Here is a 72,089-nt window from a genome sequence, read left to right on the forward strand (position 1 = left end):
GTGTACTACTGTTCCCAGCAGAATCAGAGTGGCAGTAAACAATGGTATATAGTCTGGCTGAGCGGTGTACACAGAGTGTCAGTAAACAATGGTATATAGTCTGGCTGAGCGAGCGGTGTACTACTGTTCCCAGCAGAATCAGAGTGGCAGTAAACAATGGTATATAGTCTGGCTGAGCGGTGTACACAGAGTGTCAGTAAACAATGGTATATAGTCTGGCTGAGCGGTGTACACACAATGCTATATAGTCTGCTATATAGTGTCAGTAAACAATGGTATATAGTCTGGCTGAGCGAGCGGTGTACTACTGTTCCCAGCAGAATCAGAGTGGCAGTAAACAATGGTATATAGTCTGGCTGAGCGGTGTACACAGAGTTTCAGTAAACAATGGTATATAGTCTGGCTGAGCGGTGTACACAGAGTGTCAGTAAACAATGGTATATAGTCTGGCTGAGCGGTGTACACAGAGTGGCAGTAAACACAATGCTATATAGTCTGGCTGAGCGAGCGGTGTACTACTGTTCCCAGCAGAATCAGAGTGGCAGTAAACAATGGTATATAGTCTGGCTGAGCGGTGTACACACAATGCTATATAGTCTGCTATATAGTGTCAGTAAACAATGGTATATAGTCTGGCTGAGCGAGCGGTGTACTACTGTTCCCAGCAGAATCAGAGTGGCAGTAAACAATGGTATATAGTCTGGCTGAGCGGTGTACACAGAGTGTCAGTAAACAATGGTATATAGTCTGGCTGAGCGAGCGGTGTACTACTGTTCCCAGCAGAATCAGAGTGGCAGTAAACAATGGTATATAGTCTGGCTGAGCGGTGTACACAGAGTGTCAGTAAACAATGGTATATAGTCTGGCTGAGCGAGCGGTGTACTACTGTTCCCAGCAGAATCAGAGTGGCAGTAAACAATGGTATATAGTCTGGCTGAGCGGTGTACACAGAGTGTCAGTAAACAATGGTATATAGTCTGGCTGAGCGGTGTACACACAATGCTATATAGTCTGCTATATAGTGTCAGTAAACAATGGTATATAGTCTGGCTGAGCGAGCGGTGTACTACTGTTCCCAGCAGAATCAGAGTGGCAGTAAACAATGGTATATAGTCTGGCTGAGCGGTGTACACAGAGTGTCAGTAAACAATGGTATATAGTCTGGCTGAGCGAGCGGTGTACTACTGTTCCCAGCAGAATCAGAGTGGCAGTAAACAATGGTATATAGTCTGGCTGAGCGGTGTACACAGAGTGTCAGTAAACAATGGTATATAGTCTGGCTGAGCGGTGTACACACAATGCTATATAGTCTGCTATATAGTGTCAGTAAACAATGGTATATAGTCTGGCTGAGCGAGCGGTGTACTACTGTTCCCAGCAGAATCAGAGTGGCAGTAAACAATGGTATATAGTCTGGCTGAGCGGTGTACACAGAGTTTCAGTAAACAATGGTATATAGTCTGGCTGAGCGGTGTACACAGAGTGTCAGTAAACAATGGTATATAGTCTGGCTGAGCGGTGTACACAGAGTGGCAGTAAACACAATGCTATATAGTCTGGCTGAGCGAGCGGTGTACTACTGTTCCCAGCAGAATCAGAGTGGCAGTAAACAATGGTATATAGTCTGGCTGAGCGGTGTACACAGAGTGTCAGTAAACAATGGTATATAGTCTGGCTGAGCGGTGTACACAGAGTGTCAGTAAACAATGGTATATAGTCTGGCTGAGCGGTGTACACAGAGTGGCAGTAAACACAATGCTATATACTCTGGCTGAGCGAGCGGTGTACTACTGTTCCCAGCAGACACAGAACAGTGAACAGAATGCTATATAGTGTGGCTGAGCGAGCGGTGTACCACTATTCCCAGCAGACACAGAACAGTGAACAGAATGCTATATAGTGTGGCTGAGCGGGCGGTGTACCACTATTCCCAGCAGACACAGAACAGTGAACAGAATGCTATATAGTGTGGATGAGCGAGCGGTGTACCACTATTCCCAGCAGACACAGAACAGTAAACAGAATGCTATATAGTGTGGCTGAGCGAGCGGTGTACCACTATTCCCAGCAGACACAGAACAGTGAACAGAATGCTATATAGTGTGGCTGAGCGAGCGGTGTACCACTATTCCCAGCAGACACAGAACAGTGCACAGAATGCTATATAGTGTGGCTGAGCGAGCGGTGTACCACTATTCCCAGCAGACACAGAACAGTAAACAGAATGCTATATAGTGTGGCTGAGCGAGCGGTGTACCACTATTCCCAGCAGACACAGAACAGTAAACAGAATGCTATATAGTGTGGCTGAGCGAGCGGTGTACCACTATTCCAAGCAGACACAGAACAGTGAACAGAATGCTATATAGTGTGGCTGAGCGAGCGGTGTACCACTATTCCCAGCAGACACAGAGTGGCAGTAAACAGAATGCTATATAGTGTGGCTGAGCGAGGTACACAGAGTGGCAGTAAACAGAATGCTATATAGTGTGGCTGAGCAAGCGGTGTACTACTATTCCCAGCAGACACAGAGTGGCAGTAAACAGAATGCTATATAGTGTGGCTGAGCGAGGTACACAGAGTGGCAGTAAACAGAATGCTATATAGTGTGGCTGAGCAAGCGGTGTACTACTGTTCCCAGCAGTGACACAATGACAGGGGGGACCCTGGCTAGCGTGGCTGGAGCGCGAACTACCCTGCCTGCCTACCCAAAGCTAAACCCACAGACAAATGGCGGAGATATGACGTGGTTCGGGTATTTATTTACCCGAACCACGTGACCGTTCGGCCAATCAGAGCGCGTTCGGGTCCGAACCACGTGACCCGTTCGGCCAATCACAGCGCTAGCCGAACGTTCGGGGAACGTTCGGCCATGCGCTCTTAGTTTGGCCATATGGCCGAACGGTTTGGCCGAGCACCGTCAGGTGTTCGGCCGAACTCGAACATCACCCGAACAGGGTGATGTTCTGCAGAACCCGAACAGTGGCGAACACTGTTCGCCCAACACTAGCGGTGAGACATTTAGAGTTAGAGGAGGATACTACTTCATGGTTGAGCAGGGATGACGTCCATCTGAATGCCATAGGCACAGACTTATGGACCTTGGCTTTAGAGGAGGGGATCCAGAGGGCCTTTTTGTTGCGGGCGGCGCAAGGGTGAGGTTTCACCCTTGCTCGCGTGTGGCGGGGCAAGGTGTCCGGAGGATGGATTTAAATCTGGTTCGAGGAATTTCACCGGGTGATTTCCTCTTAGTAAGAGGCGTCATAGAAATCGGTTCGTGAAGGGCATGCCGCTGTCCCCGAGTCTGGGTTGCGGCTGGGGGCCAGAATATGGCTGCAGGCCCACAGTGTTTTCCCGATGAGTCGGTCAACGGTTTTAACCTCCGGAATGCCTTGCTTTGCAGGTTTAAAAGTTCTAGTTAAACGAGTTTAATAAAGTGTTTTATATTAAAATGTTAAAGTTAATAAAAAGATTGGGCTGCATTGGCCTAATTATTCCACTGTCAATTGCAGTCAGGTCTGGTTTGTTTAGTGTTAAGAAAATGGGGGGATTAGTGTCTTATGGTGTAATAGGACATAATTGGATATGCACCTATCAAGCAAGGCCTGGGTAGCGCAGCTAGGGAAAGGCCACCCATGATAGGGCTCGAGAGTTGTCAGGAAGTCCAGGGGTTAATTTGACTGGGGGATGGACTATCCCCTGGTCAGAAGCTCGTGGGGAGGAGTTGGTTAGGGGAGTTGCCAGGCCAGGACAGGAAGGGCGGATTCCGGGTAGGAAGTCAGTGTAGTGGCTGTACAGGGAGTTAGGAGGAAGGAGACTGTTTCCCGCCCACCCGCCCTATTGTTTTGGTAGTTTGAAGTTTTGTCATTGCAGCTGGCGGGGCAAGGTGTCCGGAGGATGGATTTAAATCTGGTTCGAGGAATTTCACCGGGTGATTTCCTCTTGGTAAGAGGCGTCATAGAAATCGGTTCGTGAAGGGCATGCCGCTGTCCCCGAGTCTGGGTTGCGGCTGGGGGCCAGAATATGGCTGCAGGCCCACAGTGTTTTCCCAATGAGTCGGTCAACGGTTTTAACCTCCGGAATGCCTTGCCTTGCAGGTTTAAAAGTTCTTGTTAAACGAGTTTAATAAAGTGTTTTATATTAAAATGTTAAAGTTAATAAAAAGATTGGGCTGCATTGGCCTAATTATTCCACTGTCAAATGCAGTCAGGTCTGGTTTGTTTAGTGTTAAGAAAATGGGGGGATTAGTGTCTTATGGTGTAATAGGACATAATTGGATATGCACCTATCAAGTGAATGAAGCCCATAGGGCTCGATTCACAAAAGGGTGCTAACTCAGTTAGCACGCCTAAAAGCTTTGGGCGTGCTAACTAGGGTACTAAGCAGTTAGCACGCCCAAAGCTTGTATTGATCACGCGCGAAGTGCGATGTTTCGGGCGCACCCGGTGCGACAGTTTAGGGGCGATGTTTCGCGTGCACCGTGCAGTACTGAACTTTGCGCGTGCAAACTTTTTGTGTGCGTATTGGCATTAGTGTTGATCGAACACCCAGATATTCGGGTTCAGGATGGCTCGGCCCACCCACATAATCGGCCGAACACCGAACCTAATGGAAGTCTATGGGGACCCGAGCATGGGGGCTGGAGGGGACGCAGCATGAGGGGAAAGCCATGGCCACAGTCGGCGGAGAGGGGGGACGGTCCCCCCCTCCCTCATCTCGGGGCTCTCCCCTCCAGCTTAAGTTATAGTGACATCACTTCCTGTGACGTCAGGCGCTAGAGCGAGGAGTATGCGGTGGAACGCACGCACTGAAGGTATACATACCTTCCGTGCGTTCCACCGCATACTCCTCGCTCTAGCGTCTGACGTCACTTCCTGTGACGTCAGACACTAAAGACAAAGACAAGTGTGAGGAGTACGCGTGGAATGCACGGAAGGTATGTCTCTGCCCGCCGCTGCCCGCTGCCGGTATCTGCCCGCTGCTGCCCGCCCCGCACGTCACTATAACTTAATCTGGAGGGGAGCGCAGAGGTGAGATCCCTGAGGTGAGGGAGGGGGGGGACCGTCCCCCTCCCGGCCAACTGTGGCCATGGCTTTCCCCTCATGCTGCCCCTCCAGCCCCCCCAAAACAGCCCGTGCGGGCCCCCGAACAGCGCAGCCGAGCCTGAACCGAACCCGAACACCCCGATATTCAGGGAATAACGAACACTGGCGAACACTGTTCGATCAACACTAATTAGCATGTGCAAAGTCTCTTTAGGCGTGCTAAGGGGCTTTTCACAGGCGTGCTAACACTTAGCACCCTTTTGTGAATCAAGCCCATAGAGTGCACCCTAGTGGCTGCAGCTCTGGTGCTTTGCGTCTGCCAGCAGAAAATCGCAATATAGATGTTCTGTGTCTTGTCTTGGATCCATTAGGTTATGCGGCGAGAGACAGTGTAAGTGAGATATTAGAATAAACCTAAAACAGGGGGCGGGGGGGAGAGATGATGAATTATACCTCGGGCTTCTTTCAGGCCTCTTTTGTCCGCCTGCTCCGTCAGCGTCTGTGTGGTCCCCTCCATTCTAACACTGTCAGCTCCGGTAGCTGCAGACTATTGCACATGCACAAACACCTCCTCGTTCACTCTCTCACATTGCCAGGAGCGTTCTGCGCTTGTGCGGTTAGTGAAGGCTTGTAACTGGGCAGACGCAGAAAGCCCATCCATGGGGGCACAATTGAGGAGACCTGTGGTCAGGGTCGCACATGTGCAGTAGTGTGTGACTGAGGCGAGTCACAGACCCTAACGGGGCTGACAGCAGCAGAACGTAGGGGACCAGATGGACACCAAGGGACTGCAGGGCGGAACAGATAAAAATGGCACAGGACAAATGGCGCCACCATAGGTGGCAATAGTACAAGCCATAATTAGCGACAAGAAGGTTAAATTATGGCACCCCATAAATAGCGGGCATCCAGTGCCCGCTATTTATCAGGCACCATAATATAAACTCCTTGCCGCAGCGGCTTGTACTTTTGCCTCCTATGGTGGCAGGGAATAGATAGAGTTGGGGGGTTTGTGTTAGGCAGCGAGGGTGGGAGGGGTTAAGCAGCGCGGCCGGAGTGGTAAGTGGTAAGATTTAGGTAGAGAGCAAAGCAGGCAGGGGGTTTGTATACATTACCTGGTCCCTGATTACCACGTCTCCTCTCCACTTTCTGAGGGCCGCCTTCAAGACATCACAGGGGGGACTGCTGTATGGGGCCTAAGTAAATATGGGGCCCAGCGAACAGTGTCACACATGGGCTGCTGGCCTGCTGCCCATTAATGAGATGAGAGGTGACAGGAGGCTCATCCAGGAGTTACCCTAGTCAGTTAGTGATTAAAGCAAAGCTGAGACGATTGGGAGAAAAGGAATTTTACTTACTTGGGGCTCCTTCCAGCCCCTTGTTGTCCGTCAGCTCCCTGCAATCTGTTGTGCTCCTGTGAAGTCCACACAATCCAGCTGGGTTTGGGGGCACAGCGCATGCACTGTTCCGGATCATGTGCCTCATCCATCGTGTTCCCATAGCTGGGAGCATTCTGGGCAAGTGCAGTTGCAGTCTTAATGAACTGATCATACGCAAACACTGCCGGCAACGGGAGCACGTGAAAAGCGGCCTTCAAAGATTGCGATTTGCCGTGAGGGGGGCCCAGTAGGTTTGCCTAGTATGGGGCCAAAAAATTTCTAATGTCGGCCCTGCACTTTCTTGTTAGTTTCAAATAGTCCGGCAGTCGGCCAATCATTATGCGGCTTCAGTCCCCGCATGGTGATTGGTTGGATGCCGGACTCTTGCAAACTAAACAGGATGTGGAGAGAAGACGGGATCGCTGGGACCAGGTAATGCATCACAGATGCTGCTAATGACACCTTATTACTTAAAGAAAACCTGAACTGAAAATTAAAAGTAAAAATAAACATACACAAATCATACTTACCTCCCTTGTAGTCTACTCCTCAATCTCTTTCTCTTTTCCCGTGTCCTGTTTGTCCACTGTGATCAAGGGAATTCTCCGTCCTCCATTTTGAAAATGGCCATTACCCCATAACAGCTTTCAGGTCAGCACACTGTTAAACTGTAACATCACCCACTTGAGCCATATGGAAACATAGACATTACTTGGCACATCAGTTGTCCTCTCAGCTGTAACTGACAGCAACTGATAAATAACTGACAGCAACTGATATATTTCAGATCTGACAAAATGTTGTCAGAACTGGAAGGGATTATTGCCAGAAGAAAATAGTGCGCTTCTGAGAGGAACTGATGGCAAGGTAACTATGTAATGTTCATTTGAAGTTACCTCATGTGTTTATTTTAAATAATTTTACTCAGTACAGGTTCCCTTTAAGTTATTTAACGTTTCAGGACATTTCTGAAACGTTAAATATCTTTAGTAGCAAGATGCCATTATCTGCATCACCCCGCATCATTTTTGCGCATCGCCTTTTTTGATTGTACACACTACAGGGGGCTGAAGCCACAGGTGAGTATGAATCCTCTTCTTCAGCTCGTGACAGGTACACTTTACCTACTTGCTGATCAATCCATGCCAATTAGCGTGAATGCGGCAGCTCCCCCAGGACCACTCAACGCCAATGGGCGTGAAGCTTTGCAGGAGATCGCGCAATCATCTCTGCGTGAATGACTCCTCTAGGAGACTGTTAGATGGCGAAACTGTCGTCTATTTACAATGTACAGCACTGCAATCTACAGCAGCGCTGTACTGTGTACAGCTGTGTCTCTCGGCTGTCCCCCTGGAAGGCTCAGGAGCGACCGGCTCTCATAGGCTGGTGCCTATGACAGCTGATCGCTGTCATTGGCTGGCGGGGAGAGGAAGGGAGGGGCGGGAATAAAAACAAATAGTACATTTTATTTAAAAACAACTGACAAATAAATTAATAAATAAAAAACGTGCGCCTCCTGGCCGCAATAGCAGCATAGGGGGCGATATACAGGCTGGGAACGCGAACAATCACTCGCGTTCCCATGCCTGTCGGCCGGTGACGGCCAAACCGGAAGTGCTCGACGGCGGGTCCTGGAGCGTCAGAGCGGGGCTGCGAGGGCACCGATCGGCTGCAGGGGGCTGAGGGAAGCCCCAGGTGAGTTAATCTTTTTTTTTTCCCCCGGCTTTAGGTTCACTTTAAGTGGTTAAACAGAACGGGAGTATTTGGTTAACACTATCATTAACAAAGTAGTACAAGCTGTAATTGTGTGGGCAGATACCCTACTGATTTTATCAGTGACAGTGAGTTCACTTTAATTAAAATGCAAACCAGAAAGCTGCCACCTGACCTGAGCTGCTTGGTATGGAAGGGGTTAATGTATAGAGGACATGTGACGCAGCTGACATGCGGGCCTGTCAGGTGACACCCCTGGGATTTTCTACGGCTGCACAGTCTCCAGTCAGGTGTCATCTGTCCATGTACTGAGGCAGAAGGAAAGCATCAGATGGCTTGTGGGAACTCAGAACACGGTGACTCTGCCAACACAAGAATATAGCACTTTGCTTTCTTACCGATCTGTCGCTCTGCGTCCACACAAGCGGTCTGCAAAGAGAACTGCAAAATAAGCATAACTTGAGCACTACATTTTGTTTTTATTATGGATAATTAAATTATTGTTTAATACTGTGTCATTGTCCTCCATTGTACTGTGTAATGCTGGGTATAGCACTACACGCACATACTGGAAATATGTCAATGACAGATCCACTGCTAGCCTACGGGGGTAGTGATGCCTTTTCTTGCTATGGAGAGACAAGAGGGATGACTGTGCAGTGCATGAAGGAACGGTTTCCAGCAGGACGGATAAGGAGGGGAACAATGTGCTCCGCCAAGACAATCAGGCACTGTAGATCTCTCAGTGATGCATCAGGGGTTCGGCGCACATGCTAGAGTTTGCAAATAGTTCAGTTGCTCAGGGTGACCAATCAAAATAATTGCTTCAATTAACAGCTAAAACCTGCGTGGTTGCTCTAGGCCAGTGGATCTCAACCTTTTCAGCACATGTACCCAGGGCCGGGCCGAGGCATAGGCTGGAGAGGCTCCAGCCTCAGGGCGCAGTATAGGAGGGGGTGCACAATTCATTCAGCTGTCATTCCTAATTGTGCTTGAAGCAGAAATAAATAAGAAAAGGGGATACATAGCAGTGACTGCAAGCCAGATAACTAGATATTAAGGTGTTGGCGAGGTTGGGGACCCTGTGGTGCCTCTTAGTCTAATAGCAATCAGTGTGTGACGGCTGCGGTGGGAGGGATGGAGGGGTGCACTTTGGTGTCTCAGCCTTGGGTGCTGGAGGACCTTGTCCCGCCTCTGCATGTACCCCTTTGTTGGTCACCCCTAAGCAAATGTACCTCCTACCGAAGAAATCGCGCCCCGAGTGGAGCCAAATACTAGTGAAATACAGGTAGTCCCTGGTTAACAAATGAGATAGGAACAGGGTCCATTCTTAACCTAAATCCATCCTCTTTTGTCCCCCTCTGTTCTCCCTGTGCCTCTTTGGGCCTCCTCTGCGTCACCTCATCTCCCCCGTCTCATCTCTGTTCTCCCTGTGCCTCTTTTGTCCCCCCCCCCTTCTGTTCCCCATGCCTCTTTTGTCCCACTCTATGTCCCCCTGAGTCACCTCTTGTCCCCCTCTGTGTCAGCTCTTGTTACCCTGTCCTAGCCAGGTATAAGTAAAGGTATTCAGGTATAGGTCTCCCAGTATAGGTAGCAAGGCATAGGTGCCCCCAGTATAGGTTAGAGAGGTACAGGTACCCCCAGTGTAGGTAGCAAGGCATAGGTGCCCCCAGTATAGGTTAGAGAGGTACAGGTGCCCCCAGTGTAGGTAGCGAGCTATAGGTGCTCCAGTATGGATAGCCAGGTGGTGCCCCAGTGTAGGTAGTGAGCTATAGGTGCTCCAGTATAGATAGCCAAGTACATTTGGTGCCCCAGAGTAGGTAGAAAGCTATAGGTACTGCAGAATAGATAGTCAGGTGGTGCCTCAGAGTAGGTAGCAAGCTAAAGTGCTCCAGAATAGATAGCCAGGTAGAGGTGGTGGGTGCCCCAAAGTAGGTAGCAAGCTATAGGTGCTTCAGTATAGACAGCCAGGTGGAGCCCCCAGCATAGGTAGCGATCTATAGGTGCCCTATTATAGGTACCCAGGTACAGGTGGATGGTGCCCCAGAGTAGGTAGCAAGCTAAAGGTGCCCCATTATAGGTAGCCAGGTACAGGTGGTGGGTGCCCCAGAGTAGGTAGCAAGCTATAGGAGCTCCAGTATAGCTAGCCAGGTGGTGCCATCAGCATAGGAAGCGAGCTATAGGTGCCCCATTATAGGTAACCAGGTACAGGTGGTGGGTGCCCCAAAGTAGGTAGCAAGCTATAGGTGCCCCATTATAGGTAGCCAGGTACAGGTGGTGGGTGCCCCAGAGTAGGCAGCAAGCTATAGGTGCTCCAGCCAGGTGGTGCCATCAGCATAGGTAGCGAGCTATAGGTGCCCCATTATAGGTAACCAGGTACAGGTGGTGCGTGCCTCAGAGTAGGTAGCAAGCTATAGGTGCTCCAGTATAGATAGCCAGGTGGTGCCCCAGAGTAGGTAGCAAGCTATAGGTGCTCCAGTATAGGTAGCCAGGTGGGGGGTTCCCCAGAGTAGGTAGCAAGCTATAGGTGCTCCAGTATCGATATCCAGGAGGTGCACCAGTATAGTCACATACATACACAGCCCCGTTCCCACGTGGACTCTTCTCGCTGGGCTCTCCTCCTCTCTCAGCAATCTAGTCTTCTCGTCGTCTGGCTGTGTCCTCCCGCTACTTCCGGCGGCACTTCTTACTGTGCCACTCACCGCAGACACAGTCAGCCAGCGACTTCTCTCCTGGGGGGCGAGATCCACCATTTTACTGCGGTCCCTGGGGGACCCTCTGACAGGTGCTGATGTACCCCAGGGGTCTGCGGACCCCAGGCTGATAAACACTGCTCTAGGCAACTGCTTCACCTCTGCTGCACCTTTCTGTACACCCTTCTCCATACTACAACTCCACAATGATATAAAATAGGAACTTTACCTTTTCTCGGAGTGATCATCAGGTATGTCTGTATGGCTGATATTGTGGTGAAACCCCTCCCACAGAGTGATGTCAGGACCTTACTGTCTGTGAACCTTGTTGCATTGTGGAAAATAACAGCTGTTTCCAATGGCCAAGCAACAAGTATCTCCCTCTATCTATATGTATATATCTATAAAAAAAAAAAAAAAAAAACCTTTTAGCCTATCACATTGTTTGGGGGTGTGGCTGTAGATAATGGCAGTTGGTGCTGTCTGTTTTTTTATGTTTGCCTGTGGTAGAGGTGATGACCTGCAGGCTCATTGTGGATTACACTACTGTATATGAACAAATTACATGTCGGATATTAATCATTTCTTGATCTCTCTTCTATTCTGTAACTTCTCACTTTGCAATGTATTGATTTATTTTGTTCCCCTTTTTGCTGTACTTCCTCTTTAAGTCGAGGTGCAGACTTGTTCTGGTTAGAGAGGTACACTGTACTCTGGTAATTACATTTAAGCATCTACATAGACAGGAAATATGTTGATTATTCCAACACTTCGTCTTTGTTCTCTGTCACATTCTATAGCAACTGGAGGGACACACGGTCATTTTTAGTTCTCCTAATGTGGAAAATAACATATTAAATACTTACCTATGTCCTCATGGGAATAATAATGTATATTTAATGTCAGTTCCATCAGATGGCTCCTTTATGCACATGTCAGAGAATCCATTGTACACCGCTGAGTGCGCATTGTAATATCTTCGTTCGGACGGTCTAATTCCATCCAGGAGAATGGAAAGGCCAGAATATGAAGCAGGAGACAGCTTCTTTAGTGCAGCAATGGAACAATGAGGCCTGTATAATGCTGTTGAAATGAAAAGGTTTAAAAATGAACGCAAGATGTGTTGGTGAGAGTCTGAGACCAATTTACTTCCGACATCTGAAATGGACAGGTACTCTTAATCTGACATGAATGGGCATTTATTAGTGTCTAAACTGCTCCTTTTGAACACAATTAAACTAAACTTCTTTCCACTTGAGGAGAGTAACTATAGGCCCCCATAGGCCCCCCAGCAAAACATTGATAGAGCTTCCTAGGGTGCTAAATCTTGCAAAGGTCATACAACAAGTGTGGCCATCATGATTTCCAAACCTCCGGGAGGGAGGAAGAGGTGGTTAGTATTTGGTAGCCTGTCACAGCTCTGAGCCACAAGGCAACATAAAACATAGGACCCACAGAGGACAACATGAGCCTTAAGACTTGATACAAGGCAATATAAACCTTAGACATGGTAGAAGGCAACATGAACCTTTCAACTTCGTACAAGGCAACATGTAGTGGCTGGATAGTGTAAGTGATAGTGTAAGTGGTTAAGGGTAGTGTTGGGCGAACATCTAGATGTTCGGGTTCGGGCCGAACAGGCCGAACATGGCCGCGATGTTCGGGTGTTCGACCCGAACTCCGAACATAATGGAAGTCAATGGGGACCCGAACTTTTGTGGTTTGTAAAGCCTCCTTACATGCTACATACCCCAAATTTGCAGGGTATGTGCACCTTGGGAGTGGGTACAAGAGGAAAAAAAAATTAGCAAAAAGAGCTTATAGTTTTTGAGAAAATCGATTTTAAAGTTTCAAAGGGAAAACTGTCTTTTAAATGCGGGAAATGTCTGTTTTCTTTGCACAGGTAACATGTTTTTTGTCGGCATGCAGTCATAAATGTAATACATATAAGAGGTTCCAGGAAAAGGGACCGGTAACGCTAACCCAGCAGCAGCACACGTGATGGAACAGGAGGAGGGTGGCGCAGGAGGAGAAGAAGGCCACGCTTTGTGAGACACAACAACCCCGGCCTTGCATGAGGGCAAGAAGCGTGCGGATAGCAGGCTTTGTACTGCCATGCAGTCATAAATGTAATAAAGATAAGTGGTTCAATAAACAGGGACCACGCGGCAACGCTAACCCAGCAGCAGCAGACGTGATGGAACAGGAGCAGGCGCAGGAGGAGAAGGCCACGCTTTGTGAGACACAACAACCCAGGCCTTGCATGAGGGCAAGAAGCGTGCGGATAGCAGGCTTTGTACCGCCATGCAGTCATAAATGTAATAAAGATAAGTGGTTCAATAAACAGGGACCACGCGGCAACGCTAACCCAGCAGCAGCAGACGTGATGGAACAGGAGCAGGCGCAGGAGGAGAAGGCCACGCTTTGTGAGACACAACAACCCAGGCCTTGCATGAGGGCAAGAAGCGTGCGGATAGCAGGCTTTGTACGGCCATGCAGTCATAAATGTAATAAAGATAAGTGGTTCAATAAACAGGGACCACGCGGCAACGCTAACCCAGCAGCAGCAGACGTGATGGAACAGGAGGAGGCGCAGGAGGAGAAGGCCACGCTTTGTGAGACACAACAACCCAGGCCTTGCATGAGGGCAAGAAGCGTGCGGATAGCATGCTTTGTACCGCCATGCAGTCATAAATGTAATAAAGATAAGTGGTTCAATAAACAGGGACCACGCGGCAACGCTAACCCAGCAGCAGCAGACGTGATGGAACAGGAGCAGGCGCAGGAGGAGAAGGCCACGCTTTGTGAGACACAACAACCCAGGCCTTGCATGTGGACAAAAAGCGTGCGGATATAGCAGCAATGCTTTTTGCCGCCATGCAGTCATAAATGTAATACAGATGAGAGGTTCAATAAACAGGGCCCGGAAACGCAACACCATCCCAGATGTTCATTGGTCATGTTACTTGGTTGGGGTCCTGGAGTGTTGCGTAGTCATTTCCAATCCAGGATTGATTCATTTTAATTTGAGTCAGACGGTCTGCATTGTCTGTAGAGAGGCGGATACGCCGATCTGTGACGATGCCTCCGGCAGCACTGAAACAGCGTTCCGACATAACGCTGGCTGCCGGGCAAGCCAGCACCTCTATTGCGTACATTGCCAGTTCGTGCCAGGTGTCTAGCTTCGATACCCAATAGTTGAAGGGTGCAGATGGATGGTTCGACACAGCTACGCCATCTGACATGTAGTCCTTGACCATCTTCTCCAGGCGATCGGTGTTGGAGGTGGATCTGCACGCTTGCTGTTCAGTGGGCTGCGGCTGCATGGGTGTCAGAAAATTTTCCCACTCCAAGGACACTGCCGATACCATTCCCTTTTGGGTACTAGCTGCGGCTTGCGTTGTTTGCTGCCCTCCTGGTCGTCCTGGGTTTGCGGAAGTCAGTCTGTCTGCGTACAACTGGCTAGAGGAGGGGGAGGATGTCAATCTCCTCTCTAAAGTCTCCACAAGGGCCTGCTGGTATTCTTCCATTTTGACCTGTCTGACTCTTTCTTCAAGCAGTTTTGGAACATTGTGTTTGTACCGTGGATCCAGAAGGGTATAAACCCAGTAATTGGTGTTGTCCAGAATGCGCACAATGCGTGGGTCACGTTCAATGCAGTCTAGCATGAATTGAGCCATGTGTGCCAGAGTCCTACCAGAATCCTCATCATCCTCTTGTGAGCGTTGTGATAGTTGTTGTGATGCATCATAGTCGTCACCTTCCTCCTGGTCTGCTTCTGCTGACCATTCGCGTTGAATTGTGGAAGTCCAACGTGCACCGCTCTGGCCCTCGTCAGTGGTGGCATGAAATTCCTGCTCCAACTCCAGCTGTTCCTCCTCCTCTTCTTCGTCATAGCTGCTGGGGCCAGCGTTCCCTGAGGCGGATGGCCTGATGTTGGTACCATCACGCTGATCGTTTTCTCCTTCAGATTCCCCCAGTTGCATCATGACAGCTGTTTCCTTGATTTTTAACATCGACCTCTTCAGTAAACACAGCAGTGGTATGGTAATGCTGACTGAAGAGTTGTCACTGCTCACAAGCAACGTGGATTGCTCAAAATTTTGGAGGACTTGGCAGAGGTCCAACATGTTGGCCCAATCGGATCCACAGAAGCTTGGCAGCTGGCCGGATGCGCCTCGGTACTGCGCCGTCATGTACTGGACCACTGCACTCTTCTGCTCGCAAAAGCGGGCTAGCATGTGCAGCGTAGAATTCCAGCGCGTAGGGACATCACACAGCAAGCGATGGTGGGGGAGATTGAAGCGCTCCTGCATCTTGGCGAGTGCCCCCGAAGCAGTACTGGAATTTCTACAATGTTTGGACACTCGACGCACCTTCAACAGCAGATCGGGCACGCCTGGGTATGTCCTCAGGAACCGCTGAACTACTAGGTTCATCACGTGCGCCAGGCAAGGGATGTGTGTCAGCTTAGCCAACCTTAAAGCGCGAATGAGATTACTCCCATTATCACACACAACCATGCCCGGTTTCAGGTCCAGCGGTGCCAGCCACAAATCCGTCTGTTCCTTTATTCCCCTCCAAATTTCCTCCCCTGTGTGCTGCTTATCCCCAAGGCAGATTAGCTTCAGCAACGCTTGTTGACGCATGCCAACAGCTGTGCTGCACTGCTTCCACGATCCTACTGCTGCTGGGTTAGCGTTTCCGGATGAGGTACAGCTTTGAGATGCGTTGGAGGAGAAGGAGTCAGAGAGGTAGGTGCTGCTGTTATCCAGTGGGAGGGACGGCGGTGCAGCTGTTTGTGGCGTGGGCAACACCCGTGCCGTAGCAGGTGAGGAATCGCTGCCAGGCTCCACAAGGTTCACCCAGTGCGCGGTAAGGGAGATGTATCGACCCTGGCCGAACGCACTCGTCCAGGTGTCAGTGGTGAGGTGAACCTTGCAGGCAACGGCATTCTTCAAGCTTCGGGTTATTTTGCTGACCACGTGCTCATGCAACTCAGGCACTGCAGAGCGTGCAAAGTGGTAGCGGCTGGGAACCACGTAACGTGGGATGGCCACTGACATCATGCCCTTGAAGCTGTTTGTCTCCACCAATCGATATGGCAGCATTTCGCAGGCCAGAAGCTTGGCTATGCTGGCTGTTACTGCCACGGCCCGGGGGTCATTTGCTGGCAATTTCCTCTTGCGCTCAAACATCTCCGACACAGACAACTGAACCGTAGCGCTGCACACGGAAGGGCTGTTGGTTGTTGTGTTTGATGAACACTGGGAGACCTCAAGAGCACTACTCCGGAAAGTGACAGTGTCAGCGTCGTCTGATGTTTGTGAATGTTGTGAACCACGCAATGGCTGGGCTACTGCTGCTGCTGAGGCGGGTCTGGTGAACCCAAGGGAGGCAGTGTTGTTTCTGGTACCCTGTCCTGACGCGTTTGCCCAAAGAGTGGGATGTTTGGATAGCATGTGACGGCTCATGCTGGTGGTGGAGAGGTTGTTAATATTTTTCCCCCTGCTCAGGCGGGTCTTGCACACCTTGCAAATCGCCATGGTAACATCCTCAGTGCAGTCTTCAAAGAAAGCCCAGACTTTGGAGCACCTGCCTCCTTGCTGGCGATTTCTGTTTGCTCCTCTTTTGCCTCTCACTTGAACTTCCACGCTTGTGGTGCCTGAAATTGCGCGCCGCCTACCTTGTGGCACAAGGCGAACTCGTGCAGCAGTGTGTTCTTCAACAGACTCATCTGTGCTGCTGCTACGACGGCGATGTTCTCGTTCACAAACAAAATCTGGGTCTCTGTCCACATTGTCCATACCCTCCTCTTCCATCTCCTCAAACTCGTCATATGTCATTGTGGGCCACCGCCGTGGAGTAGAGCTCCCCACAACAACCTCTGCGCAGCACACTCCAACGTCGTCTTCCAGATCTTGTCGGCCGACCTCCTGCAATTGCAACCCCTCCTGCCCAAATTGCTCTGGGATTTGGGTTTCCGAGTCCTCTACGGACTCGCCTCGTATTTCAGTGCGCGGTGCATTTCCCACAGTTAACGGTTGTGAATCCAGGCACAACATTTCTGGCTGTTCCTCCATTGACCTTTGAAAGGTGGAAGTTTGTTGGGCTGGGAATAGCTCCTGCGAATACCCCATTGTGTCCTGAGGTAATTCATCGGACTGGTTATCTGGCAGTTGTGTGCGTGGTGTCGCTGCCGGTTGTGTCAGCTTTGTGCCCACTGGCTCCTTGTAACTGGCTGAGGACTCGGACCTCGTGCGTGATGTGCTGGTGCTGCTTAACCCACTGCTGGACGCTTGAGAGGTCATCCAAGTAATTATCTGGTCCTGTTCTTTTGGATTTGTGAGGGTTGTTGTCCTGGACAACATGGGCGGTATTGAGTGGGTTTTCTTGGGTGCTCCCCTGTGGCCTGTACGTGAACCGTCAGGGGAAACACCTCTTCCCTTGCCCCTCCCTCTTTCACCGGATTTCTTCCTCATTTCACTTATCCTTACAGTACACGCTGACTGGCAGCAGTACAGTGGCAGTACAGAAATGCTATACAGTACCACTATTCCCAGCAGCGACACAGAGCACAATGCTATACAGTGACGGGTGAGCGGTGTACCACTATTCCCAGCAGACACAGAACAGTACACAGAATGCTATATAGTGTGGCTGAACGAGCGGTGTACTACTGTTCCCAGCAGACACAGAACAGTGAACAGAATGCTATATAGTGTGGCTGAGCGAGCGGTGTACCACTATTCCCAGCAGACACAGAACAGTGAACAGAATGCTATATAGTGTGGCTGAACGAGCGGTGTACTACTGTTCCCAGCAGACACAGAACAGTACACAGAATGCTATATAGTGTGGCTGAACGAGCGGTGTACTACTGTTCCCAGCAGACACAGAACAGTACACAGAATGCTATATAGTGTGGCTGAACGAGCGGTGTACTACTGTTCCCAGCAGACACAGAACAGTGAACAGAATGCTATATAGTGTGGCTGAGCGAGCGGTGTACCACTATTCCCAGCAGACACAGAACAGTGAACAGAATGCTATATAGTGTGGCTGAGCGAGCGGTGTACCACTATTCCCAGCAGACACAGAACAGTGAACAGAATGCTATATAGTGTGGCTGAACGAGCGGTGTACTACTGTTCCCAGCAGACACAGAACAGTACACAGAATGCTATATAGTGTGGCTGAACGAGCGGTGTACTACTGTTCCCAGCAGACACAGAACAGTACACAGAATGCTATATAGTGTGGCTGAACGAGCGGTGTACTACTGTTCCCAGCAGACACAGAACAGTGAACAGAATGCTATATAGTGTGGCTGAGCGAGCGGTGTACCACTATTCCCAGCAGACACAGAACAGTGAACAGAATGCTATATAGTGTGGCTGAGCGAGCGGTGTACCACTATTCCCAGCAGACACAGAACAGTGAACAGAATGCTATATAGTGTGGCTGAGCGAGCGGTGTACCACTATTCCCAGCAGACACAGAACAGTACACAGAATGCTATATAGTGTGGCTGAACGAGCGGTGTACTACTGTTCCCAGCAGACACAGAACAGTACACAGAATGCTATATAGTGTGGCTGAACGAGCGGTGTACTACTGTTCCCAGCAGACACAGAACAGTACACAGAATGCTATATAGTGTGGCTGAACGAGCGGTGTACTACTGTTCCCAGCAGACACAGAACAGTACACAGAATGCTATATAGTGTGGCTGAACGAGCGGTGTACTACTGTTCCCAGCAGACACAGAACAGTACACAGAATGCTATATAGTGTGGCTGAACGAGCGGTGTACTACTGTTCCCAGCAGACACAGAACAGTGAACAGAATGCTATATAGTGTGGCTGAGCGAGCGGTGTACCACTATTCCCAGCAGACACAGAACAGTGAACAGAATGCTATATAGTGTGGCTGAACGAGCGGTGTACTACTGTTCCCAGCAGACACAGAACAGTACACAGAATGCTATATAGTGTGGCTGAACGAGCGGTGTACTACTGTTCCCAGCAGACACAGAACAGTACACAGAATGCTATATAGTGTGGCTGAACGAGCGGTGTACTACTGTTCCCAGCAGACACAGAACAGTGAACAGAATGCTATATAGTGTGGCTGAGCGAGCGGTGTACCACTATTCCCAGCAGACACAGAACAGTGAACAGAATGCTATATAGTGTGGCTGAGCGAGCGGTGTACCACTATTCCCAGCAGACACAGAACAGTGAACAGAATGCTATATAGTGTGGCTGAGCGAGCGGTGTACCACTATTCCCAGCAGACACAGAACAGTAAACAGAATGCTATATAGTGTGGCTGAGCGAGCGGTGTACCACTATTCCCAGCAGACACAGAACAGTGAACAGAATGCTATATAGTGTGGCTGAGCGAGCGGTGTACCACTATTCCCAGCAGACACAGAACAGTGAACAGAATGCTATATAGTGTGGCTGAGCGAGCGGTGTACCACTATTCCCAGCAGACACAGAACAGTGAACAGAATGCTATATAGTGTGGCTGAGCGAGCGGTGTACTACTGTTCCCAGCAGACACAGAACAGTACACAGAATGCTATATAGTGTGGCTGAACGAGCGGTGTACTACTGTTCCCAGCAGACACAGAACAGTACACAGAATGCTATATAGTGTGGCTGAACGAGCGGTGTACCACTATTCCAAGCAGACACAGAACAGTGAACAGAATGCTATATAGTGTGGCTGAGCGAGCGGTGTACCACTATTCCCAGCAGACACAGAGTGGCAGTAAACAGAATGCTATATAGTGTGGCTGAGCGAGGTACACAGAGTGGCAGTAAACAGAATGCTATATAGTGTGGCTGAGCAAGCGGTGTACTACTATTCCCAGCAGACACAGAGTGGCAGTAAACAGAATGCTATATAGTGTGGCTGAGCGAGGTACACAGAGTGGCAGTAAACAGAATGCTGAGCGAGCGGTGTACTACTATTCCCAGCAGCGACACACAATGACTGGGGGGGACCCTGGCTAGCGTGGCTGGAGCGCGAACTACCCTGCCTGCCTACCCAAAGCTAAACCCACAGACAAATGGCGGAGATATGACGTGGTTCGGGTATTTATTTACCCGAACCACGTGACAGTTCGGCCAATCAGAGCGCGTTCGGGTCCGAACCACGTGACCCGTTCGGCCAATCACAGCGCTAGCCGAACGTTCGGGGAACGTTCGGCCATGCGCTCTTAGTTCGGCCATATGGCCGAACGGTTTGGCCGAGCACCGTCAGGTGTTCGGCCGAACTCGAACATCACCCGAACAGGGTGATGTTCTGCAGAACCCGAACAGTGGCGAACACTGTTCGCCCAACACTAGTTAAGGGCACCGCCTTTGACATGTGAGACCAGGGTAGAATCCTGGCAAGGGTCAGTACCTATTCAGTAAGAAGTTGTTGGGCAAGACTTCCTAAAACTGGGTGGTCTCTTGAGCGTGTCTTTAGTTGCTGCAGCTCTTGAGCGCTTTGAGTCCAACAGGAGAAAAGTGCTATAAAATGTTCTGTTTTTATTATTATTATTATTAAACAAAAGAGCCACCAGAAGGCAACATTAGTCTTAAGACTTGATACAAGGCAACTTGAACCTTAGGACATGGTACAAGGCAACATGAAGCTTTCAACTTGGAACAAGGCAACATGAAACATAAGAGATAAGACCCACCAAAAGGCAACATGAACCTTAAGACTTGGGCAACAAAGCAATGTAAACCTTGTAATGTAAACCAATGTAAACAAGTGAGCGCGCATAAGTTAGAATCGCACGCTACAGAGCCCATAGCGTGCACGGAGGATTTTAATTTGCGCTGCTCAAACTAGGCTGCGCTGCTTTAGCATAAGTGAAATCTTGTTACTGGATGGGCTACTTACTAAACCTAACACTGACAAATCCTCCCTACATAGTACAAGCCTAAGGTTCGTCCTGGACGACAGCAACTTTTTTAGCCTAGCACACAGCGTACTATGCGTTCTCCGAGATCCGGCTAAAGCAAGTTAGGCCGATTATCCTTTTATTTCCTTCCTGGTCGGTGTTCCCAGGGGGAAGCACAAAATCCTAGTGTGGAACTCTTTCCTCAGCTGAACCCGGTTTAAAGAAGACACAATTGGATTAATGGTAGAGGGGTTGCTGCATGTGGAAGAATAGGCTGCAATTGGAAATGGGAGGCTAAAAATGGGGAGCAACACACAGAAAAGGGGAGCTGCTGCCCAAGAGGGCTATAAATAAAAGAGAGGGGCTGCTGTCCAGGGATGTTACAATCTGCTTATAGGATGGGTAGCATATGGAAGGGGGATCAATAGAACATTGGTGTAGGGAAGGAAAATGTACAAATCTAGCCTGGGTCTTCGCTCCCAATTATTAATGAAAGGTAAAAACACATGCGCATGGTAGTGTTACTGTGTGATAGGACCTCCAGGTATTGGCAGTGGGGGCATGGTGAACATTGCAGACTAGTGGTGAACTAGTAAACACTATAAATTCTGTGTTTTTAAATTCATGTTAAGTAGGGTTTAACTACTTGAAGACTGCCTAACGCCAAGGGGCGAGACTGCGGTGGCAGCCCCAGGACTGCCTAACGCCAATTGGCGTCAAGTCCTGGGGCTGCAGTTTCACAGGGAACGGCCGCGCTCATGCACGATCGTTTCCTGCCACTTCACGGAACGGAGTTCCGTGAATAGCCTGCTAGCCGCCGATCGCGGTTAGCAGGCTGTTTGTAAATGAAAGGGGAAAGAAATCCTCTTTGTTTACAACTGTACAGCGCTGCGGTCCCCGGTAGCCCTGTATGAGATCGGCGATCCCGGCCTCTGATTGGCCGGGGAGCACCGTCCTCTGATAGGCTGATGCTTATGAGAGGCGGAACAGGATGGATCGCCGTCCTGTTCCAATTCTAATGACAGAGGAGGAAAGGGGAGGGGGAGGGAGAGAGAGAGAGCCTCATAGAGGACGGGAAAAAATAAATAAACAAACTGCCGCAGCGATCGGACCCCTCCGGGGACAAAAAAAGGAGGTGAGTCCAATCGCTGGGCTCCTAAGCTGGGCTGTGTTGGTGGCTGAAAAGCCTGCACAGCCCAGTACAGCAGAAAATGGCCTGGTCTTTAGAGGGGGTTAGCACTGTGGGCATCAAGTGGTTAAAGAAAATCTTAATGATGCTGAAGAAAAAAAGTTAGCTACTCACCTATGTAGAGGGAAAGCTCTGAATCTTATAGAGCCTTCCTGGTCCTCTCTCCATGCCTTGCTCCATCGCTGGAAGATAGTCGACCAATTGATCGAATACGCCTTTGGGAGTCCTTGTGAAGGCTTCAGAAGTACTCACCTCCCCGTGTACATCTGAAGATGAGCAAGTCCATACTGCGCATGCTCGAGTCCGGGTTCGAGCATGTGCAGTACAGATGTGCTTGTCTTTGTAAGTAAGCATTCCGGTACACAAGTGCTTCCAAGGAGTCCTAAAGGCGTGAAATTTCCACGGGGGACAAGGGACTGAGAGAAGACAGGAAAGGCTCCATAACACATGTGTCAAACTCCAGTCCTTGAGGGCTATATCCATGCCACTGTTTAGGATGGGCTGAGAAATTGAGAAATTAGTTCTAATTGATGAACCACACCTTTCCTGATTCAGTCCCATCAATTATTTTAAGCTGTGCCAAAAATGTGTGAGGACCTCGGTCCATGAGGACTGAGTTTGACCTCCCTGCTCTATAGGATCCAGAGCTTGGTTTGGCAGGTAAGACATTTCACATACACGGTATCTCAGCTGTAGATTTCTCCCGGAGTACAGCCTTAACTTGTTCAAGGAACCACTTTTCTCCTTTCTGCCTCGACCATTAAATCAAAGGCCGACAGATTAAGCCTTGAATTTGGGAGAACCGCGGGACATGTCCATTGCCGGGGGCCTAATGCGCTTGGTGAAATGTCAAGCTACCGGTGCAGCTCGATATAATTGGAAACGGCCGTGGGTGGAAATCAGCCCAGTGACTGTAAACACTATAGAAGTATTGCAGATGGAGGAGCTCGGCATCTCGCCTCTGGGCATTTTGAAGAACAAACCTTAAAGCTGAGATTATTAATAAATAAAAGGCGTGGAGTCTGGAGAATGATGCTTCCTCCTGGCTGACCTTTGTCAGCGGCGTTCTTCAGGAGAATGTTTGCCGGGGAATCTTCCCACAGCTTGCTGCGACCTAGTAGGGCTTCGCCCGCGGACCTCGCACACACTGTTTAAAGCTGCGTAATGGACTGGTTAATGAAATGCTCGCCTGCTAAAGAAAATAAAAAGGAGAGAATTAAAAGCAAACCTGGTGACTGGGAAGAGGCGCTTGCTTCATTAAGAGGAAAAGACTTCAGCAGGATTCTACATTTCCCTCTGCACCAACTACTAAAAGGAAAACACATAAAGGCGTTAAAGTTGACTTCCAGGCAGACTGCTTAATCCTGAAAAGAAGTCCAGCGTCAGTGAGCTGCCAAAAGATACAGAATCCCACAAAAGTAAGTACACCTCTCACATTTTTGTAAGTATTTTACTATATCTTTTCATGGGACAACACTGAAGATACCACACTTTGATACAATGTAAATTAGTCAGTGTGCAGCTTGTATAACAGTGTAAATTTTCTGTGCCATCCAAATTACTCCACAGCTATCAGTGCCGGATTTCTGGAAAGGCCACCAAGGCCAAGGGCTTTGGGCGGTAGCTTGCTAAGGGGCGGCTGTACATTGTAGAGGGATTGCTGCATAAAGAAGAAGAGGCTGCAGATGGAATACAAAGGTTGCAAATAAGGAGCATAAGAAACTGCTGCACAAGGGATCTGTATAGAACTGAAGGAGGCTGCTGTACATAAATGTTAGACATGTGGGGGCTGCACAATAAATAGAAAAAGGGTGCTGCACATGGAAGGGAACCTGCAAGAAAGTTGGCCTGGGGCAGAAAAAGTATGAATCCAGCCTTGACAGCCAATGGGGCCATATGCAATTCACTTTTTCTCATGAATTTTCTCCTTGGTGATATTTTTAAAATTGTCAATAAAATGCCTTTTAAGCCACCAGGAAGAAAATACTCAAAATAATTTTGACAGTACTTTTTCACCAACTTTTTGGTACTTTTTTAGTTGCAAAGTACTGAAAAGTTATTTTAAATCTATATATATAAAATCGGATGTATGTGTGTGTGTGTGTGTGTGTGTGTGTGTGTGTGTGTGTGTGTGTGTGTGTGTGTGTGTGTGTGTGTGTGTGTGTGTGTGTGTGTGTGTGTGTGTGTGTGTGTGTGTGTGTGTGTGTGTATGTGCCGCGATCACGCGAAAACGGCTTGACCGATTTGAACGAAACTTGGTACACAGATCCCTTACTACCTGGGATGATATGTTCTGGGGGTCTCGCGGCCCCCCTGCACACCTGGGCGGAGCTACAAACAGCAAATCAGATTCCACCCATTCAAGTCAATGGAAAAAATGTAAAAGCCTGCCATTCTCACAGTAATCAAGCCAGAGCCCCCACACCTGGCACAGTTGGTCACTTGGTGACCGAGGTTACAAATCCAGGAAAAGTGGGCGGAGCATAAAACAGCCAATCAAATTTCAGCCGTTCATTTTAAATGGGAAAATGTAAACTGCAGCCATTCTTACACTGTTAATCGCAGGGTTCTCAAACTTGCCACACTTGGTCACTGGGCGAATGCAATTAAGATTCAAGAAAATGGGTGGAGCCTAGACAGCCAATCAAAATTCACCTATTGATTTTCAAGGGGAATATTTAAACTGCTGCTATTCTCACTCTGTTAATGGCAGAGGCTTCAAACTTGCTACAGTGGGTCATTGGGTGACTGGGGTCAAAATTCACTAAACGGGCGTGGCCACATACAGCCAATCAGATTTCCTTGGTGGATAAACTGCTTCCATTCACACATTTTTGATTCCAGGAACCTGAAAGCTCACAAACTTGGTCATTGAGTGACTGTGTGTCAAGGTTACAAAAAGTGGGTGGAGCCAAAAAAACTTTTACTGGGAAAATATAAACTGCAGCCATTCTTACACCGTTAATGGCAGGGTTCTCAAACTTTGCACAGTTAGTCATTGGGTGACAGATTAAGATTTTGGAAGGTGGGTGGAGCCTACAACAGCCAATAAAAATTCACCTTTTGATTTTCAAAGGGAATATCTCATCTGCTACCATTCTCTTATACTTGTAAAAGCAGATGCCTCAAACCTGGTAGAGTTGGTCACTGGGTGACTAGGGTCACAATTCAGGAAGGGGGCGGAGCCACAAACAGCCAGATTAGTTTATTTTTCAATGGGAATATACAAAGTATTGATACCAAGGATTCCAAAACTGATAAACTTGATAATTGAGTGACTGTATGTCAAGGTTAGAAAAAGTGGGCGGTGCCAACAACTTCATTTTTTTACATTGCAGGGTTCCCAAACTTTACACAATTGGCCACTGGGTGACTAGGATGAATATTCAGAAATGTGGGTGGAGCCTACAACAGCCAATCAAAATGTACCTATTGATTTTCAAAGGGGAATATTCACATTGCTACCATTCTTACACTGTTAGTGGCAGAGGCCTCAAACCTGATACAGTCAGTCATTGGGTGACTGGGGTCCAAATTCACTAAAGGGGTGGAGCCACAAACAGACAATCAGATTTGTTAGATTGATTTCAGCCATTCTGTTATTGGCAGGGTTCTCAAACGTGACACAGTTGGCCACTGGGTGACTGGGACTAATATTCAGAAAAGTGGGTGGAGCCTACAGCAGCCAATCAAAATTCACCTTTTGATTTTCAAGGGGAATATTTACATTGCTGCCATTCATGCACTCTTAATGGCAGAGGCCTAACATCTGCTACAGTCAGTCACTGGGAGACTGGAGTTTAAATTCTGAAGGGAGCGGGCCAAAAACAGCCAATCAGATTTGTTTAATTTCAAAGGTAAAATGCAACTTATTGATGCCAAAGACCCCAAAGCTCATAAACTTGGTCATTAAGTGACTGTATGACAAGATTAGAAATAGTGGGCGGAGCCAAAAACAACTAACTTTGTACATGGGGAAATGTAAACTGCAGCTTTTCTTACACTGTTAATGGCAGGGTTCTCAAACTTCACACAGTTGCTCACTGGGAGACTAGGATTAATATTCGGAAAAGTAGGTGGAGCCTACAAGAGCCAATCAAAATTCACTTATCGATTTTCAAGGGGAATATTGAAACTGCAGCCATTCTCACACTGTTAATAGCAGAGGCCTCAAACCTGCTACAGTCGGTCGTTAAGTGTTTGGGGTTCAAATTCAGTAAAGAGGCGGAGCCAAAAACAGCCAGATTTCTTTGCTGGATAAACTGCTTCCATTAGCACAATTTTGATGCCGGGTACCTAAAAGCTCACAAACTTGGTCATTGAGTAGTGACTGTGTGTCAAGGTTACAAAAAGTGGGTGGAGTTAAAAACAGATTTTTCGGGGAAATTGTAAACTGCAGCCCTTCTTCACTGTTAATGGCAGGGTTCTCAATCTTAGCATAGCTGGTTACAGGGTGACTGGGATTAATATTCAGAAAAGTGGGTGGAGCCTAAAAATGCCAATCAAAAATCACGTCACTTTTCAAGGAGAATATTACAATTGCTGCCATTCTTGCACTGTTAATGGCACAAGCCTCAAACCTGGTACAGTTGGTCATTGGGTCACTGAGGTTCAAATTCAGAAAAGGGGACAGAGCCACAAACAGTGAATCAGATTTGTTTCATTTCGTGGGAAAATACAAATTATTGATGCCAAGGACCCAAAAACTCACAAACTTGGGCATTGAGTAGTGACTTTGTGTCCAGGTTACAAAAAGTGGGTGGAGCCAAAAACAAATTTCACTGGGAAAGTGTAAACTGCAGCCCTTCTTACACTGTTTATTTCAGGGTTCCCAATCTTTGCCCAGATGGTCACTGAGTGACTGAGATTAATATTTAGGGAAGTGGGTGGAGCCTATAATAGCCAATCAAAATTCACCTGTTGATTTTCAAGTGGAATATTTAAATTGCTGCCATTTTTACACTGTTAATAGCAGATGCCTCAAACCTGCTACAGTTGGTCATTGGGTGACTGGGGTTCAAATGCTATAGAGGGGTGAAGCCACAAACAACCTATCTGATTTGTTTAATTTCTATGGGAATATACAAATGATTGATGCCAAGGACCCCAAAGCTCACAAACTTGGTCATTGAGTGTTTGTGTGTTAGGGTTAGAAAGTGGGCAGAGCCAACACCAGTCAAATACATACCCGGGCAACGCCGGGTCATCAGTGGGTGGAGACAAATACAAATTTCACTGGGAAAATGTAAACTGCAGCCCTTCTTACACTATTTATTTCAGGGTTCACAATCTTTGCCCAGATGGTCACTGAGTGACTGAGATTAATATTTAGGGAAGTGGGTGGAGCCTATAATAGCCAATCAAAATTCACCTGTTGATTTTCAAGTGGAATATTTAAATTGCTGCCATTTATACACTGTTAATAGCTGATGCCTCAAACCTGCTACAGTTGGTCATTGGGTGACTGGGGTTCAAATGCTATAGAGGGGTGAAGCCACAAACAACCTATCTGATTTGTTTAATTTCTATGGGAATATACAAATGATTGATGCCAAGGACCCCAAAGCTCAGAAACTTGGTAATTGAGTGTTTGTGTGTTAGGGTTAGAAAGTGGGCGGAGCCAACACCAGTCAAATACATACCCGGGCAACGCCGGGTCATCAGTGGGTGGAGACAAATACAAATTTCACTGGGAAAATGTAAACTGCAGCCATTCTGTTAATGGCAGGGTCTTTAAACTTTGCACAGTTGGTCACTGGGTGACTGGGATTAATATTCAGAAAAGTGGGTGGAGCCTACAAAAGTGAATCAAACTTCACCTGTTGCTTTTCAAGGGGAATATTTAATTGGTACCATTCTTGAACTGTTAATGGCACAGGCCTCAAACCTGGTACAGTTGGTTATTGGGTGACTGGGGTTCAAATTCAGAAAAGGGGGAGGAGCCACTCACACCCAATCAGATTTTTTTCATTTCAATGCAGATTATTGATACCAAAGACTGCAAAGCTCACAAACTTGGTCAGTGAGTAATTGTGTGTTAGGGTTAGAAAAATTAGGCGGAGCCAACACCAGCCAAATACATACCCGGGCAACGCCGGGCAATCAGCTAGTAGAAGATAAAAAAATTATCTCCTAGGAGGAAACTCAGGAGAAAGGGAGAATTGCATATGGGCCATAATGTCTAAACTAAGGGCAACAAAATTGAGTAAACCAGTATGTAAAGAATATAAAAATTCTACCCAATTTTTCCTCCCAGGGTTAATGTTACTCATTAGTGCTACTAGGTCTCAGGTGCGAATGGGGAGCAGGTATGTTAACAGGATAGGTTCCACACAGAACAGGCTTCTATAGATGATGCACAAGTAAGCCTGCAAACAGTTTGCTGAAGACACTCAGACTAAGGACATGGATTACTGGAACCATGTCCTGTGGTCTAATGAGGCCAAGATAAACTTATTTGGTTCAAAAGGTGTCAAGCGGAGTACATGCAAAAAGGGTGCCTGGAAAAAAGGGCATGGGTTATAGACGAAATTATATGTTTTCATGTAAAGCAATATTTTTCATTTCTATATTATAATCTAAGATCAAGTGCTAAATATGTTGAATTAACGGTAATGAAAATGCAAAATACTGTCTATAACAAAAAACGATATTTACACTTGTATTAAGCATAGTAATAAAATTGTAGATATTACACATATTTTACTGCAACTATATCTAACCATACTCTCTCACAGAACCCTACCTGTACCTACCTAACCCCTAGACCCCCCTGGTGGTGCCTAACCCTAAAAAACCCCCGGTGGTGCCTAACCCTAAAACCCCCCCGGTGGTGCCTAACCTTAACCACCACCGCTGGTGGTGCCTAACCCTAACCACCCCCCTGGTGGTGCCTAAACCTAATCACCACTCCTGGTGGTGCCTAACCCTAACCACCAACCGGTGGTGCCTAACCCTAACAATCCCCCTGGTGGTGCCAAACCCTAACCACCCCCAGTGTGCCTAACCCTAACCACCCCCCCTGGTGTGCCTAACCCTAACCACCCCGTCTGGTGAAGCCTATTGCCTAACTACTCCCCTGGTTTTTCCTAACCCTAACCACCACCTCCCTGGTGGTGCCTAACCCTAACCACCCCCACTGCATAAACACCCTTACACATATAGAAACAATATAATATATTTGATAACGTAAAATACTTCACTACAATTAACATGAATAGAAAAAGCTGTATATTTGTAATAGAATAAATAGCCTTACAATCACGTACGCAATAGAAATGTTATAAATAGAAAAAATTATAAATTTGTAATAGAATAAATAGCCTTACAATCACGTATGCATAATCTTAAAATAACGTTAATATGAAAAGCGATATGTTAGTAAGATAATAAATCTGAAAACTATAATTTAAACATTGTAATTCTGAAAACAAGGTAAATACAAAAAGTGATATATTTGTAATACAATAAGCTTGAAAACGAAAATTTACGCATTATACTTCTGAGAATGAATTTTAAAATAATAAAATACGTGAAATAATAAAATAAGTGAAAATGAAAATTTACTCATTATACTTCTGAAAATGAATTTTAAAAAAAATAAAATAAGTTAAACCGGAAGTCCAAAACGAATTTGTTAACAATATTTGTTACAAACCTTATTCTGTAAATGAAAAGTTTCGTTTTCACGGTCCCGGTAACCGCTATTTATGGGGCACCCTAATTTATTCTCTGGCGCCCAATAGCCGAATAGCCAATATTTTGCATTGCAGCCTATAGTGCGCCCTTTTTGTCCATTAGCCATATGCGCCTTTTTTCCTGTTTCCGTCAAGCGTGTGTGGCAGTAACCAGGTGAGGAGTACAAAAACAGGTGTGTCTTCCCTACAGTCAAGCATGGTGGTGGGAGTGTCCTGGTTTGGAGCTGCATGAATGCTGCCGTGCCGGCACTGGAGAGCTGCAGTTGGGATCCATGAATGCCAACATGCACTGTGACATACTGAAGGAGAAACATGATCCTCTCCCTTCAGAAACTGGGCCACAAGGCAGTATTCCAACATGATAATGACCTCAAACACTGTCTTCCTAAAGAAACTGAGGGTAAAGGTGCTGAACTGGCCAAGCATGTCTCCAGACCTAAACCCTATTGAGAATCGGTGGGTGTCCTCAAACAGAAGGTAGATGAGTGCAATGTCTCTAATATCCACCAGCTTCATCATGGAGGAGTGGAAGAGGATTCCAGAGGCAACCTGTGAAGTTCTAGTGAACTCCATGCCCAACAGAGTTAGGCAGTGCTGGAAAATAATGGTGGGCACACAAAACATTGACACAATGGTGACATTCTTCACTTAGGGGTGTACTCACTTTTGTTGCCAGCAGTTTAGTTAATAATGGTTGTGCATTGAGTTATTCTGATGGGGCAGCACATATACCGCTGTTATACAAACTGTACGCTGACTACATCGCATTCCATCAAAGAGTCATATCTACAGTCTTGTCCCATGAAAAGATATAATAAAATATTGTGAAAAATGTGAGAGGTGTACTCACTTTTGTCAGGTAATGTATGTAATTCTGTCAAATCAGTTTAGCGACTAAATGGCACAGACAGGCCAGCTAAACAGATGCAGGGCTAATATATTCTGGTACTGGATTCTGTCAGGACTAGTGTCAATCATAATGGATAATTTTGCTTTTCACTATATAGTTCCCTGGTTCCTAGTGGTCCTCCCTCCCCTACACAGTTCCCTGGTGTCTAGTAGACCCCACCCTTCCCTTTTACAGTTCCCTAGTGTTTAGTGCTTTCCCTCCTATCTCACCCATATGGCTTCCCTGGTGTTCTATGGCTTCACTTCCAAATAGCTTCCCTAGAGTGGGCCCAACATATTACAAAGTGGGGAAACCTCTTGGGGGCCAAATTTAATGGGTCTGAGGGCCAGATTTGGCCTGCTGACTGGAATTTGACATGCATGCTTTAACCCAGACTGTTCTTGCTGCTCTATGTTCCGAAATCTCACCATCACTTTTGGAGGAAAAGTACAAAACGGGCTGATGTAGACAGAAAATGTAGATCAACAGCTCGGTATCGCTCTGGGAAACATTTGACTTCTTGTACTGCAATTGAAAGCATCCGAGAAATGTTTTCATCCTCAAACTTTACTTTTTGATAGTTCGGCTTGCGCCATATGGTATTAAAGCATCTAAAAGCTTTCCCTGACCTACTTATTAACTTAAAGCTGAAGGCTGGGAGTTAAGGAGATTGAGAATCATACTGATATGCCTTTGTTATCCCGACTGCAGGAACTTACGCCAGTTATCTCGCCTTGTTCCTTATCTTCCTGAACAAGGGATGTATTTTCTTCTCCGAAATCCTCCATGTATTAAAGGGTAATTCTCCGCTATTTTCATTTTATTCGTGCCGGGGCTGCACTTTCTGAATGCCTCTGAGAGACGGGAGCTGATCAACGGAGAAAAGGGGTATAATGTAGAGCAATAGACGAGAAGAAGAACATCTGATTTAAATGGCTCATCAGAGATTTCCACCGTACAAGAAATGAGAATTCAAGAAAGGGCTTTTGTGTCTGCTAAATGGATCGGTGATGGAGGCAGGGGGTTAGGGAGGCTATAGTCAGGGGAAAATAACATTCTGACATGGACTGAGTTCTGTGTATGGTAAATTGGACTAAAACATGATTAGATTGTCTTTACAAAGCTTATCTCAACTCACAAGCTAATCACTACCATTGTCTAATGTTCTTACCATACTATTATTATGTATTTATATAACACTGACATCTCCTACAGCACATTACAGAGTACATAGTCATGTCACTGATAGAGATGGCCCGAACGGTTCGCCGGCGGAAAGTGTCCAGCACATTTCCGCTGTTCACGTTCTCCGCAAACTGTGAACATATGGTGTTCGACCCGCCCACTGTACATCATCTTGGAGCCAAACTTTGACTCCTTACCTCACAGTCAGCAGACACATGGCAGCCAATCAGCTAGCATCCCCTCCTGGACTCCCCACCCCCTATCAAAAAACAGTTGCAGTGGCTATATTGGATTAAATCTCTGCTGGCTGCTGACTGTTAGTGAGAGCAAGGTCAGACTTGCTGCAGATAGGTAGGGAAAGCATTAGCTAGGCCTGTGTTCTTGTTCCTCACTTGCTGTGAAAGCACCCCAAACAGCCCTATTGAGGGCTAGCACATCGTTCTCCTATGTGTGTGTGTGTTTGTGTGTGTGTGTGTGTGTGTGTGTGTGTGTGTGTGTGTGTGTGTGTGTGTGTGTGTATGTGTGTGTGTGTGTGTGTGTGACACTCCACAGCCCACTGACACCCAGAGCTGTGTGCACACTACTGCTGTTGCCTCATTAAGTTGCACGCACGGTACCACTCCACAGTGCATTATTATTTCACTGTATTCTGATAGTACTATTGCATTTCTCTGTGTGAGACACTCCACAGCCCACTGACACCCAGAGCTGTGCATAATGTGATTTCTGCCCATTATGGATTAAAACCCGACTTTGCATCAAGTCCATAATTTTTGGTGGGACTTTTAGCATGGATCCCCCTCTGGCATTCCGCAGTCCAGGTGTTAGACCCCTTGAAACAACTCTTCATCACTTTTGTGGCCTAAAACAGTCTTTTTTAGCTTTAAAATTTGCCATTGAAGTCTATGGTGATTTGCTTGTTCGAAAACATTTGCAGAAGTTCGTGTTCGCTGTTTACGAACTGAAATTCTATGTTCGCGACATCTATAGTCACTGACTGTCTTCAGAGGAGCTCGCAATCTAATTCTACCATAGTCATAGTCTAATGTACTACCATATTATTATTACAGTATGTATTTATATAGCATTGACATATTCTACAGCACTTTACAGAGTACATAGTCATGTCACTGACTGGCTTCAGAGGAGCTCACAATCTAATCACTACCATAGTCATAGTCTAATGTCCTATCATATTATTTAATATTATTATTATTATTATTAGATATTTATATAGCACTGACATCTTCTGCAGCACTTTACAGAGTACATAGTCATGTCGCTGACTGTCCTCAGAGGATCTCACAATATAATCCTACCATAGCCAAAGTCTAATGTCCCTATCATATTATTAATCAGTATTTATATAGCACTGACATCTTCTGCAGCACTTTACAGAGTGCATAGTCATGTCACTGACTGACCTCAGAGGAGCTCACAATTTACTGCCTACTGTAATCATAGTCTCATCCCAATTTTGCGGTGGATACCAAATAATTCCCCAGTTGGGATATGGGAGGAAAGTGGAGTGCCCAAAGGAAACCCACACACACACAGAGAGAACATACAAACTCAACACAGATAGTGTCCTGGCTCAGATTTGAATCTGGGACCTCAGTTTTACAATACACCATCTGATGAGCAAAGTGACTAAACATGAACAATTTGTGTCAAATGTGGCTTTTACTAGTAAGAAAAAAAATACCTCTTATCCTATAGCCCATTTTGATTAATTTCACTTCCCTGTTTCCCCATACAGCTAGCTACTACAATATAGTTACATCAATGCTGTAGGGGGTAGAGGTGTGGGAAACGATGGCACTGCAGATAGTGGACTTCTGTAGGGATGGAAGGAGGGGGAGGGTGGCTCAGCTCATACAGTCAGGTGTGGCCAGGTGAATCCCAGCGTGCTCAGGCAGCAGTAAGTTTATGCATAGAAGGAGAGAAGGAAAGTGCCGGCACTGCTGTAAATCACATTTATTTGTTTTGCGATCAAAAACATGCACATACATGCAGGCATGAAGACATTGTGGTGGAGACACATACCCTGAGGTGGATGGCTGTGGCGTGCCGGTGGGTGCAGAGGGAGGAAGAGCCTGACGGCCGTTTCGCGCTATGCGCTTCTACGGAGGCTGCAAATGAGGTGATGGGACAAGCGGCCTAAATACCTTTACTAGGCGGCGTGCGGCGTTCTTCCGCCAAAAGTCCCGCCCCTCTATCAACACTGGTCACTCCGTCTCGGCTGCGTAAAGCGGAAGCAGCCCGAGGCGGGTGACGTCAGGTGTTTCCCAGCGACGGAGGCCTGTAAGGGGAGCGCTCGTATTAGGTTCCCCAAGCGGCCATTGCGACTCAGGCTGCTCCGTCGTCTGGGAGGATGTGCTGCCATCTTGTGGCATATAGGAATATGCAGCTACATCAACGGCCATATGTGAGGGGATAAGTGAACAGATGTAAGGGGCATGACCTGGTGTGTATATATGTATAAATAACATGTATAAAATTAATACTCAGAGTCAGCCCTAATAAAGTGCTTAAAATAGTGCATGGCTAATTTTGAAAAATATATTACTTGAGCCATGAAATATTGGAAACTGAAGTCATGGCATAAAAGTGCTCATAGCATCTAACTGTGTGTCAACACCCTGCACATGTGACTATTGAACAAACCTGAAGTGATGATAAAAACAGGGAGGGGAAAGGTTAAAAACAGCTATCAAGGGGGATAAGGGGATAAGGGGAATCCCATCATAATGTGGGCAAACTATCCCTATGAAATACATCTATAAGCTATATGTCGAGAGCAGGGAATGGCCAAAAACATGCCAGGGGCTGGGCAACCACATATCTAACCCCCCTGGGGAGGTGCTCATTACATTTATATAAGAAAAAGGATAAAATACAAATCATGGTTCATAGGTGCAAGTGGTCCACATGTGTTAGATCTGTGGATCCAAAAAACATGCAAGGTCAGTATGGTCATTCATGCCCAGAGGGCCCATCGCATCGGATTGCAATATTAACCGTGCCTCTTCTCTCTTTAGGATCCTCTCCCTGTTGCCTCCACGTCTCGGGGGCAACACATGTCTTAATCCGGCAAAGGTCAATTTCGTGGGATCCCCCTGATGGGCTTCTCTAATATGGGTAATGACCCGGGTAGAACCCTTGCCTGACTCAATGGAATGGAAGTGTTCGCGGTATCTCCTTGTGAGTGGCCTCGTGGTTTCCCCTATGTAAAATCTGCCACAGGGGCACCACAACGCGTACACTACAAACGACGTTTGGCAAGTAATGAAATCCCGCGTAAAGCGCGAGAGAGGACCTACTTGGTGCCGGGAACCGGTGGCCATAAACTCACACGATACGCACCTACCACACCGGTGGTTCCCCTGTGGCAGATGGTCGCTCAACCAGTTGCCATTTTTTTGCGAGACAAACTCGCTCCTAGTGATTTTGGATCCAATGGTTGGGGCCTTCCTATATGAAAAAAGAGGTCCATCCTTAACTAGGGGCCTCAACAAGGGGTCCCCAAGGAGAATGTCCCAATTTTTCTTCGTGATTTCCTTCAATTTGCTGGCCATAGGGGAGTACTGGAATGTAAATGGAACTTGGCCCTCATTAAGGGATTTCCTCCTGCGCTTGTGTCTTCTAAGGAGATCCTTCCTGTCAATCCTATGTGCCGTCTTGAAGGCTCTCTGGATTGTCTCCAGTTCGTATCCCCTACTCAATAGTCTGCCTCCCAAGTCCTCTGACTGCATAATAAAGGTGTCATCCTCTGCATTGTTCCTGCGCAGCCTGAAGAACTGCCTGTATGGTATTGACTGAGTTACATGTTGGGGATGGAAGCTTGACTTGTGTAGGAGGGCATTTGAGGCAGTGGGTTTCCGAAACCCTCTGGGGACCAGGGTGTCACCCTGGATCACTAGCTCCAAGTCCAGAAAGGGCACCCTGCTCTCACTGATAATGGCAGTAAAGGCCATATTCATTGGGTTATTACTAATATACGCCACAAAGTTATAAAAAGCTGCACAAGTCCCGGACCAAAAAATAAGGATGTCGTCCACATACCTGGACCACATCCTAAGTTGCCCGCGGAAAGGATTGGCATCTATGTGGACGTATATTTCCTCAAACCATGCCAAATAGATATTGGCATAGGTGCAGGAGACCGCCGTTCCCATGGCCGTCCCCGCCACCTGCCAGTACCAACTCCCGTCGAAAAGAAAGGCGTTGTGGGTCAGAACAAAGGTAAGGCATTCACACAAAAAATCCTTGTATTCATTGCTCTTATCAGTCCTATCGAGGAAGACTCTCACAGCCCGCACCCCCAAATCATGAGGGATGCGGCTGTACAAACTCTCCACATCGATTGTAGCAAGTGTATCGCCCCGGACCCACGTGAGACCGTCAATCCCCTTGAGGACATCAAGTGTGTCCCCCAGATGAGATGGAATCTCATCTAGAAGGGGTCTCAGGACGTGGTCCAGGTACCTGGACAACCGCTCCGTCACCGACCCAATGCCAGAGACAATGGGCCGGCCCGGAGGGTTGGTCCGGGACTTGTGCACCTTCGGTACATGGTACCATACTGGCCTAATGGGAAAGTCGGGAAGCAGGTCATTGGCCAACTTGGTATTAATTAGACCTTTCTCTGCACCTCGTCTAAGGAGGGATCTTAGTCGGGCCTGATAACCTACTGTAGGGTCCTGATGTAAAGGCCTGTAGGTACTAGTATCCTGGAGCTGCCTTAGAGCCTCTAACTTGTATTGCTGTTCTGTCATGATGACAATAATCCCTCCCTTATCTGCACTTTTAATTTGGAGGTCAGGCCTCTTTTGTAGCCACTTAAGGGCTCTCTTCTCCTGTGGCGTTAGATTCCCTGGGGATTGTGGATACATCTCTGCTTTCATATCCTTTTCCATTATTTTTTGGAAGATCTCCAGGCTGGAGCCCGGCTGCACAGGAAACGGTGATATTGATCTGCAGGCCCTAAAGTTTGGTTGCTCCGACTGGTGGGGTTCTGTTCCCTCCAATTCCCGCAGGATCTCCAAATTAAGGAGATCCTGTTGGTCCCATTCTATTCCAGGGCTAAATCCTAGGGCACTTATTGCTGTAGAATGCCGACCCATGCCTCCCTGTTTCTTAATGGTGAAGTCCTTCTTCAGGAATTGTAATTGTATGTTCAAACGCCTGATATTCTTATACAGGTCTATTTTAAACTGGCTGTAGTCAAAGTCGGTGGTGATGCTATAATTAAGGCCTTTTTGTAGTAGGGAGATAGTGCCTTCCGGTAGTTGGTCGTCTGTTAAATTTAAGATCTCCAGCTGTTCATAGGTCAGGTCCTGGAGAATCAGTTCTTTCTCCGTTTCGGATAGGCAGGATTCCTCCTGTCCTCCCAGGAGATCCTTCTCCCTTTCCTTTTTTGTTGTTGTTTTCTTCCTGCCTCTCCCCCTCCTTGTCCTCCGCCTAAAGGGCGGTTCTCCGAGTTTGGGTCACTGGGTTGGCCCCTGGGTTTCCCTCTCTCTTCATCGCTCGAATCCGAGCCACTCACAAGGAGATACCGCGAACACTTCCATTCCATTGAGTCAGGCAAGGGTTCTACCCGGGTCATTACCCATATTAGAGAAGTCCATCAGGGGGATCCCACGAAATTGACCTTTGCCGGATTAAGACATGTGTTGCCCCCGAGACGTGGAGGCAACAGGGAGAGGATCCTAAAGAGAGAAGAGGCACGGTTAATATTGCAATCCGATGCGATGGGCCCTCTGGGCATGAATGACCATACTGACCTTGCATGTTTTTTGGATCCACAGATCTAACACATGTGGACCACTTGCACCTATGAACCATGATTTGTATTTTATCCTTTTTCTTATATAAATGTAATGAGCACCTCCCCAGGGGGGTTAGATATGTGGTTGCCCAGCCCCTGGCATGTTTTTGGCCATTCCTTGCTCTCGACATATAGCTTATAGATGTATTTCATAGGGATAGTTTGCCCACATTATGATGGGATTCCCCTTATCCCCTTATCCCCCTTGATAGCTGTTTTTAACCTTTCCCCTCCCTGTTTTTATCATCACTTCAGGTTTGTTCAATAGTCACATGTGCAGGGTGTTGACACACAGTTAGATGCTATGAGCACTTTTATGCCATGACTTCAGTTTCCAATATTTCATGGCTCAAGTAATATATTTTTCAAAATTAGCCATGCACTATTTTAAGCACTTTATTAGGGCTGACTCTGAGTATTAATTTTATACATGTTATTTATACATATATACACACCAGGTCATGCCCCTTACATCTGTTCACTTATCCCCTCACATATGGCCGTTGATGTAGCTGCATATTCCTATATGCCACAAGATGGCAGCACATCCTCCCAGACGACGGAGCAGCCTGAGTCGCAATGGCCGCTTGGGGAACCTAATACGAGCGCTCCCCTTACAGGCCTCCGTCGCTGGGAAACACCTGACGTCACCCGCCTCGGGCTGCTTCCGCTTTACGCAGCCGAGACGGAGTGACCAGTGTTGATAGAGGGGCGGGACTTTTGGCGGAAGAACGCCGCACGCCGCCTAGTAAAGGTATTTAGGCCGCTTGTCCCATCACCTCATTTGCAGCCTCCGTAGAAGCGCATAGCGCGAAACGGCCGTCAGGCTCTTCCTCCCTCTGCACCCACCGGCACGCCACAGCCATCCACCTCAGGGTACTTGTCTCCACCACAATGTCTTCATGCCTGCATGTGTGTGCATGTTTTTGATCGCAAAACAAATAAATGTGATTTACAGCAGTGCCGGCGCTTTCCTTCTCTCCTTCTATACAATATAGTTACATAGTTATTTGGGTTAAAAAAGACATACAACCATCGAGTTTAACCAGAAAATAAGGTACAGCACCAGCCTGCTCCCTCACATATCCCTGTTGATCCAGAGAAAGGGGAAAATCCCTTACAAGGCATGGTCCAATTAGCCCCATAAGGGGAAAAAGAATCCTTCCTGACTCCAGATGGCTATCAGATGAAATCCCTGGATCAACACCACTGGAAATTTCCTAGTAGTTATAGACATGGATGTCTTTCAACACAAGGAAAAGATCTAAGCCCCCTTAAACGTAATATGGAATTTGCCATAACTACTTCTTGTGGTAATACATTCCACATTTTAATCACTCTTACTGTCAAGAACCCTTTCTTAAATAAATGTGTAAAACTTTTTCCTCCATGAACAGATCATGTTCCCTAGTCCTTTGCACAAGCCTAGAAACAAAATGCTAATCTGCCAAGCTATTATATTGCCCTCTGATGTATTTATAAACGTTAATTAGATCTCCTCTAAGGCGTCTTTTCTCTAGACTAAATAAACCCAGTTTATCTAACCTTTCTTGGTAAGCGAGACCTTCCATCCCATGTATCAATTTTGCTGCTCGTCTCTGCACCTGCTCTCAAACTGCAATATCTTTCCTGTAATGTGGTGCCCAGAACTAAATTCCATATTCTATATGTGGCCTTTCTAGAGAGATAAACAGGGGCAATATTATGCTAGAACCCAAGTTTTTATTTCCCTTTTAATGCATACCAAGATTTTATTTGCTTTAGCTGCAGCAGCTTGGCTTTGAATATGATTATTTAAATTGTTGTTGATGAGTACTCCTAAGTCCTTTTCCAAGTTTTCCCCCTGTCCTCCACCATCTCAGGGTTCCAGCAATGGGATCCCCCTCTTCGACAAGGGCTTGTTGAAGAGTCCACTCAGCCGTGCTCCTATCCACGAATGAGCATGGCTGCACTGCACAGGTACAGGATGTCTTGCACCCCCACAGTAGCACAGAGCTTATTCCGAGCTAGATTGGCTGCGAGGCGTCCTGTGCCTGCGCTCATTCAAACACTGGAGCGCGACCGCAAAGTTTCAGAGGATCCAGGCTAAAAGTGGTGGTCTGGTGGAGGACGTGGGAAGCCTCTGGAAGATCTCCACCATGGTAAGTCTGTAACTTTTCCTTTTGTCAAACTTAGGCCCCAGTGCACACCAAAAAGCGCCAGCGTAATCGCAAATGCTCAGAGCTTTTTGAAGTGATTTTTCTAGACTACTCTAGGCATGTGCCTAGCGATTTTGTAAGCATGCCTAGTAAAATTTGGAGCATGTTTTATTTTACAGTAGAGCTGGAACTGAACAGCTTCTGTAACAAAAATGCTTGGAAAATCGCTTTGATCTTGCACTTTTTTAGAGCGATTTTCCACTTTCCTATACATAACATTGAGGCTGAATCGCCTCATAAATCATCAGAAATGCTGCAGGACCCGCGTTTGCGTTTTGGGGAAAAAATCCTATCCCTTTGGTGTGCTTCATCGCATTCAAATACATTAGCCTGGCGCTTTTCAAAGCACAAGTGTTTTAAAAAGCAGTCCGAAGCGCTCTTGGTGTGCACCAGCCATTTAAGGTTTCCTTTAAGGGCCCATTCGCACTACAAAACGCAAAGCGGTAGTGCTTTGCACGGGGTTTTTTTACCACGATTAGTGCGGTAAAATCTCTGCTCGCACTTTTGCTATTCAGAGCAATTACGGTCAGCTCTTTATAGGCACTGTACCACGATCAGCTCCAGAATCGTGGCAACATGCTGCATGTAGCACGTTTTGCGATTGGCGCTAATCACAAAACACCCGTGACAGGCGTCAATCGCAGCAGTGAGATCACTGCCATAGAGTAAAATAGCACTAGCGCTTTAAAAAACAATAGCACTAAAGCAATTAGCGGGAATTACCCGCTAATCGCTCAGATGTGAACTGAGCATTGTGCATATAGTGTACTGACCCTTATAGAATTAAATGAAATGTAACAAAAAACAAATGGACTCTACAATAAATAGGACTTTTCCTTTAAGGTTCTGTGCATTCTAATATCAACTATAAATAAACATTGTTTTTATTCCATGTTTATACCTAGCTAATTGCATATGACGCATTACAGAGTGTGAGGAGGATATTATCACAGCATGCTGTGTATAATTACATGCAAATGACTGTATTTTCTTGATCTTCTTACACAAATAACAAAGGGCTGACTTTTTTTTATTACTACACCCGCAGCAGCATAGAAATAGTGACACATCTATCTGTGGGTGGATCTGATTGGAGGCCACAAGGTATAAGCACAGTAATAAAAAATCATTCAGGATAACATCTTGTCTCCAGCAGTGCAGTGTTGTGGCTGCTGCCTCTTGCTAACACTGCAGCAAAACTGCGATCTTAGCTATGTACTGAGGCCCGCTGTCTCCATAGAGAGCTCCTATGAACACTGCTGCATAGCTCCTAACTGTCCTTCATTTAGAGGGGCAGTCTTTCTTTGGGATTCCACTCCCCCTTAAGCGTTCCTTGCGAATTTTCACCAAAGGCATTTTCGCAACGAAAATGTCATTTTCATTTTCGCAAATTTTTCATGAAAAAACTCTTACATTTTGCTTTTTCTAGGTTTTAAATGTGAATACGCAAATATTTTTTGCTTTTTTGCCTAATGGACTATGGCATTTGCGGTTAATAGCAAAGCCCCCTTACCAGCTAGTATCACTAAATTTGCAGGGTATGTTAACAAGAACAGTGGGTACAAGAGAAAAACATTTAAAAAAAAAAAAAAATCTTATAGTTTTGGAGAAAATCGATTTTAAATTTATGATACGAAAAAAGTATACATGTAAATGCAGTAAATGATAATGTAGCAACCTAACAGTAGTGTAGATCAGTGCTGTCCAACTGGCGGCCCGCGGGCCGCATCCGGCCCGCCAGGCCACCTGCTGCGGCCCGCTCGTCTCCCTGGGATGCAGGCATGGCTTGCGCTATGGGCGCCATGCCTGCTCCCTCTTATTGTGTCCCCGCTGGCCTCTCCGGTGTCCCCGCTGGCCTCTCCTATGTCCCCCTGCTGCCGCTGCCTCTCCTATGTCCCCCCGCTGCCGCTGCCTCACAGATCAGACCTCACAGATCGCGGCGACTGATGTAAACAGAGGGCGCATGGTACCCGCACGGAGTACGTCACATGCGGAAGTGAATCATTAGTCACTTCCGCATGTGACGTTCTGCCGCTCGGGTGTCATGCGCGCGCTCTGCTTGCTTCAGTCGCCGCGATCTGTGAGGTCTGATCTGTGAGGCAGCAGCGGCATCGTCAGCGGGGACACCGGAGAGGCCAGCGGGGACACCGGAGAGGCCAGCGGGGACACAGGAGAGGCCAGCCCCAGAGGTAACGGGCTCGCTACTGGTGGGGGCACCTGTCACTAGCTGGGGGGGCTCCTGTCACTATCTAACTGGGGGGGCTCCTGTCACTATCTAACTGGGGGGGCACCTGTCACTATCTAACTGGGGGGGCTCCTGTCACTATCTAACTGGGGGGGCACCTGTCACTATCTAACTGGGGGGGCACCTGTCACTATCTAACTGGGGGGGCTCCTGTCACTATCTAACTGGGGGGGCACCTGTCACTATCTAACTGGGGGGGCTCCTGTCACTATCTAACTGGGGGGGCACCTGTCACTATCTAACTGGGGGGGCACCTGTCACTATCTAACTGGGGGGGCACCTGTCACTATCTAACTGGGGGGGCTCCTGTCACTATCTAACTGGGGGGGCTCCTGTCACTATCTAACTGGGGGGGCTCCTGTCACTATCTAACTGGGGGGGCTCCTGTCACTATCTAACTGGGGGGGCACCTGTCACTATCTAACTGGGGGGGCTCCTGTCACTATCTAACTGGGGGGGCACCTGTCACTATCTAACTGGGGGGGGGGGACACCTGTCACTATCTAGCTGGGGGGGGGACACCTGTCACTATCTAGCTGGGGGGCACCTGTCACTATCTAAGTGGGGGGCACCTGTCACTATCTAAGTGGGGGGCACCTGTCACTATCTAAGTGGGGGGCACCTGTCACTATCTAAGTGGGGGGCACCTGTCACTAAAGGGGCATTCTGCTTATTTATGTGAAATGCTGTCTATTTATGTGCCTCATGACTGCTGAATTTGTCTTGTTGGGGGCCTCATGATTTGTTGGGGGCATCACGATTGCTAAATTTGTCTTGTTGGGGGCCTCAAGATTGCTGAATGTGTCTTGTTGGGGGCCTCATGATTTTTTGGGGGCCTCATGATTGCTAAATTTGTCTTGTTGGGGGCATCATGATTGCTGAATTTGTCTTGTTGGGGGCCTCATGATTTGTTGGGGGCCTCATGATTGCTGAATTTGTCTTGTTGGGGGTCACATGATTGCGAACTGTGAGACTATGGAAAAGCTGAATCGTCATCATGAGACAATAGCATTAAACCTACTTTTTTAGCTTTTTAAAACGGAAAATAAAACTGGGAGGTTCTAAAAAAAACAACACATTTTTCAGGAGTAGGATGGATGAAATTGTTTATCTTCACAGTTTATTTTCAACTTGGATTTTCCATAATGTTCATGTATGAGTTAAAACGTTTGTATGTAGTTTAAATTGCTGTTGCCACTTTGCGATAAGTGACTTTTGGGTTGCAGTTTGGACACTCGGCCTCCAAAAGGTTCACCACCACTATCCTAATCTAATGTCCCACATTGCTAAGTTCATGTAAATTTGTCTCCACCCGTGGCCACACCCGCATTCTGGTCCATGGCCACACCCATTTTTCGGCGCGGCGCGCTACGCGCGCCGCTCAATGGTACCCTCGTGTTTTCACTTCACTATTATTTTAAATTGCATTTTGTGCAAAGTGCTGCCAATCTAATTATCCTTTAATTGCATTTTTTCCGGGGGGTGGGGGGGGGGGGGGCTGCGGCTCTAGCAAGAACCTTCGGCCCTCCACCATGGGGTCTGAAAAAAAAATGGCCCTCCATGCCCATGAAGTTGGACAGCACTGGTGTAGATTTACATATATCAAAAGAAAGAGCAATGAATTTCATGACGTGGTTACCAGGGGGTCCAAAAGCAATTTGTATGGACCCCTGGAAACCCCGTGGAAGTGGCAATGCTTTGGCCAGGGATCGCTATACAGCCGCAATATGGCTGTATAAGGATCCCTGGCAACTTTACCTATTTTTCAAACTTTTTTTGTTGTTGTTCAGAGTGTGGGAATTTTTTTTAAAAAGACTCTAGTACACTGTGGGGAAATATACCACTTGGCAATCAATCTAAAAGTCCTGGAGGGGGAAAAAAAACAGTAGCCTGCATCAGCCTCATACAGAGGCATAAACTTGACACCAGAACACCTTTGTACTGGGCATACAACAAAAGCCAAAGGGACGTGCAACCGGTGTAAATCACATAGAAGGAACAGACTTGGATACTGTATATCAGAGTAAGCCGGGCAACTGTCACTTTAAATCGCTTTTTATTCCATCTTCATGCCGCATATTGTACATACATATGGATGACACTTGTTATTTCCAAACCTGCTTTAGGTGCTGGTGCTGGTGCGAGGGTATACCGGGGTTCGGGGTGACCAGGGTGGAGGACGGCACTACAGCCGTTTCGCTCCTGACTGGCGCTTGTTCACGTGCTCGTGTCCTACTACCGAGTGCCTAATCTGGGTGTGAGGTCCGTGGTCTGAGCACCCTGGAACTAGTCTGAAGAATAACACAGATGATAATAAAGTTCCCTAGTCTGGGTGTGAGGTCCGTGGTCTCAGCAGCCTGGAACTAGTCTGGAGTATAACGCAAATGATAGTACAGTTCCCTAATCTGGGTGTGAGGTCCTTGGTCTCTACACCCTGGAACTAGTCTGGAGTATAACGCAAATGATAGTACAGTTCCCTAAGATGGGTGTGAGGTCCTTGGTCTCTACACCCTGGAACTAGTCTGGAGTATAACATAAATGATAGTACAGTTCCCTAAGCTGGGTGTGAGGTCCTTGGTATCTACACCCTGGAACTAACTTGAGCATAAACAGAATAACAATTCAAGTAATCTAGCTAAGTGTGAATTCCCACTAGGATCTGACTGAGGTCTGAGTGCTTCCACGTAGTGATTCCATGGCAGACAACTTGCAACTGGCCAGCAGAAACTATATAGCTCTCCAGCACCACCCCTAATTGCTCAACCAATAGTATCCTGCTCAGGAGTCAGCTGATCAGCGTGGTCAGCTGACTCTCCCTGCCTAGTATAAGAATTCTGCCTCTCAGCGCACGTGCGTGTATTCCTAAGCCTGTGTGCACTAACAGACCCAGCCACACCAGACACACGCTGCCGCGTGCAAACCGCTGCGCTGGACCAGCCGCCTGACTGTTGTTGCACGCGGCGGCTTTTCCGCGTTTCGCCCTGCCACTAGACACGCTTCTGCGTGCAAACCGCCGCGCTGGATGCGGAATCAGCCGCCTTCTCAGTAGCACACGCACCGGCTTTTCCGCGATCTCTCACACTGTACCTTTAAAAAAATGTTACCACGCCAATATCCTCGGAAATTATCCCACACCAATATCCTCTATGTTGCGATCTTGATTGAAGATTTCCGCCGGCCGCCGACACACACCATGCCCCCACCGCCAGCACTCAGTTATACTAAGTATAGCTCAGAGCACTGTCCTCTGATGCTCCACTGCCGGCTCCCGCTGCCCTCCCTGCCCCCCACACCTGTCACCCCCACTCATGCTGACACCTAGTGCACCCATGGGTGCACTGGGTGCCAGCATAGGTGAGGGTGATAGGTGTGGGCAGATGGGGAGGACAGAGGGAGCCAGCGGTAAAGTGTCTGCAAAGGACGCGCTCTCAACTACACTGATATAGCTGAGAGCAAAAGCATCTTTGAATTTCCTTACAAGGCTTCCCATTGGTCTGATGAGGAACCAATGGGGAGCCTTGGAGAGAAATTCAAAGATGCTTTAGTGATTCTAGAGGGTAAGTGGACTTTGCTATTAACTGCCAAAGTCGGCGGCCATTAGGCGAAAAAACACTAAAATGTTAGAGCAAATTTTCGCTTCTCAAAGCAAAAATAGTACTTATTTCCGTAAAAGTAAAGCACAAAGAATTCTGGCATTTCCGCTCATCACTATCCCCTGTCCCCCTTTCTTCCTCATTTGTCCCTCTTTCAGGACTGATGTACAGATTTATGTAAATATATGGATTGTTCTTCTAAAAATGTGTTTAATTTTAGCTCTAAACTTTATATATATTTATATAGCTCTCACCCTTTAAATTGATATATTTCTTATCTTCAAATGTTATTATGAAGGAAAATGAACCAGGATAGAAAGGACCAGTGTGTTTTGAATTATAAACCAACATATTTTTCTCATGAAATCTTTTTAGTATGCAGGACTGGGGATGTGTCGGGGGTGTGGTTATTCTAGGTGTGGCTCAAGTGTCCCTCTTTCTGATCTCAGAAAGTTGGGAGGAATGCTGCAGCAAAACTGCAATATAAGCAGTGTACAGCGTCCCGCTGTTTCCATAGAGACCTCCTGCTAACACTGCAGCAGAACTGCCATCTAATCTGTGTACTCAGTCCTGCTGTCTCCATAGAGACCTCCTGCTAACACTGCAGCAGGACTGCCATCTTACCTGTGTACTCAGTCCTGCTGTCTCCATAGAGACCTCCTGCCAGAGGCGGGACAAGGTCCTTCAGCACCCAAGGCTGAGACACCAAAGTGCGCCCCTCCATCTCTCCCACTCCAGCTGTCACACACTGATTGCTATTAGACTAATAGGTGCCCCAAGGCCCCCAACACCTTAATCTCTAGTTATCTGGCTTGCAGTCACTGTCATGTATCCTCTTTTCTTATTTCTTTCTGCTTCATACACAATTAGGAATGACAGCTGAATGAATTGTGCGCCCCCTCCTACACTGCGCCCTGAGGCTGGAGCCTCTCCAGCCTCTGCCTCGGCCCGGCCCTGCCTCCTGCTAACACTGCAGCAGGACTGCCATCTTATCTGTGTACAGAGTCCCGCTGTCTCCATAGAGACCTCCTGCTAACACTGCAGCAGAACTGCCATCTTACCTGTGTACTCAGTCCTGCTGTCTCCATAGAGACCTCCTGCTAACACTGCAGCAGAACTGCCATCTTACCTGTATACTCAGTCCTGCTGTCTCCATAGAGACCTTCTGCTAACACTACAGCAGAACTGCCATCTTACCTGTGTACTCAGTCCTGCTGTCTCCATAGAGACCTCCTGCTAACACTGCAGCAGAACTGCCATCTTACCTGTATACTCAGTCCTGCTGTCTCCATAGAGACCTTCTGCTAACACTGCAGCAGAACTGCCATCTAAGCTGTGTATTGATCCCTGGTGTTTCCATAGAGACAGCTACACACAGGGCCTGATTTATGTAACACCAGTAGGGTTGCTGTGCGCAGGCAGTGTGTGGCAATATTACCAGTACTTACACTAGCAGAGTGGCCCACAATGAGCAATTAGCTTACATAGGCAGCACAAGTGTTGCTATGGTGGTAATGCGCAATACACAAGTAGCGTAACGTTCATCACCATAGCAATGCTTGTGTCACAGTCAGACAGAAAGCTTGTGTTACTTTTTTACCGCAAGTTGTGCCAATTGCCCTCTGCTGGCATAAGTACTGGCACCATCCATGCCTATGCTCGGCAGTTTTATAACCGCACAACAAATCACACAGCGCTTGCATTAAAGTGAATGTTTACCAACTTAAAAATAAAAAAGTTAGATACTCACCTAAGGAGAGGAAAGGCTTGGTCCTAATGAGCCTTCCCTCTCCTCTCCCAGTGCCCGGTCCCGCACAGGATCCCCCGTGGCAGTATTCGACCAGTTCGGTCAAATACTGCCACTTCCGCAGCCGAAGGGAGCTTTCAGAAGCCTTCGGGAGCACTCGGCTCCCGAAGACGGGCCACTCCATACTACGCATGCGCGAGCGCCCTCTATGACGCACTCGCACGTGCGTAGTATGGAGCGGCCCGTCTTCGGAAGCCCGAGTGCTCCCGAAGACCTCCGAAGTCCCTGCGGCGGCGGACGCGAACGGGGGAGCCAGCGCAGCACCGAGGGCACCGGGAGAGGAGAGGGAAGGCTCATTAGGACCGAGCCTTCCCTCTCCTTAGGTGAGTATCTGACTTTTTTATTTTTAAATTGGTAACCACTGGCTTTAATAGCTATTAGTGCATCAATCCCATAGCCAGACAGCAAGCCTGGCTGTCACACCTATAGAGTGTAACATGAATGACCGAGGAACAATTGCAGAATTTTCTGCGGCTCATAGAAAGCCATTGCAAGTACATCGCTCTGAGTTTGATGCTACTGACAGATTACCTGAAACTAGCTTTAGCCTGCGCCCGCCAAGTCTCTGCTGGTTTCCCTCCGATGGCGCCCCCTCCCCCCCTTTTAATTGCACGGGAGATATGACTGTAATGTGCCTTTAATTCACACGTGTTTTTTTTCCACTTATCGTTAGGCACATTAGCAGTCATTGGAAGCAATCTGGACCCTTTTCATTCAAAGAAAATAAATATCAATGCAAAGTGAAGGAGGGATACTTGAGAGCAATCTATTTCCTTCTTACATTATCCACAACATTCTGTCATTTCCAGAGGGTTACAGTCTGTACACAATGGATCCGATCGCTAAACGCCTCATTAGTACAAGGACGTCTTTGCCTGCATTTGCATACCTGCTGCTTATCATCGGGGGAATGTAGTCGTGTGTAAAAAGTGTATCGGTTGGAAACAGCCTTGATTTTTCTTATCTTCTGAGATGGCCCATACACCATAAAAACATATGTTTAGATCTCTTAATTCTAATAAGTTTTCTTAAAAGACGACTGTAGTGAGAAGAATATGGAGGCTGCCATATTTATTTATTTTTAAATACCAATCTTCAATGAGTGCTGTTTCATTTGTTGCCCTCTTTACATTCCAGATGGATATCCTTGACTTAGTTTTGGTCCAGATGTCGTTCCATCTTGTGCTGCTGTGTATATAGTGCAGATGTACACAATTGTTTGTGAAGGCCTGAAGGAGGATCTACCCGAAACAAGTCAACGTGGTCATCTTTCTAAGCAATTGATCTTGCTATTTTGTTGCACCTATTCATGGGATGTCGTGTCTAAAGATTAACCTCTTTGAAGATTTGTGAACAAGTTTTTGCACTTTTTTGATACAACAAATATTTAAACTCATCTTTATAAAAAATAAAAAAAAAAACTCTTTAGTCTCTTCAATTGATTTACTGTGTACTTATCTTTGTATCTAATACTGATGAATAATTGGTGTAGTGGAGCACCACTAAGAATACATTTTTCTCTGTATAAGCAGAAAAGGTGCTAAAAGGATAAAATATTCTAAAGAACTTACCTCCCCCAAGCAGACAGCGCCTCTGGCACCAGACTTATTTGAGTTTTATGCTCTGTTTCTATTGCCTGTTGAGATGCCCACGAAACGCGTTGCACTTGCACTTTCTGGAGTATATAAATACATTTTTGTTGTTTTGAATATATGTGTCTGCTTGGGGGAGGTAGGTCCACCTCTGCCTCCTCTCATTTTAATCATTTTATCCTTTTGGGGCCTCTGTCTGCTTGTACAGTTCCTGAGTCCAACCTTGGTGGAGGGGTGTTGCCCGTATTTCCTATCTACAGAGAGCTTACTTCTTAGTCCTGAGTGGGGACAGGTCTGATCTCCTCACCTGCTGACATAGTGGTTACCTGGACGGTAACTCATGTGAGTATAAATAGATACTTACTTGTCATATCCACATACCAGTACATAAACTATATTGGGCTCTCTGTGTCTCTATTCTGTATTTTTCTCTGGTCTCCTTAGCTACATAAATACAATAATGTCAGAAACACCTGATCTGCTGCATGCTTGTTCAGGGGTTTAAAGATGAACTGTAGTGAAAATAATGTAATGAATAAATTTGCTTTTTTTCCAATATTACATTATATATTATTAAGTCAGTGTTTACTCATTGTACAATATTTCCTCACTATGATTTACATTCTAAAAAGTATCACAGGCTGCAACATCTTTAGTCCTGTCAGGTGCAGTGCGGAGGAATGTTTGTTCCTGAGAATTCCAAAGCCAGTACAAAATAGATCTGGTTTCCCAGAATACTCTGGAAGGAGAATTCTGCATTGCTAAATGGCCTAGGGTAACCATTAGAGATGTAGCGAACGGTTCGCCCGCGAACGGTTCCAGGCGAACATTGGGGGTTCGCGTTCGCCTGCGCCAGGCGAACTTTTCCGGAAGTTCGATTCGCCCCATAATGCACTATGAGGGTCAACTTTGACCCTCTGCATCACAGTCAGCAGGCACATTGTAGCCATTCAGGCTACACTAAGCCCTGGAGCCCCACCCCCCCTTATATAAGGCAGCCTCCGGCGGCCATTACAGTCACTCGTCTGCCTGCTATTAGACAGACTAGGAAGAGCTGCTGCAGACTTGTTCTTCTAGGGACAGATTAGTTAGGTTCTTGGCTGCTTAGCTTGCTCCTGGCTGATTGTTATTGCTTTTATAGCACCCCTCAATAGCTCTTGTCAGAGCTCATCCTGTACTTTTTTTTCTGTGTGTCAAACTAACACTTTTGTTGCATGCACAGCCTTGCTAATTGATATTGTGTGTGCCACTGCCAGCAGCCCAGCACATTCAGTGACTACCTGTGTGTGTGACAGGGAGCTGCACATTGTACTACCCAGTACTGCATCTACCCCAGTACCTGTTGTGTTTACTTAACCCACCTCATCACTGCATATACCTAGCTTTGTGTTGAGTGAATCCAGCTCACTGCATCCTACTACTACTTGTTATGTTTACTTAACCCACCTCATCACTGCACATAACTACCTGTAGTGTTGAGTGAACCCAGCTCACTGCATATACCTACTACCTGTTGTGTTGAGTGAACCCAGCTCACTGCATATACCTACTACCTGTTGTGTTTATTTAACCCACCTCATCACTGCATATACCTAGCTTTGTGTTGAGTGAACCCAGCTCACTGCATCCTACTACTACCTGTTGTGTTTACTTAACCCACCTCATCACTGCACATAACTACCTGTAGTGTTGAGTGAACCCAGCTCACTGCAAATACCTACTACCTGTTGTGTTGAGTGAACCCAGCTCACTGCATATACCTACTACCTGTTGTGTTGAGTGAACCCAGCTCACTGCATATACCTACTACCTGTTGTGTTTACTTAACCCACCTCATCACTGCACATAACTACCTGTTGTGTTGAGTGAACCCAGCTCACTGCATATACCTACTACCTGTTGTGTTGAGTGAACCCAGCTCACTGCATATGCCTACTACCTGTTGTGTTGAGTGAACCCAGCTCACTGCATATACCTACTACCTGTTGTGTTGAGTGAACCCAGCTCACTGCATATACCTACTACCTGTTTTATAGCACCCCTCAATAGCTCTTGTCAGAACTCATCCTGTACTTTTTTTTTCTGTGTGTCAAACTAACACTTTTGTTGCATGCACAGCCTTGCTAATTGATAGTGTGTGTGCCACTGCCAGCAGCCCAGCACATTCAGTGACTACCTGTGTGTGTGACAGGGAGCTGCACATTGTACTACCCAGTACTGCATCTACCCCAGTACCTGTTGTGTTTACTTAACCCACCTCGTCACTGCATATACCTAGCTTTGTGTTGAGTGAATCCAGCTCACGGCATCCTACTACTACCTGTTGTGTTTACTTAACCCACCTCATCACTGCACATAACTACCTGTAGTGTTGAGTGAACCCAGCTCACTGCATATACCTACTACCTGTTGTGTTGAGTGAACTGAGCTCACTGCATATACCTACTACCTGTTGTGTTTACTTAAGCCACCTCATCACTGCATATACCTAGCTTTCTGTTGAGTGAATCCAGCTCACTGCATCCTACTACTACCTGTTGTGTTTACTTAACCCACCTCATCACTGCACATAACTACCTGTAGTGTTGAGTAAACCCAGCTCACTGCATATACCTAGCATCCCCCCGAGATGGACAAAATGGACAAACCAGGTAGAGGAAGAGGTAGAGGCAGACCCAGAGGAAGGCCACCAGGCACCGGCAGGTCTGTGTGAGGTGGTGTTGCTGTGATTTTGTGCGGACCTGCCCCAAAATACAGTGCTCAGAAGAAGGCACGTGCCATCACTTCCCAAAATCGTGAGAAGGTGATTGAGTATTTAACACAGAACACCTCATCTCCCGCAGCCACCAGCGCTACAACAAGCACCACATCCGCTGCATTTGACACTTCGCAGGAGTTATTTGGTGGTGGTGGTGGTGAAATCACCGATTCACAGCCACTACTGCAACAACAAGAAGAAGGCACAGGTACACCACCTCCCACGTCTGAGTTAGGTGGCGATAGTATGGACGTAACGTGTGTGGATGTGGATGATGGACCACCTGAAGTTGGTGCAGTTGAGGAGGTTTCTGAGGAAAGCGCAGCTGGCCAGGAGGATTATGATGACGATTATACGGATACCACATATGTTCCCGGTAGAGGAGAACACCAGGGGGACAGTTCAGAGGAGGATTCAGAGAGGACTAGGAGGAGACGACTCCATGATAGAAGCAGAGGGAGCTCGTCCTCAGAAACAGCTGGGGGCAGTGTCCGGCGCCATGTATCGCCAGCTATGGCCAGACAGCCAACATGCCCTTCAACGTCAGCTGCTGATGCCACCGTAGCGCCATCAGCCCAGGGGGGCTCAGCGGTTTGGAATTTTTTTTACGTGTGTGTCTCAGATCGGAGCAAAGTCATCTGTTGTCTCTGCCAGCAAAAATTGAGCCGTGGAAAGGCCAACTCTCACGTAGGGACAAGTGCCTTACGAAGGCACCTGGAGAGAAGGCACAAACAGCTATGGCAAGAACACCTGAGGAAAAGCAGCACCCCTTAAAAGACAAGCCGCGGAGAACAACCGCGGCAGCCGTCACAGGGGGCTTCTGCTGCTCCACGTTCCCATGGTATTGTTCGTGGCTGGGGGGAGGAAGAATGGATACACTTTTAAACAATTTAAAAATACAACCATCTAAACTTTTAAACAATTTAAAAATACAACCATCTAAACTTTCAAACAATTTAAAAATACAACCATCTATCATTTTCAAAAAATGTAAAAAAAGGGCAAAAAAACTTGCCCTCCGTAAAACATTCTTGGCAAATGCTTTCGACTTGGTTTGTCTTCCGCTGGCTCAAGGGTCCATCTGACCACAGATGCCAGGTCTGCAAAGCACGGTCAGGGCAGCTACAGCATGGGTCTCAGCAGGCTCCCACTTTGGGCCGGAATCCAACCTTCATTCCCCGCGGTGACAATGGCAGACTTGCCCTCCATAACGGATTCCTGTTAAAGGATTTAAAGTTAATTCATTTCAAATACACAGCAGGGCCTCGAAAGTCCGCCTCCTGTATTGTTATTTTTGGTCACTACCTCGGGGCGGGTGTGCATGCCTGCCTGCTGCCCTCCTTGGATGTGTAGTGGTAGCCGTTTCTCAGGCTCCACACCGGATTCCATCCCTCATTCCCCGGCCATTACCCGGGGTCACAAATGGCAGACTTGCCCGCCTCCATATGATTCTCGTGAAAGGAATGTGGTGTCATCTTTGCCCGCCATAACTGGTTCTCGTTAAAGGATTTAAAGTACATTCATTTCAAATACACAGCAGGGCCTCGAAAGTCCTCCTCCTGTATTGTTATTTTTGGTCACTACCTCGGGGCGGGCGGGCGTGCATGCCTGCCCGCAGCCCTCCTTGGATGTGTAGTGGTAGCCGTTGCTCAGGCTCCACACCGGATTCAAACCCCTCATTCCCCGGCCATTACCCGGGGTCACAATGGCAGACTTGCAGGATTCTCATTGTAGCGGTACTGAACAAGTACACAGCAAGTAGAAAATGTAATTTAAAACAAAACGTAAGCTTTTTAACAATGCCATGGAAAGTTGAGAAGGAAGTCACACATTACCTGACATCACTGAGTGAGGAAGAGCAATCACGCCATGTTGCGCAGTAGTCCAGCATGGCCGTCACTACACAAAGAGCTGTTTGCGGTGCGTTACACAGTTAGTTTGGTGTGTCAGTGTGAAGCAGTACCCTAATTACACTCCCTGATTGATGTATACACATGCAAGATGTTTGAAAGCACGTTAGGCCTGCAATTTAGCATTCAATGTGATTTCTGCCCTTAAAACGCTGCTTTGCGTAATATCCAGATTTTTCCCCGGGACTTTTGGCATGTATCCCACTCCGCCATGCCCCCCTCCAGGTGTTAGACCCCTTGAAACATCTTTTCCATCACTTTTGTGGCCAGCATAATTTTTTCTATTTTTCAAAGTTCGCCTCCCCATTGAAGTCTATTGCGGTTCGCGAACTTTTCTGCGAACCGAACCTTCCCCGGAAGTTCGCGAACCGAAAATCGGAGGTTTGCGACATCTCTAGTAACCATCACCGGGAGGGCGGGGCTAAATACCAGTATACAGCAATATACAGGTATAGGAAGTGTTTCTGATGCTGAAAGCAGAAAAAGGACCATATGATAATAATAATGATATATAATATTTTGGTTGAATTGTGTATGGCAACCTAAAGAAACATTTTCTTTACTTCTCCTTTGTAATTTAAATGAAATCTGAAGTGAAAATAAACGTATGAAATAATGAATTGTATGTGTAGTACATCTAAGAAATAAAACATTAATAGCTAAGAAACAAGTCATATATTGTTTCCAATAGAGGAAGCGTTAAGAAACTTCAGTTGTTATCCATGCAAAAGAGCTTATCGGAGCTCCAGGACCAAATTGGTCCCTGATTTCTGGAGCTCTATACATTAAAGAAACAGCGATATACAGCTTCAAATAAGGTTATACTGCAGAGAAGTTCAAAGGGTCATTAGATCTGTAAACCACACTGCATTTTAAACTATAAAACAGAGCAAACTGCAAATATGACAGTATGATGCAATGCTATAAAAAATGCTATTCAACTGAAAATAAAAATCTATTTTCTTTGATACTAATATTCTATTCCTCATCCGTACTACACATAAAATTCATTATATCATAGGTTTTTTTTTTTTTTGCTTCAGTGTCGCTTTAAAGCGGATCCGAGATGAAAAACTACCTATAACAAGTAACTAGTCTATATATCTTATCTAAAGTTTAGATAGTTTACACAGCAAATCTAGCTGCAAACAGCTTCAAAAGTTTATGATTATTTATTCCTGTGATACAATGAGGGCAGCCATGTTCTGTTTGTCACATTGTCACAGGCTGAGAGCTGGAGATGCTATCAGCTTGCCTGTGTGTAAATTCAGTCCCTTCTCCTCCTTTCTCCTCCCCTCTGCTTCTGAAATCTGTGGTTAGTAACCTCCTCCTCCTCCTGCCCAGACTGAGCACCCAGGCCCTTGCCCTTGCTACTAAGGCTCAGAGTGCCAAGGCTCTCTGGAGAAGCTGTGGGCGAGGCTTGTTTAGTTTATAGGCAATTAGGGTGTTAAAACAAAAAAAAATATTTGGCTTGAGGAATGCCCTATAAACTATATGAAAGGAACACAATTATGCAATGAGTAAAAGTTTATCTCGAATCCACTTTAAGAACTGAAAAAGGGAACTTTGGGGCCTTTTACCAGTCCTTTGCGGAGTCCTTCTTTAGGGATGCTCAGTCTCTCTTCTGCCTACGCTTAAACTCTCTGCAGACTCCCTGTCTCTAATTAATCCAAACTTTATAAACTCGCTCTGCAAGGACAACCAAAATGTATCCAGAAGATTGGCATTAGCGTGCTGAAAACCTGTGAAGGAGGATTATGAAACTCTTCCCCCCCCCCCCCCCCCCCCTCTCGGTAAGTGAAACTCCCCTCCCCCCGTAATATTCCCTTTAATGTTTTAGAGAAATAAATTAAACATTTATGCTTGAATTTTAGAAATCTGCAGAGCCAATTAAAGCTATGTCTACTCAAGTAAAAGGGGAACATATGTTAGTTTTGCTTCTGGACATCAAAAGCAAACCTACATCAGAAAAGTTTCAATTTCAAAGACATAAAGCATCAAGGCTTTTTAATTAGCAAAATAAATACATGCATACCGAAAAAATGGTTGTGACAGTGATTGTAAACACTACATCCTTTAATGAAGGTAAGGAAACACAATACCAACACCCAGGGGCGTAACTAGAATTTGCGAGGCAGGGGCGTAACTAGAAATCACTCTAGGAAGCAACTTGTTTGCAAAGGAAGCAACTTGTTTGCAAAACGGCTGTTAGGCCATTGTACCTGGCATGTATCTGTTGGTGATGGGGATGTAATAAAATTGGGGGATTGCTCTGCAAAACTTGATGGTGCCCAGATGTCCTTCTCTCTTTGATGCATATGAAATTACAAAATACTGAGGAAAAAAACACAAAGACAATGGGAGCCCAAATGGTGCAATACGTTACAGGTAGTGTTGGGTGAACACCTGGATGTTCGGGTTCGGGAACGTTCGCCGAACATGGCCGCGATGTTCGGCATGTTCGGGCTGAACCCCGAACTCCCCGAACATCCCGCTTTTGGGGGCCCTATGGGGTTGCAGGCATAAGGGGGGAGCATGCCCCGATCGCGGGGGGGGGGGGTCGGAAATTCCCCCCACCCCCTCCGCTAGCGCTCCCCCCTCTGCCCGCTTCCCCATACAAAAGTTTAAGGAAAGTAAAATAGTACCGGTGGTAGTGGCTGGCAGTGGCACTGTGAAGTGAGTGAGGAGGAGGAGTCCGGAGAGTGACGCGTTGAGGGAGGCGGGGCAGCAGGCGGTTCAGCGGTAGTACCCTTGTGGTACTTCCGCCCTTTCTCTGACCTCACGTCCTCTGCGTGATGACGCATACGAGGGTACGCGTGACGCGTACCCTCGTATGCATAGGACGTGAGGTCAGAGAAAGGGCGGAAGTACCACAAGGGTACTACCGCTGAACCGCCCGCTGCCCGGCCTCCCTCAACGCGTCACTCTCCGGACTCCTCCTTCTAACTCACTTCACAGTGCCACTGCCAGCCACTACCACCGGTACTATTTTACTTTCCTTAAACTTTTGTATGGGGAAGCGGGCAGAGGGGGGAGCGCTAGCGGAGGGGGTGGGGGGAATTTCCGACCCCCCCCCCCGCGATCGGGGCATGCTTCCCCCTTATGCCTGCGACCCCATAGGGGGGCCGTATTCGGCCGAACAGGGCCCTGTTCGGCCGAACAGGGGCCCTGTTCGGCCAGGCATTGAGCCGTTCGGGCAAACCCGAACAGTTTGGCCGAACACCACCAGGTGTTCGGCCGAACTCGAACATCACCCGAACAGGGTGATGTTCTGCAGAACCCGAACAGTGGCGAACACTGTTCGCCCAACACTAGTCACAGGTAGATGAATATATAAGAAGGTGTTTGACAAATACTCACAAAGGTGGGTTGCACAAAGGGGCAACCGACCACTTCAGGCAGGTGGAGTGTCTTAAACCTGACTCCACTCAGGTACACCAGCAGTCCTGGAGGCGGTCGCTCTCTAAAAAAATCTCTAGCACTCTAACCTCTGCGAGGTGGTAGGATTCAAATTTCTATGGGAAAGCATGTGTCTATTGTTATGTCAGCTCCTATCAGCTACCTACCTAAACAGAATGTAATGAGGAAGAAAGAAGGAGAAGGGAGCTCAGTGAGATATTATGCTCTGATGTGCTTACACTCAGGCCCAGATTTTCCTCACAGGACTCTATAGGCATGGATGTTCTGGCCCCCTAACCTTCATCCTTCATGAACCTACAAACGCTCACCAAACTGCACCACAAGTGTTCTGGCTGTCCCAGCGCTCACTACTCCCTTACTTCCCTTGCCAGTCATAGGTAGCTACAGGTGCCCCTTAGTATTAGGCAGCAAGAAGTACCCTCAGTATTAAGTCGCTAGAGGTGCCCCCAAGTAGGTAGCTAGAGGAACCTCAGTATTTGGTAGCAAGAGCTCCCCCTGACTGAAGGGAGATCTCATCAGTTGAATGGCAAGCAAGAGCAGGGTGAGTAACCTCTCATTTATACTCTTATCAGGACTCTGCCTAGGGAAGGAGGGAGGTGCTCTGGTTTGATTGTGAGCCGCCTTTCCATCATGAGGCACCTGTAGGCACATGCCTACAGTGCCTAATGGTAGATCCAGCCCTGCTTACACTGCATTTTTGGGAGCAGAAAGGCAAAGGTCAACTAATACTGCTATCAGGGGGAGGACAATGGCCACCTAACAGAAAATGATAAAGATGAAATGGGGCTCTAGACGAGATGGCAGTTTTGATGGTCACCTGGCTTTTTTTTTGTAGGATTTGGTGGGGGCTAGCATCCACCAGGCCCCTAGACTCCCTCCAGGCCCTAGGCAACTGCCTAGGATTGCCTTGCGGATGATCCAGCTCTGGCACCTAATACCACTATATGCGAATGGGAGGGGGATGCTATAAAGGTTACTATCTGGGGGATGATTTTATTTTCGTCCAGCGCCCCATTTCACCTAAAACGGGCCTCTCCCCGGTTCTTTTAAAACTCAAATTATGTCATTTTTTTTATTATTCTGTTTAAAAGATTGTCAAAATCTGAAGATCAGCAAGGAATTGGGGGACCCAGCGCTACAAGGTGAGATTGCTAAACACTACGCCACCGTGCTGCCCAATTAAAATTAAAAGGGTTTGCATCTTTCCCCTTTTCCTCTCCTAATTGTGTGAACCAATGTATTTAAAATAAAGAAATCACACTGGATACACCATGTTACTGGAAATAAACACATTCTTAAGATGTGTCCTTATTTTTTTTTCAACAGCAAGTCAGCAATAACATAAAGTTGTAATGACAGGCAAACACTAGCTGGACAAATCAGTAGCAGTCCAACTGCCTGGCTGTTCCAAAATGGTACAAATGCTTCAGGGTAAGACCTAGAGCACACACACCAATAAACAGTAGTGTTATAATTTAAGTAGGCCTCAGTTATTTGGGACTGAGTTAGTCAAAAAGGCTTGATGAGCAGACCTGCCCTTTAAGGGGATTGTCTCTTAGAGAGAAAATCTGCAGTTCTGTCAGCAGAACTAGAACATACCAAGAAGCTGTTCTGTGGACAAGGCCACAGGTCTCCCTGACCTGGGCATGTACCGCCACTAGAACAATAAACATCAGCCATGTTTGGTAAATATCCACATTCCTGCATGTAGGTCAAATGCCTCATTGATTATTAATCAAGTAGGTGTGTATGATGACACCACGAGTGGGTCCACCAATAGTCTGATCTGGGGGACGGCAAAAATGAGGTCACATTTAACTCTTTCCTAGTCGGCATTAAAGAGGGGACAAGCTGAAGGAGCGCACTATGCTTCTGACTTTCCCACTAGATCTAAAGGCTGACTGGAAGGAACCTCTATTTTCATTCTATATGCAATCTGATATAATGTATGCTGTACATACTGTAGGTAGTCTAGTGTAATGTAGTTAGGAAGAAGGTACCTGATTGACTTCAGCAGGAAGTCTAATCAAGAGCTTGTAACGCAACATGAAGATTGGCATGGCTAGGATATGATGAATGCATCGATCTGTATTTCTGTTTCCTGAATAAACTACGTAAACATTGAAGAAGCCTGAGAAAAGTCTATCTCCTGCTTGCTGTGTGGAGAGTCAAGTGATCTCACAGTCTGTGAGACGCAACTGTAAGAAGTTAATGGTGTCGAAGCAAGGTGATATAGAACAGGTTCTAACAAGTAGTCAACAACATCACTGTACTGTGCTGAACAAGCAGCACTGGTGCACTCAGAAGCTTGTGTGAAATATGCTGTGATCTATAATAAACAAGTCCCACCTCACAAAGCGATGATGATGATGATGATGATGATGATAAACAGATAAAGTTAATTTAGAGCTAACATGTTCAGACAACTATCAGTGCAGCTCAGTGCCTGGTGTACAAGGCGCAAATTGTCAATTTAACAAAAGACGTCCTTTAGGCAGCACAGTGCAATGATGGTGATGAACAGTAAAAAATTGTTAGGGCTATAATGTTCAGACAAGCAGCAGTGCTGCTCAATACCTGGTCCAATATTGTATAATTGCAGTTATAAATGGTCAATATGATGCCACTAAGTCCAAGCTGCCTGCAAATTTGATGCATATTGTATGCAGCTTGATATTGAACCAATCAGGCTTGTGTCTACAGATGGCCTGTGTGTGAGAGGCGGCTCACTAATTACCCAAAGTGTCTCCTGGTCTCCCTCCCATTACAATGAGCATTCCTCTGCAGCATGCAAGTGGAGGCTGGAAAGACGCAGCACCATAAGGGCGTATTCCTCTCCACTCTGCCCACCCGCCTTCCTCAAGCGACAGTTTTCCCTCTTCCGGTTCCAAACTGTCATGCCTTCCCAACGTGTCTCGCCCTCATAGTGGCCTGCCCTCCCTGCATCATAAGCCTCACCCCGCGCTGTCATCAAAGAGATGACACTGTCAGTTCAAGGGGCCACTCTGGGCACCAGGAGATGATTGCAGCACAGATGAAGGAGCACACCAGCTGGAGAAGTGAATAAATGGCTCTCCTCTTCGGTAATACTCTGCATGGCTTGTCTTTGGTATTATCTACGTACAATACCGTGTGTGATTTTATTTAATAAGAACAGGGGGCGTGGCCTGTGTTAAGGGGTGGGGTTTAGGGTTACAGAGCTGATATGCCTATAGGCTCCTGAGCTGTAAATCCAGCCCTGGGTCTGGAGGCAGGGTAAGGTTATTGAGGGAGGCAGGGGGTGTCAATTTAGATACCTGTACTATGTAAATGCAGATATATTTTTTACCCAAATACATAAAAGCAAAGCTTTAAATAAATATCAGGTAGGTGTAAGTGGAAAGTGCGCACATCAAGCTGAGCGTTGAAGTTTGATTTCATTCTCTTTCCATATCTGCAGTTATAAATAGCCCCTTCCCTCCGCTGACCCTGATTTTCACCGCGCTGTCTGATTAACCTATTTTCCACGGCCCGAGCTGCAGCGCTCTGTCGCTGGGTTGGTGTCATCCTGAATCTTTCACGGTTGTCTCCCGCGCAGAAATCTGCTGTCACATTGTGGATGTTCTTCCCCCTGTCACATCTCTGATAACAATGTCTGTCTTCGCCCCCTGACATCAGAGCGCAGGTGTCGCGTTCCTCATTATGCGGCCTCTTCAGCTCGTCGCGTGGAGGTTCCGTATTCTCATACTCAAATTGATGGGTAAAATGCTCCTGGCTGAGCCAATCAGCAGAAGTCTCATTAAACTGATGAGAAGTCTCGTTAGTTTTGCTCTTGTTCGTGCAGTTAATTATTCTGAGGAGCTCCCCTCTTAGGACGCTTGTGCACTGATTGGCTGTGATTGGGCATCATGGGGGGGTGTAGTGATTAGCACTCTCGCTTTGCAGTGCTGGGTCCCTGGTTCAAATCCCAGCCAGGGCACTATCTGCACAGCGTTTGTATGTTCTACCGGTGTTTATGTGGGTTTTCTCCGGACACTCCAGTTTCCTCCCACATTTCCCCCAAAAACATACAGATAAGTTTATTGGCTTCCCCCTAGAATTGGACCCAGACTACAATACATACACTACATGATACATACAATAGCAAGAAAAAGTATGTGAACCCTTTGGAATTATATGGATTTCTGCTCAAACTGGTCATAAAATGTGATCTGATCTTCATCTTAAGGCCATCTGTCCACCAGCTGAAGCTCAGCAGAAAATAGGTGCTGCAGCAGGACAACGACCCAAAGCATTGAAGTAAATCAACAACAGAATGGCATAAACAGAAGAAAATATGCCTTCTGGAGTGGCCCAGTCAGAGTCCTGACCTCAACTCGATTGAATTGCTGTGGCATGACCTCAAGAAAGCGATTTACACCAGACATCTCAAGAATATTGCTGAAATGAAACAGTTCTGGAAAGAATTACTCCTGACCGTTGTGCACATCTGATCTGCAACTATAGGAAACGTTGGTTGAAGTTATTGCTGCCAAAGGAGGTTCAACCAGTTATTAGATCCAAGGGTTCACATACTTTTTCCACCTGCACTGTGAATAATGTAAACATTCCATTATTTGGGTGGTATTAGTTTAAGCAGACTGTGATTGTCCATTGTTGTGACTTAGATAAAGATCAGATCGCATTTTATGACCGGTTTGTGCAGAAATGAGAAATCCATGTAATTTCAAAGGGTTCACATACTTTTTCTTGCTACTGTACATAGACATATGACTATGGTAGGGATTAGAATGTGAGCTCCTCTGAGGTACAGTTAATGGCAAGACAGTATACTCTGTACAGCGCTGTGGAAGATGTTGGCACTATATAAATTCTAAATAATAATAATAAATTGCACTTGCCTGTAGAGTTGGGCCGAACGGTTCGCCTGCGAACGGTTCCATGCGAACTTCCGTGGTTCGCGTTCGCGTCCCGCAGGCGAACTTTTGCGGAAGTTCGGTTCGCCCCATAATGCACCATGAGGGTCAACTTTGACCCTCTACATCACAGTCAGCAGGCCCAGTGTAGCCAATTAGGCTACACTAGCCCCTGGAGCCCCACCCCCCTTATATAAGGCAGGCAGCGGCGGCCATTACGGTCGCTCGTGTGCCACTGCCTGCCTGCATTAGTGAGAGTAGGGCGAGCTGCTGCACTGTCTCTCATAGGGAAAGATTAGTTAGGCTTAGCTTGTCCCTGGCTGCATACCTGTTCTGTGAACCCACCACTGCATACCTGTTCTGTGAACCCACCACTGCATACCTTTTCTGTGAACCCACCACTGCATACCTGTTCTGTGAACCCACCACTGCATACCTGTTCTGTGAACCCACCACTGCATACCTGTACTGTGAACCCACCACTGCATACCTGTTCTGTGAACCCACCACTGCATACCTGTTCAGTGAACCCACCACTGCATACCTGTTCTGTGAACCCACCACTGCATACCTGTTCAGTGAACCCACCACTGCATACCTGTTCTGTGAACCCACCACTGCATACCTGTTCAGTGAACCCACCACTGCATACCTGTTCTGTGAACCCACCACTGCATACCTGTTCTGTGAACCCACCACTGCATACCTGTACTGTGAACCCACCACTGCATACCTGTTCTGTGAACCCACCACTGCATACCTGTACTGTGAACCCACCACTGCATACCTGTTCTGTGAACCCACCACTGCATACCTGTTCAGTGAACCTGCCACTGCATACCTGTTCTGTTCAGTGAACCCGCCACTGTATACCTGTTCTGTTCAGTGAACCCGCCACTGCATACCTGTTCTGTTCAGTGAACCCGCCACTGCATACCTGTTATGTTCCGCCACTGCATACCTGTTCTGCTCAGTGAACCCGCCACTGTATACCTGTTCTGTTCAGTGAACCCGCCACTGCATACCTGTTCTGTTCAGTGAACCCGCCACTGCATACCTGTTCTGTTCAGTGAACCCGCCACTGTATACCTGTTCTGTTCAGTGAACAGTTTGGTGTGTCAGTGTGAAGCAGTACCTTAATTACACTACCTGATTGATGTATACACATGCAAGATGTTTTAAAGCACTTTAGGCCTGTCATTTAGCATTCAATATGATTTCTGCCCTTAAAACGCTGCTTTGCGTCAAATCCAGATTTTTCCCGGGGACTTTTGGCGTGTATCCCACTCCGCCATGCCCCCCTCCAGGTGTTAGACCCCTTGAAACATCTTTTCCATCACTTTTGTGGCCAGCATAAATTTTTTTTTTTAAAGTTCGCATCCCCATTGAAGTCTATTGCGGTTCGCGAACTTTAACGCGAACCGAACCTTCCGCGAAAGTTCGCGAACCCGGTTCGCGAACCTAAAATCGGAGGTTCGGCCCAACTTTACTTGCCTGGAGTGCTGCCCTCCAGGTGTTGTGTAACGGGCGAGGACCTGGCTGGGGTACCCTCATTCATGTGTCCAATAAAAATCATTATAGACATGTTTGCTAATAAACATGCTAATTCATCCCATATTGTCTCCTAAATGGCTTGCATGCAAGTATAATGCAAATTATATGCACCTTGGGATTGAGCCAATGAAATGCATATCTTGCAATTTTAATAAAATTTGTATGTGAGGCGGACTTACAGTATTTATCTACAAGCACCATCCCAGCCTCAATCTCTGTCCTCCGCATGACCTTCTTATATCCTCCTCTAGAGTCATCTCCTCCCACTCACGTTTCATTGGACTGTCACTGCTGCTGCTTAGAATCCACACACTGCTTTGTTAGCTGAAAAGCATACAGAGCTAATGAACCTTTGAACTTTCCTGCAGTAAAACCCCATTAGAATCCTTATTTCACTGTTTCTCAGCTGTTTTGGCTCCTATTTACTGTTCAGGTAACTGAATTGAATTGACAAGCTGTGAAAAGCTTTTTTTGTCTAGATTAAAAACTCCATTTTTTAACTCTTGCCGTACTGGAAAAAAGAAAGGGACTTATGATTATTTCTTCGGACTGGAACCAACTAAAAAGCGCAAAGCGCTATCGCAATCGCTAGCGATTTGTGATAGTGTTTTGCAAGCGTTTTTGGGAGCAATTACCCTGATCCTATACAATTCATTAGAATGGAAACATTCCCAAAATGCTGCGTGTCTTGCGATTGCGATTTTCCTAATCGCAATCGCTGTAGTGGAATCTGTCCCATCTATTTACATTGGCAGAGCGTTTAGGTAAATCGCTAAATGCTCAAAAAAAAAAACGCTCTAGTGGTTCCAGGCCTTATTAGGGATAGTACTATATGTATATATGTTTTTCTCATCATGTCACATGTCACTTCTGGTATGCTTTAAGTCTACCCGTGCCTCCAGTGTAGGTGGATTAACCCATTACCATTACAGACTCTCAGGGCCGTGTGCTATGGACTTTCCCAGAAATGATCAGAATACTGCGGAGTTTCTCTGCTTCATCCTACATTGCCTGGAGCCTCCCATATGATTCCTGACAGCCGAATGTGATGAATAGAAGTATAAATAAGGCCACAGTCCATCCATCTAAACATAGAACATGTAAGTAAGTTACATGGTTTTCCTCGCAGGCATTTCTCTCTATACAAAACAGGAGGCTCTCACGTAATGCGATTCCTCACCCTAATCTAGACACCATAGGCCTTCAATGCAAATCTGCCCATATCACCTACTTAGGTATTAAGATACCCAGGCAGATAGACCAACTTTATGGCTTGAATTATTCTCCACTAATACAAAAGGTCATAAAAGAACTACAAACTCTCGATCCCCTTCCAATCTCACTAATGGGTAGAGTACAAATAATTAAAATGTTCAGCTTTGGATGACTACTCTACCCTCTTCAAACTATCCCAATCTTACTTAAACATAGAGATATTCAGTCGCTAGAGTCAACATTTATACGCTTCCTATGGAAATCTAAAAAAGCAAGAATAGCATTGTCCAAATTGAAAGCCACAGTACCTCAGGTGGGAATAAATTTCCCTGACCTGAGAACTTACAATCTTGCTGCAAATTTCCGGCATATCCGAGATTGGATTGGGGGTACTAACTACTATACACCTACTGACATAGAGTGCGTGCTTGTTCAACCATATACTCTTACTGGGATTCTACACACCCCTCTTAAAATTCTGCCATATAAGATAAAGCAAAATGTACTCCTTCGAGACACTCTAATAACCTGGCGAGAGATCAGAAAGAAATATGGTCTTATGGGACATCTTTCTCCATTATCTCCATTAATAGGAAACCCAAGTTTCCTTCCTGGGAATATGTATAGTACATATACTAAGTGGGCAGCACTAGGTATAAAGAATTTGGGAGCTCTCTTGGATGCTGAAGGAAAAGTAATTTCCTTCCAAGATGCGGTTCTTAATAAAAAAATTTCATCAGAACACTCCTTCTACTATGGTCAATTAAAAAGCTACTGTCATAGGACATTAGGCCAAAGAGGCAAAATTCTAACAAATCCCCAATTCGATAACCTCCTTTCCAACCTTAAAGAAAAAAAATCTCTCTCTTGGCTCTACTCAGTGGTTAGAGAATCCCAGAAAAAAAAGAAAAACTTCTACCAACATCTCCAAAAATGGGCGGATCTGTCAGGTAAGACAAAAGAGGATATTGATATAGCAGTTAAACAGGGATGGCAGGCAGTACGGAAGGCAATTCTAGGTGAGGATTGGCGGGAATTGTTTTTGAAAACGGTCCATAGGGCATACATACCCATTACTGGCCCCTTTAGACATCAGGGAGAAAAACAATTTGTGAACTGCCTAAAATGTTCTCACTCCATTCCAAATTTGGATCATATGCTATGGTCTTGTGCATCTATTCAGAAGTTTTGGAATGAAGTCCTGACTTTCATTGAAAAAATAACAAACAACAAACGGACACTGAATTTAATCTACTGTTTATTTCATAGCCTAGAAATAACTACAGACAAAGACAGACCTACAATTTCTAAATTCGAACATCTTGTACTAATTGCGGCCAAAAAAGCGGTCCTAAAAAAGTGGCTAGATAACAGTCCCCCGGGAATCCCGGATCTCATTATATTATTAAAACATCTTCTACAACTGGAGTGTCTAAATCTTGAACGACAAAAATCTAAAACTATTACCAAATTCTTTAAAACATGGCAGAAGTTCATCGAAAAGACCTTTGACAGAGCTCAGATTGTGGAGCTGATGAATTTTTTTAAAGATACTACTTGGTATTTAAAGGGCAAGATTGGGGGTTACCTAGGTAAACTAGAAATATGACTAAGGGGAGAGAAAATTTAAAAAAAAAACTACTGATGTGGGGGGGTGGTGGAGCGTGGAGTGTTACCTACACAAATCTAGAGGTAATGCCTGACTTAGGGGTAATGTCATTAGAATTTTACCTCATTTTTAGGACTCCAGGTCTACAGTTAAAGGAGGACGATGATATCGGGATTAAGTCATAGGAATGGACAAAGACTTATTATTATTATGAATATCTTTTCTGTTATTATATTTCCGTAAATATGTTATAACCTCCACTGTACGGCCATTTTCTGATTGATGTTCAAATGTTAAAAAGGGATTAGGCGGGAAATCTTTTGTATTAGATATTCTCTACAATTATTATTGTATTTTTGATGCTTAATCTCAAATAAAAATTATATATAAAAAAAAAAAAAAACAGGAGGCTTCATTCAGTGCAATTCATCCCGTTGTTTGACTGTTTCATTAGTGCTCCCCACTGAGTCAGGGTTTTCCCCCACCAAACCTGTTTATCGGATCACCCGCCACAGTTCATCACCCATCACCTCCACCAGTTGCATATTATGGGGGGTTTCTAGACAACAGAAATGCAGGAGGCAGCTGATGCAACAAATTTTCTCGCAGGCAGTTTTAGGCCTCGTTCATATTGGGTGCGTTCAGAAATGTATTAAATCGCATAATTAAAAACATATGAGCTGATGTGCGCTTCATAGCGCGTTTCAGTGTGTTGCGGTGCGCTTTTTTTTTTTCATTGGACCCATGCGTTTTAGATATGCTTAAACGCGCTTGAACGCGTTTTTGTTCAGCATGTTTTGCTTATTGGATGTAGTAGTTGTCAATAAAGATTTGTTTTTAATAGTAAAGTATCACAGCGCAGGTATACTCTTCTTAGAGGTGTATCTCTCCACTTCACCACCTGTATGCACTCAATGTGCGGACAAAGTAGACATGGATGCTTTCAGTGGATTATACTGGTTCATTTATTTCTGGATAAAAGCAGTACAGGCAATTCAGGGTTGGCACTTACTTCTAGAGGTTCCTAATCCACTTAGGACCCTCCCTGGCTTATTGCGCTTCCCACCCAATGTGGTACTCAGACATCACAACTCGATCCTGTTTCCATGCTGCCCGCTCTAGGTACCTAGGTAGTGACATCACAAGCAGTAGCTGGGGGGGAAAAAAACTGTTGTCCTCACCGTCATCAAGGTTTATCCCCTGAGGACGGCAATCGCCGAAACTAGTCAGGACAAGAGCGGGCAACACAGAAACAGGATCGAGTTGTGAGGTCTAAGTACCACATTGGGTGGGAAGCGCAATAAGCCAGGGAGGGTCCTACGTGGATTAGGACCCTCTAGAAGTAAGTGCCCACCTTGTATTGCCTGTACTGCCTTTTATCCAGAAATAAATGAACCAGTATAATCCACTGAAAGCACCCCTGTCTACTTTGTTCGAACATTGAGTGCATACAGGTGGTGAAGTGGAGAGATACACCTGTAAGAAGAGTATACCTGCTGTAATGATCGCTGCTGCAGCAGCTATTCCTGGAAGTAGTAGTGCTGCAGCTCAGGCAGTTCTGATCTATTTCCATGCAAGCTGCATAGCTTTGTCTGTCTTTCCCTGCTGTCAGCTTGTGACTGATTATCATTCACCTGTGTGGAAATCTGCATGTCTGCTCCCATTGGATGACCTCAGTATAAAGATCTGCTTCCTGCAGGACTCCTCGGGTTTTCATAGCTTCAGTTTAAGCATGTCTTGCTGTCGCTTCGGCCCCCGATCGTGTTTCTTGTTCTAAAGATACTTTGCTGGTTTTGCATCATATATTGGTTCATTGCCCATATATATGCATACCAGCACGTTTATTATTTTCCTTGTATTCGTGTTACGTTGATACATCAGTGTCGCTGATGTATACGTACACGAACTGTTTATTTCCTGTGTTCAGTTAGTCAGTTTCCAGCACGTTTTGGTAGTTTGCGCGTACCGTGAGCACCCGTGCTGAGCTAGTTATCCTGTTCCTGGTCCTGTTTGTGGATTGCGTTCATCTCTGCGAAGAGATAACGAATCCTTCTGAATCCTGTTCTGTTTCTGTTTGTGGATTGCGTTCATCTCTGCGAAGAGATAACGAATCCTTCTGAATCCTGTCCTGTTACCGTTTGTGGATTGCGTTCATCTCTGCGAAGAGATAGCGAATCCTTCTGAGTCCTGTTCCCTGTATTACTCCAGTCTTAGTCAGCGTTCCTGCTTATGTCATATATCGGTTCATTGCCGATATATACATATGTTAGTCAGACGTTACAAATAGTTTCATTGATAGCTGTAATTGTAATACGCTAGGAAAACATACTTATTGTATATTTATCTGTGTTACGTTCATCTATCTTGATCCTGCTATTTCCTGACTATCCTGTCCTGTCTTTGTGAGGCACGCCATCGCCGCAACGTATTGGCTGCCTCATTCCAGTCTGTCTGGTTTTGGACGCTTGCTGTCGCTAAGTAGCCGCTAGCTAGCAAGCGTTCATTCTGTCTACCTGTCCTGATCTCCTCAGTTCTGGTTTATGCGCTCAGCGCTACTTTGCGCTGAGACGTTATAACGAAAGCATTGTTTGTGGCTGTCAGATCTGCACCGGCTCTGTGCGCCACAATCTCCTATTGGAGTCAGTCCTCCCCTCCACTATACTAGGGATAGCCTGTTTCTTTGTGCTAGTGTGTGTACCTCCTCCACGTCAGCTCATGCGTTGCATGCTGACTGTGGAAAATACACCACCAAGCCTTACATTATGAAAACCCCATTACCAATCCCCATTGTGGGGGGGATTCCCAGAAAGTATGACACAGTTAATTATGGTTCCTGTTCCTTGAAGAAATTTGAAGAACTTAACCCTGAAACAGAAAATGAGTTTTTCTCTGAATGTGCCAGGTTCCTGGCCAATCCCGATCTCCAAGCGACTCCTGTTTCAACCTGGGCACTCCAGCTAGTTTATATTTTGTTTAAAGGGCAATTGCTTCAGTGGGCATGTGATGTTCTCAATCATTCCGATTTGAATGAGAGACCGCTGGAATTTCTAGCGTTTGTGATCCATAACTGGTTGCGCATAGATCCATTGCCTTTTCCTCTAAATGAACTCCTGGCAGCAGGCCAATCAGCTGCTCCTTCAATTGTTTGCAAAAATGATCAGCAAGCAGAGAGTGTTCCTGATAATTTTCCTGCAGCCTTGAATAAATCACCAAAAACAGTAGGGTCTAAGGCAAAACGCAAACGTTCTAAGAAACGTGTCCGATCTGCAGAGTCGTTATCCTTAGCGACTGAGACCTATAATGAGATTCTGCCATTAACAGATAATGAAATGCAATTGTCTTTCAGGGGAGTTAAATGGACTTATGAAACTACTAATGAACTTTCATCACTGGCTAGGGAAAATAAAGATTTTTGTTTAAAAGAATTATCTGAGTATGATTATGAGGAGATATTACAGAGTATTGAACAAATCAACTTATTTGTGAAACAAGGAAAGTTTGCATACACTACAGTTAAACTCTTGCTACAGGTATTAGAGATTCTTAAGAATAAGGAATCTGCCAATCACCTGCTAATTAACCCAATATATGTCCCTGCCACAATCATATCTGCAAACTGTGATCTGCCTGTTAAGTATGCTTGGAATCCTCCATTTGAGAAAGGAGAGATGGAAGCTCTGGTCAATGAATGGAAGAATGATTCAAGTTCATTTTGTCAATTTTACAGTGCAAAAAGTGAATTAGTATTGAATGCATGCATTAAGTCTGCCTATAACCTAATAAAAACTGGTGTGTGTGGGTATGACTTTGTGGCTCCATTGATCGATGTGTGGAAAATGATTTTGGATGATTTTTATGCGATTCAATCAGTTGATACCAGGGAAGACACACTGTCAATTGGAGACTGTCCCACTTCTCCAGTTACTGAGTCCCTGCCATGTCTTGTGAATGTTCCTGTAACTCCACCCTGTACCATGGATAACTCAGTGTTACTTCCCAGTAAAACAGAAGCCACTGATACTTTCTTAACTTTGCCCTGCACAAATTTCTCAGCAGAGAATCCAGAGGTCCTGCTGACTTCTGAGTCCAGCCTAGCCAGTACTCATGAGTCTTTGTTCAGTGAAACAGACACTAGAAAAATCTTGCCTGTCTCTGCAAACACTTCTGCAGAAATTACCCGTGTTAATAAAGTTCAACTCCTGTCTGATCCAGCAGATGCCAATAGATGCACTACATCAGTTTCCGAGTCCCAGAAATCCTGTCCAGAAACCTCAGAACCCCAGCATCTGAATTTTCCAATTTTACAATTGAATGGTGATTCAGATGCACAAACATTGTGTCTTGATCTTCCTGTTTCTACACCTCGCTCTAGTTTCGTGAATAGCTCAGAGCATCTGCTCTGTGAACCTGAAATCGCAGAATTATTACCTTGTTCAGAAAATGTTCCAATAAATTTGCCCTGTACCATGAATTGTGCAGTAGATCTCTCCAATGAAACTCAGGTCACAGAATCATTATGCTGTCCAGCAGGTGCTTCCATGGTTTTGCCCTGCAATATGGACTGTTCAGTGATCCTGTCCAGTGAAGCTGTGGTCGCAGAGTCTTATGCTTCACCCAGTACTTTGGATATTTCAAACCCTCTAGCAGAGGAGTCTGAGGCACTGCTTACCTCAGTTGGTGTTGCAGTAATATTCACTTGTCTAGCAGCTGTTTTGGAATTACAGTCTGCTCTAATAAAACTTGATGAATTTCTGCCCAGCAAAGCAGAAGCCATTGAAATATTGTCCTCGTCAGCAAGTGTGTTAGATACCTTGCCCTGTACACAGTCTGATTTAACCAATGTTGTTGAGTCCCTCTCCAGTGTTGTAACAGCCAAGGAACTCCAGCCCTGTCCTCTGAATGTTTCAGAAGTCTTGCCCTGTAACATGGATAATTCTGATTCTCTGGTCAAAATAATAGAAATCTCAGAATCTCAGTCCGGTCTGATGAGTGTTCCTGAAACCCAGCCCTGTATCCTGAAAGATTCTGGTTCTCTGGCGGCTGTGGCAGAGGTTCCAGAGTCCCCTTCCTGTCCAGGGAATTCCTCAGTTTTGCCTAGTCCAGTGGGGGCTGCTGCAATACTGACTTGTTCTGCAGCGCCTCATGAGCTCCAATCCAGTGTATTAAATGAGTCTCTGTCCAGTCCAGAGGTAGTTGTGGAGTCCCTATCTGGTTCAGTGCATACATCAGAAGATTTGTCCTGTCTTGTTAGTGCCCCTGAATCTGATTTGTTACTGACTTTGCTGGAATCAGCGACATCTAAGTCTGATCCAGCATTCTCGTGTAAAAGTCCAGTAGTTGCGAAGTTTAGTCATGATGATTTTTTTTTGGCCAGTCCTGGTTTTGGTCCTGTCTTGGCTGACCCTGAGGCTCACAGTTCCTTGACATGCCCAGAGGTTTCTCTTGTGCCGGTGTGCCCAGATGTTCTTGGTGTGCCAGAATGCCCAAGTGTGTCTAAGGTGTTAGCGTGCTCTGATGCTTCCTTAGTGGGAACACGTTCTGATGTTGCCAGTCTGCCTGCATGCCCAGAGATGGTTCTGGTCCCTGAAAGCCCTGATATTGATGTTTGTCCTTGTGGCCCTGACTCGGGAATTGCCCTAGGTTCCATAGGGGTTCTTGATAGTTCTCCATGTGAGCCTAAGGGGCATTCTGACCTATGGGGATCTCTTTGGAGCTTCAAGGTGTTCTGGGAGGTCTCTGAGAAAACTTGTCCTGGTGCCTTG

This window comes from Hyperolius riggenbachi, chromosome 1, assembly GCF_040937935.1.
Source record: "Hyperolius riggenbachi isolate aHypRig1 chromosome 1, aHypRig1.pri, whole genome shotgun sequence".
In the NCBI taxonomy this organism is placed as follows: Eukaryota; Metazoa; Chordata; class Amphibia; order Anura; family Hyperoliidae; genus Hyperolius; species Hyperolius riggenbachi.